Below are 72,089 nucleotides of genomic sequence, written 5' to 3'. Positions count from 1 at the left end.
ACAGTTTTGATCTCCTGTATCTAGGGATGCTTGCCTTGGGCATAATGCAAGATGGATTCCTGGGATTCAGACCAGTAAGAATGGTCTATCCTCACTGGTGTTTGGAAGAATGGGAGATCTCATGTTCAAAGTACATTTACCATCAAAGTATGTTTAGCATATAAATCTTGCAGGCAGCTACAAAACAAACAAGTCCATTAAAATCCATAGAAAAACCCACACCACATCACACTACAAAGACAGTAATACATGAAAGAATTTTTAAAAAAGCAAACAAAACTCACAGAACATGAACCACAAAGTGCCTGAAAGCTAGTCCATAGCCACAGAGCCAGTTCAGTGCTGAAGCTGGTCCAGGAGCCCAATGGCTGTAGGCCACAGCTGCGGAGGTTACAGTTGTAACCTACAGCCGTCACATCAAGTCCTTGGAGCACTTCCACATAAGCTGCCTTCAGCAAATCCTGGGAATTACCTGGCGTGAGCAGGTGCCTCACACTGAAATACTTGTAAAGACCAACTGCAGAAGTATTGAGGCCATGATCACCCAGCGTCAGCTGCAATGGCTGGGGCACGTGATAAGGATGCCCCCATGTCGGCTACCCCGCAGAGTGTTATACGGCCAGCTACATCATGGTTGATGCTCAGCTGGAGGGCCGAAGAAGCCAAGAAGGATCAGATGAAGAATGCTTTAAGGAAGTGCAAGATCAGACCCGAGGACCGTAACACTTGGCGACAGCTGTGTAGAGATGGGGTTCATATTCTGGAGATGGAATGGGGTTCGTACTCTAGAGATGGAAAGAACCAACCAGAAGACAGCAGAAGAGAGCCAGGAGAAACGTAGCCATGGTTGCCATCACTACCACCACTACCACATATACATGTCCCAGCTGCAATAGAACTTGTGGATCCAGGATAGGACTGTATAGTCAAAGATCTCACCGTTAAAGGAGTGGATGTCGTCATTGGATTCCGATGGACAACTGAAGTAGTAGAAGACTCAGTACATTAATTTATGAAGGCCAATGTGGCAAAAGCTTTCTTTACAACCTTCACTACCTGTGTCACCACTTTCAACAAACGATGGACCTGTATTCCCAGATCCCTTTGTTCTACCACACTGCTCAGTGCCCTCCCATTCACTGTATTAGACCTACCCTAGTTGGTCCTACTGAACTGCAACACCTCACACTTGTCTGCATTAAATTCCATCCGCCGTTTTTCAGCCCACTTTTCCATCTGTCCAGATCCTGCTGCAAATTCTGATAGTCTTCCTCGCTGTCCACTACACCCCCAGTCTTGGTGTCATCCGCAAATCTGCTGATCCAGTTAACCACATTAACCTCTAGATCATTGGTATAGATGACAAACAAGAAAGGACCCGCATCAATCCCTGTGGCATACCAGTAGTCACAGTCAGAGAGACAACCATCTACTACCACTCTCTGGTTTCTTCCAAAACCATTGTCTAATCCAATTTACTACCTCAACCTGAATCCCAAACAACTGAACCTTCTTGAACAACCTCCCATGCAGGACCTTGTCAAATGCCATACTAATGTCCATGTAGACAACATCCACTGTCTTGTCTTCATTCACTTTCATGGTAACTTCCTCAAAACACTCTCAAAGATTGGTTAGACATGACCATGTCCTACGAGGCTCAAAGCCATGCTGACTATCCTTAATCAGTCCATGTCTATTCAAATACTTATACATCCAGTCCCCTAGAATACCTTCCAACAACTTTCTCCCAACAGAAATCAGACTCACCAGCCTATAATTTCCTGGTTTATGTTTAGAAACTTTCTTTCCTGGCCATTTCTTTGTCCTGGACACATAGAAGTCTTGCAGTGATGGTAGACTGCTGAGGATGACCTTTTCTGCTGACCTAAAAGCTTGCTGTAGTTTCTGTATACTGTATTGTGAAAGGGTGCTACACCAAACCAGGCAGTAATGGTTTTTGTGAGGATGCTCCCTGTGATGCCAGTGAAGAATTGCATCAGTATGTTCTGGGGAAGATGGGAGTGCAACATCGCCTGAGAAGCAGAGCCAAGGCAGAAAGTAAAATGAAGCCAGAAATGCAGAGCTGACCGCCAGAGAACAGTGCCAGAAGGCAGACAGCAGAGTCTGGATGGGGAGCCAGAGCCACACCACACATCTGCTGAAAAGAACTGCTAACCACACAGAGAAGAGCTACTACCGTGAACTGGAAGCAACACCATCTCAAGTTTTAAAAAAACACATCTGGTTGGCAACCAACAAGCACATTACTTTTCCATCCCTTAACTCTGGTCCTTTTTTTCCCCTTGTCTCTGAACACTTGTCCCATGTAATTGAACAAATTAGAACACTACACCACTGCACACACCCTTCGGCCCACAATGTTGTGCCAGCTTTATAACCTACTCCAAGATCAATCTAACCCTTTCCTCAAGCATTACCCTCCATTTTTCTGTCACCCATGCTCCTAAGAGTTTGTTAAATGTCCTGAATGTATCTGCCTCTACCACTGCCCAGCAGCACATCCCTTGCACCCAGTGCACTCTGTAAAAAACCTACCTCTCCACGTCCACACTATCTAGGCCTAACTGGATTCAAATTAAGCCTCACCGATGTTTTACACACCTTTACCATGACACCCCAACCTCCGTACTCAGTACTTTGATTTGTGGGGGTGGGAGAGGAGGGAGGGAAGAGAGATAGAGTTGTGAAGAGGATTACAGTGATTTAAGGTGAGAGGGCGTAAGTTTGAATAAATATGGGGCAAGCATTTTTCCCCCCCCCAAGGGTGCAGCACAGTAGAGTAGTGGTTAGCACTACACTTTACAGTGCCAGCGATCAGGGTTCAATTCCTGCCACTTTCTCGAAGAACTTTGTACATTCTCCCCATGACTGTGTGGGTTTCCTATCACATTCCAAACACTTCTGGGTTAGGGTTAGTAAGTTGTAGGCATAGTATGTCGGTGCCAGAGCATGGTAACTCTTGGGCTGCCCCCAGCAAATCTTTGGACTGTGTTGGCTGTTGACATAATTCACTGTTTGTCTTGATGTACAAATTTACAAGTGTACAAATTGATATACAAAGTTAAAATTTTTCTTTATTTCACTAGCCTGTTCCAGAGTTCACCACATTACATAAAAAAAACCTTGCCCTACCTCCACATCTCCAAGCCTTATAGCTCATCAGGCCAGTTTCTGTGGTGACAGAGTACAAGATAGGACGCCAGTCTATCGTGAGGTTAACCCCCAGCATTTTGCCAGTACCCATTTTCAGCTGGTTGGACTGGACTATCCAACGACTGGGACTGGATAGTTGCCCAGTCTGAATTCATCTGGTGTTCATAAGCCACACTAGCAGAGCTTCATATATAAGCCTGTTTATTTACTTTTCTTTGACGGCGGACGGTTCCAGCTGGAGTTAAAACTAGTGGGGAAGTTCAGTGAGAAACCCAGGGTCCGACGGACTTCATATCTCTGATACAAGTTAAATTATTCATTTATCGACACCGCATGGATTGCACCCTCCCAGCCATTCGAATCACGCTGCCCCAACAACCCCTGACAACCTAATTTAACCCTGATCTAATCACGGGACAATTTACAATGACAAATTCGCCTGCTGTGGGAAGAAACCGGAGCACTGGAGGAAAACCCAGGCATTCCACCAGGAGGCGGTACACAGAGACTCCGGATTGAACTCGGATCTCCGGAACGCCCCAAACTGTAATAGCGTCGCTCTAACCACTACGCTAAAGATTAGTTTTATTTGTCATGTGTACATCAGAACATACAGGTAAACGCATTTTGTAGCAGCGACCAACACAGCACATGCCTAGAACTCACTAACCCTAACCCGTACGAATGTCGACGGTGGGCGGAAACCCAGTGGTCACAGGGAGAATGAACCCTGACCGCTGGAGTTATAGAGCGTTATGCTAACCACTACATTACTGTGCCTAAATTAAATGGACTTGTCATTTAGAGCCATAAATAAACTAAAGGACAGATATAAAACATGGAACACAGCCTGCAAACTTGTGCCAACACAATTAAACTTATGCCGCCTAATCTACGCTATGCCCATAGTCCCTCCATTCTCTGCATATTCACACGCCCTTCCACAAGCCTCTTAAATGTCTCTATCGTATCTGCCGGCACGCTCCAGGTGTCTATCACCCACCATTTGGTATTAACAATATAACCCATATCCCTCCATTCTCTGTATATTCAAGGTTCACGTTACAGCTTCTTAAACACCTCTATTGTCTTTGCCTCCATGTCGTGAGCTCTGTGATGAGCCATGGCCGCTGGGCTTCTAGGTTCCTCGAGCACCTGTATCTTCTAATTATTGTCTTAACTAGAATGGTTAAGCCCTTGTGCTTTCAGTTTAATCTCATCAAGTTAATTGTGACTGCACGGGTTTTCTACATTCTATGATTATTTAAAGCCCCTGTTTAAATAGTCTATCGTAGGGTCCATGCGTTGAGAATGATTTGTCTTACGGTATCGTCACCAATGCGCTGATGGTATTCCGATGTATAAATCTCTCATTTCCGTCTCGACATCCGTTACCCCGCACCTAGGTTCAGTCGTTGTCAGTGTGCCGTTCTTCCAGACCTAGGTCCAGGCGTTCTCAGTGCTCATTGTGACAGTGTGCCGTTCCTCCAGACCTGGGTCCAGTCGTTCTCAGTGCTCATTGTGACAGTGTGCCGTTCCTCCAGACCTGGGTCCAGTCGTTCTCAGTGCTCATTGTGACAGTGTGCCGTTCCTCCAGACCTGGGTCCAGTCGTTCTCAGTGGTCATTGTGACAGTGTGCCGTTCCTCCAGACCTGGGTCCAGTCGTTCTCAGTGGTCATTGTGATAGTGTGCCGTTCCTCCAGACCTGGGTCCAGGCGTTCTCAGTGCTCATTGTGACAGTGTGCCGTTCCTCCAGACCTGGGTCCAGTCGTTCTCAGTGCTCATTGTGACAGTGTGCCGTTCCTCCAGACCTGGGTCCAGTCGTTCTCAGTGCTCTTTGTGACAGTGTGCCGTTCCTCCAGACCTAGGTCCAGGCGTTCTCAGTGCTCATTGTGACAGTGTGCCGTTCCTCCAGACCTGGGTCCAGTCGTTCTCAGTGCTCATTGTGACAGTGTGCCGTTCCTCCAGACCTGGGTCCAGTCGTTCTCAGTGCTCATTGTGACAGCGTGCCTTTCCTCCAGACCTGGGTCCAGTCGTTCTCAGTGCTCATTGTGACAGTGTGCCGTTCCTCCAGACCTGGGTCCAGTCGTTCTCAGTGCTCATTGTGACAGTGTGCCGTTCCTCCAGACCTAGGTCCAGGCGTTCTCAGTGCTCATTGTGACAGTGTGCCGTTCCTCCAGACCTGGGTCCAGTCGTTGCCAGTGGTCATTGTGATAGTGTGCCGTTCCTCCAGACCTGGGTCCAGTCGTTCTCAGTGCTCATTGTGACAGTGTGCCGTTCCTCCAGACCTGGGTCCAGTCGTTCTCAGTGCTCATTGTGATAGCGTGACTTTCCTCCAGACCTGGGTCCAGTCGTTCTCAGTGCTCATTGTGATAGCGTGACTTTCCTCCAGACCTGGGTCCAGTCGTTCTCAGTGCTCATTGTGACAGCGTGACTTTCCTCCAGACCTGGGTCCAGTCGTTCTCAGTGTTCATTGTGATAGCGTGACTTTCCTCCAGACCTGGGTCCAGTCGTTCTCAGTGCTCATTGTGATAGCGTGACTTTCCTCCAGACCTGGGTCCAGTCGTTCTCAGTGCTCATTGTGACAGTGTGCCGTTCCTCCAGACCTGGGTCCAGTCGTTGCCAGTGGTCATTGTGATAGTGTGCCGTTCCTCCAGACCTGGGTCCAGGCGTTCTCAGTGCTCATTGTGACAGTGTGCCGTTCCTCCAGACCTGGGTCCAGTCGTTCTCAGTGCTCATTGTGACAGTGTGCCATTCCTCCAGACCTGGGTCCAGTCGTTCTCAGTGTTCATTGTGATAGTGTGCCGTTCCTCCAGACCTGGGTCCAGGCGTTCTCAGTGCTCATTGTGACAGTGTGCCGTTCCTCCAGACCTGGGTCCAGTCGTTCTCAGTGTTCATTGTGATAGTGTGCCGTTCCTCCAGACCTGGGTCCAGGCGTTCTCAGTGCTCATTGTGACAGTGTGCCGTTCCTCCAGACCTGGGTCCAGTCGTTCTCAGTGCTCATTGTGACAGTGTGCCTTTCCTCCAGACCTGGGTCCAGTCGTTCTCAGTGCTCATTGTGACAGTGTGCCGTTCCTCCAGACCTGGGTCCAGTCGTTCTCAGTGTTCATTGTGATAGTGTGCCTTTCCTCCAGACCTGGGTCCAGTCGTTCTCAGTGCTCATTGTGATAGCGTGACTTTCCTCCAGACCTGGGTCCAGTCGTTCTCAGTGCTCATTGTGATAGTGTGCCTTTCCTCCAGACCTGGGTCCAGTCGTTGCCAGTGGTCATTGTGATAGTGTGCCGTTCCTCCAGACCTGGGTCCAGGCGTTCTCAGTGCTCATTGTGATAGCGTGACTTTCCTCCAGACCTGGGTCCAGTCGTTCTCAGTGCTCATTGTGATAGTGTGCCTTTCCTCCAGACCTGGGTCCAGTCGTTGCCAGTGGTCATTGTGATAGTGTGCCGTTCCTCCAGACCTGGGTCCAGGCGTTCTCAGTGCTCATTGTGACAGTGTGCCGTTCCTCCAGACCTGGGTCCAGTCGTTCTCAGTGCTCATTGTGACAGTGTGCCGTTCCTCCAGACCTGGGTCCAGTCGTTCTCAGTGTTCATTGTGATAGTGTGCCGTTCCTCCAGACCTGGGTCCAGGCGTTCTCAGTGCTCATTGTGACAGTGTGCCGTTCCTCCAGACCTGGGTCCAGTCGTTCTCAGTGCTCATTGTGACAGTGTGCCTTTCCTCCAGACCTGGGTCCAGTCGTTCTCAGTGCTCATTGTGACAGTGTGCCGTTCCTCCAGACCTGGGTCCAGTCGTTCTCAGTGTTCATTGTGATAGTGTGCCTTTCCTCCAGACCTGGGTCCAGTCGTTCTCAGTGCTCATTGTGATAGCGTGACTTTCCTCCAGACCTGGGTCCAGTCGTTCTCAGTGCTCATTGTGATAGTGTGCCTTTCCTCCAGACCTGGGTCCAGTCGTTGCCAGTGGTCATTGTGATAGTGTGCCGTTCCTCCAGACCTGGGTCCAGGCGTTCTCAGTGCTCATTGTGATAGCGTGACTTTCCTCCAGACCTGGGTCCAGTCGTTCTCAGTGCTCATTGTGATAGTGTGCCTTTCCTCCAGACCTGGGTCCAGTCGTTGCCAGTGGTCATTGTGATAGTGTGCCGTTCCTCCAGACCTGGGTCCAGTCGTTCTCAGTGCTCATTGTGACAGTGTGCCGTTCCTCCAGACCTGGGTCCAGTCGTTGCCAGTGCTCACCGTGACACTCCACTACCACATCTGGCAGCCGTCCCAGGTACTGTGTGTGTGTGTGTGTGTGTGTGTGTGTGTGTGTGTGTGTGTGTGTGTGTGTGTGTGTGTGTGTGTGTGTGTGTGTGTGTGTGTGTGTGTGTGTGTGTGTGTTGCTTTTCGCATCTGCTTTGAACTTTTCCCCCTCTCACCTTTAATGCCTGTCTGCTGGTATTAGAAATCTTCACTTCGGTATAAACAATGCTGATTGTCTACACTGTCTAGCCTCTCACAATCTTATAAACCTCTATCAGATCCCACTTCAGCTTCTGACGCTCCAGAGAAAACCACCCAAGTTTGTTCACGTTCTCATGATAGCACACGCCCTCTAATCCAGGCAGCATTTGGTAAACCTCTTCTGCACCCTCTCCAAAGCCTCGACATCCTTCCTAAAATGGACTGACGGAACTGTGTCCAATACTCCACACACTAGAGTTTTATAAAGTTGTAACATTATTTCCTGACTTTCAAACTCAATGCCTCAACTAGTAAAGGCAAACATGCTATTAGCTGCCTTAACCGCCCTATCAACCTGCGTTGCCACTTTCAAGGAGCTATGAACTTGGACCCCAAGATCCCTCTGCTCATCATCAACACTGTTAAAGGTCTTTCTGTTAATTGTATACTGTCCCTTCGCATTTGATCTCCCAAAGTTTGACCTTATCTTTTCTCTTGGAAAAGCAGTTCCTCCCCATCTCCATCCTAAATCTACTCCCCGAATCTTGAAGCTATGTCCCCTAGATCTAGTCTCACCTACCAGTGGAAACAGCTTTCTTGCCTCTATCTTATCTATCTCTTTCATAATTTCATACGCTTCTGTAAGATCCCCTCATTCTTCTGAATTCCAGTGAGTACAGTCCCAGGAGGCTCAATCTTTCCTCGTAGTCTAACCCCCCTCATCCCTGGAATCAACCTGGTGAACCTCCTCTGTACCACCTCCAAAGCCAGTATATCCTTCCTCGAGTGAGGAGACCAGAACTGCACACACTACTCCAGGTGTGGCCTCACCAGTACCCTGTATAGTTACAGCATGACCTCTCTGCTCTTAAATTTAATCTGTGTAGCAATGAAGACCAACATTCCATTTGCCTGCTGCACCTGCAAACCAACCTTTTGTGATTCATGCACAAACACTCCCGAGTCCCTCTGCACAGCAGCATGCTGCAATTTGTTACCATTTAAATAATAATCTGCTCTTTCATTTTTCCTTCCAAAGTGGATGACCTCACATTTAGCAACATTGTACTCCATCTGCCAGACTCTTGCCCACTCACCTAACCTATCTATATCTCTCTGCAGACTCTCCATATCTTCTGCACAATTTGCTTTTCCACTCAATTTAGTGTCATCAGCAAACACTACACTCGGTCCCCTCTTCCAGATCGTTAATGTATATCGTGAACAGTTGCGGGCCCAGTACCGACCCCTGCGGCACACCACTCACCACTGATTGACAACCAGAGTAACATCCATGTATCCCAACTCTCTGCATTCTATCGGTTAACCAATTCTCTATCCATGCTAATACATTACCCCAACTCTATGCATCCTTATCTTATGGATAAGTCTTTTATGCGGCAGCTTATCAAATGTCTTCTGATAATCCAAGTAAATAATGCCTGTCTGTTCTCCTCTATCCACTGCGCTCCTACACAGCCTCCATTTTTCAATCAACCATGTGCCAATCCAAGATTTTCTTAAATGTCCCCAATGTATCTGCGTCTACCACCGCCCCAAAGATGGATTTTTTTCACTCTCTATGCAAAAAAAAGTTTGACATCTCCTATACTTTCCTCCAATCACCTTAAAATGATACCCCCTTGTATTAGCCATTTCTGCCCTGAGAAGAGGTTGCTGGTTGACCACACAATCTATACCTCTTATCATCTTATACACCTCTATCGTCACCTCTCATCCTCCTTCACTCTAAAGAGTAAAGCCCGAGCTCATGCAACCTATCCTCATTAGACATGCTCTCTAATCCTCTCCACCCTCCCGATAGCTTTCACGTCCCTCCTATATGCTTCCAAGTCTGGAGGGTGTGGGACATGGTGGTCGCTTGCAGATGGTGGTGGTTGATGCCCTGGGATCCAAAGCCACGTGAGGAAGAGTAATTTACATCTCATACAGCTGCTGGAGAGGCATGAGGAGCTGCGATAGGAAACAGTAGAATGGGGAAGAGCTTCTGCAGGTGCTGGAGATTCAGAGCAACACACAAAATGATGGAAGAACTCTGCAGGTCCGGCAGCAGGGGAAGAAACAGTTGACCAGGACTGGGAAGGAAGGGTGAAGACGCCCAATCAGAAGGTGGGGAGAGGGGAAGGAGAGAGGTGAAGTCAGATGGGTAGAAAAGGTAAAGGGCTGGAGAAGGAGAAATCTGCTGGGGGAATAGGAGAAAGGGAAGGAGGAGGGGCACCAGGCAGAAGTGAAAGGCAGGTGAGGAGAAGAGGTAAGAAACCAGAGAGGAATAGAAGAAGAGGGAAAAATTACTGGAAGGAGAAATTGGTGTTGATACTGTCAGGTTGGAGGCTACCCAGACACAACATGAGGTGTTGCTCCCCGACCCTGAGAGTGGCCTCATCATGGCAAAAGGGGAGGCCATGGATCGACGTCAGAACAGGAATGGGGTTTGGAATGAAAATGGGGAATGGTTGCATGGAGGTCATATAAAGAACAGTAAGAGGATGAGGACAATTAGTCCCCCAGGGCAAATGAGTCAGCAACCACTCTGCACTGACTTGTGCTGAGATTTTGTTACTTTGCAGTGCTGCCCCAAAGGAATCTCCTGAACAGGGTAAACTGCCAAGACAGCAAAACGGGAGGGCAGGAGAGATGGAGCAAGTAGCACTGCAGCTCTATAATACACCCACTCGGAGTATTGTCCAGTCACAAACAAGAGAAAATATGCAGATGCTGGAAATCTAAGCAGCACACACACACACCCTCCACCCCCCCACCCAAGTGGGATCACCCATTTTAATTCCACTTCCCATTCTGATATGTCCATCCATGGCCTCGTCCACTGTCATGATGAGGCCACACTGAGGTTGGAGGAACAACACCTTATATTCGGTTTGGGTAGCCTCCAACCTGATGGCATGAACACTGATTTCTCAAACTTCCAGTAATGCCCCCATCCCTCCTCCTCCACCATTTCCCATCCCCTTTTCCCTCTCACCTTATCTCCTTGCCTGCTCATTGCTCCTCTCTGATGCTACTACCCCTTTTTCTTTCTTCCATGACCTTCTGTCTCTTTCACCAGATTTCACCAATCCCCTCCCCCCACCTTTTAAATCTGCTACTCAGCTTTTCTCGCCAGTCCTGCCGAAGGGTTTTGGCCCAAAACCTCAACCGTACTCTTTTCCTAGCTGCTGCCTGGCCTGCTGAGTTCCTCCAGCATTTTGTGTGTGTTAACCATAGAACATTACAGCACAGTACAGGCCCTTCAGCCCTCCATGTTGTGCCGATCCATATAATCCTTAGAAAAAAGTACTAAACCCACACTACCCCATAACGCTCTATTTTTCTTTCATCCATGTGCCTGTCCAAGAGGCTCTTAAATACCCCTAATGTTTTAGCCTCCACCACCATCCCTGGCAAGTCATTCCAGGCACTCACAACCCTCTGTGTAAAAAAAACTTACCCTGATGTCTCCCCTAAACTTCCCTCCCTTAATTTTGTACATATGCCTTCTGGTGTTTGCTATTGGTGCCTTGGGAAACAGGTACTGACTATCCACCCTATCTATGCCTCTCATAATCTTGTAGACCTCTATCAAGTCCCCTCTCATTCTTCTAAAGAGAAAAGTCCCAGCTCTGCTAACCTTGCTTCATATGACTTGTTCTCCAAACCAGGTAACATCCTGGTAAATCTCCTCTGCACCTTCTCCATAGCTTCCACATCCTTCCTATAATGATGTGACCAGAATCGAACACAATACTCTAAGTGCGGTCTCACCAGAGATTTGTAGAGTTGCAACATAACCTCTCTACTCTTGAACTCAATCCCCCTGTTAATGAAGCCTAGCATCCCATAGGCCTTCTTAACTACCCTATCAACCTGTGCAGCGACCTTGAGGAATGTATGGATTTGAACCACAAGGTCCCTTTGTTCATCCACACTCTTAAGCAACCGACCATTAATCCTATACTCAGTCTTCTGGTTTGTCCTTCCAAAATGCATCACCTCACACTTGTCCGGATTGAACTCCATCTGCCATTTTTCTGCCCAACTCTGCAGCCTGTCCATATCCTCTTGTAACCTTCAACAACTTACAGCTCCATCCACAACTCCTCCAATCTTCGTGTCATCTGCAAACTTACTCACCCATCCTTCCACCTCTACATCCAGGTCATTTATAAAAATCACAAATAGCAGGGGTCCCAGGACAGATCCCTGCAGCACTCCACTAGTCACCGACCTCCAGGCAGAATACTTTCCTTCCACAACTACCCTCTGCTGTCTTCTTTAAGCTAATTTTTTATCCAAACAGCCAAGGTTCCACTTATCCCATGCCTCATGACTTTCTGGACGAGTCTCTCATGAGGGGCCTTGTCAAATGCTTTGCTAAAGTCCATGTAGACCACATCCACTACCCTACCCTCATCAATTCCTTTTGTTACCTCTTCAAAAAACTCAATCAGGCTCGTGAGGCACGATCTTCCCTTCACAAAGCCATTTTGACTAATCATGAGTAGACTGTACTTCTCCAAATGCTCATAGATCCTATCCTTAAGAATCTTTTCCAGTAGTTTGCATACCACCGACATAAGACTCACCGGTCTATAGTTCCCAGGTTTCTCCCTATTACCTTTTTTAAACAAGGGAACTATATTTGCTATTCTCCAGTCCTCCGGCACTTCCCCTGCAGCCAAAGAGGATTCAAAGATCATAGCTAACGCTCTTGCGATCTCTTCTCTCAATTCCCACAACAACCTGAGGTGTATCATATCCGGCCCTGGGGAATTCATCAATCTTAATGTTTTTAAGAAGATCCAGCACTTCTTCTTCCTTAATCTCCACATTGTCCAGCACGCAGATTCTACTTCGACCTCATCCTGATCAAGATCCTTTTCACTTGTGAATACTGAAGCAAAGTATTCATTTAGGACCTCCCCAACCTCCTCCGCTTCCAGGCACATGTTGCCCTCTTTATCCTTTAGCAGTCCCACCTTCGTTCTTGACATCCTCCTATTCTTCACATACGCATAGAATGCCTTGGGATTCTCCTTAATCCTACATGCCAAGGCCTTCTCATGCCCCCTTCAAGCTCTCCTAAGTCCTTTCTTTAGAGGAAGTTTTCATGGTTTTATTGTCAGAGGGGAAGAAACTTTAGAGAGGGTGCAGAGGAGATTTACTAAGATCCTGCCTGGATTAGAGAGCATGCCTTATGAGGATAGGCTGAGTGAGCTCGGGCTTTTCTCTTTGGAGTGAAGGAGGATGAGAGGTGACTTGATAGAGATGTACAAGAATATGAGGCATGGATTGAGTAGACAGCCAGAGACTTTTTCCCAGGGCAGAAATGGCTAAAATGGGGCATTAATTTAAGGTGACTGAGGAAAGTATGGGGGGGATGTCAAAGGTAGGTTTTTACACAGAGAGTGGTGGGTGTGTGGAATGCCCTGCCAGGGGTGATTGGGGGGGGGGCAGATACATTGGAGCCTGTGTTCTATGTTGTGCAATTGTAAACTTGTGAACTGCCCCAGTGGAGGCTTTGGGATAGTGTTAGCAAAGGGAATGACATAAGTTTGTTAATCATGAGTACAGTATGGAATGGTGGAGTGGAATGGACCTGGAATGGTGGAGCAGACTCGACAGGTTGAGTGGCCTAATTCTGCTTCGATGTCTTATGGTTTTCTTTTCTTTGTACTTCAGTCTCTTTATTAATAACTGTTCCTGTATTTACTTATGATACAGGGGGCCATTTGGCCTGTCATGTCCTTGCCAGCCCTCAATCAATCCCATTCCCAAACATAAATCCATGTAACCTCACATTCCCATGAACGACCACAGATTCTGCCACTCATGTACACACTAGGGCAGGTTTCTTAACCATTTTATATGGCATGGACCCCAGGTTGGAAACCCCTGCACTGGGAGCAATTTACAAAACCCAGAAGATCCCTCTGCACATCAGCACTGTAAAGGGAAAATCTTGCCTGATGAATTTGTTGGAATTCTTTGAGGAGATTACAAGTAGGATAGATAAACGGGATGCAGTGTATATTTGGACTTTCTGGAGGCCTTTAACAAGGTATCACACATGAGGCTACTTACCAAGTTAAGAACACATAGTACTACAGGAAAGTTACTAACATAGTTAGTGCAATGGCTGATTGGTAGGAAACAGTGAGTGGGAATAAAAGGATCCTTTTCTGATTGACTGCCAGTGACTAGTGGTTTTCCACAGGGCTCGGCGTTGGGACCACTTCTTTTTATGCTGTACATCAATGATTTAGACAATGGAATAGATGGCTCCTCTCAGAAGAAACAGAGGAGATCTTGTAGAAACATATAAAATTATGAAAGGGATAGATAAGATAGAGGCAGGAAAGTTGTTTCCACTGGTAGGTGAGACTTGATCTAGGGGACATAGCCTCAAGATTCAGGGAGTAGATTTAGGACGGAGATGAGGAGGAACTGCTTTTCCCGGAGAGCAGTGAATCTGTGGAATTCTCTGCCCAGTGAAGCAGTGGAGGCTACCTCAGTAAATATATTTAATACAAGGTTGGATAGGTTTTTGCATAGTAGGGAATTAAGGGTTATGGGGAAAAGACAGGTAGGTGGAGATGAGTCCGTGGCCAGATCAGCCATGATCTTATTGAATGGTGGAGCAGGCTCGACGGGCCAGATGGCCGACTCCTGCTCCTGTTTCTCATGTTCATCTGGGTGTGATGTGTGTCTGTGTGTGAGACGTGAGTCTGTATGATGTTTGTGATGTGTGTCGCTGTGTGACGTGTGTCTGGGTGTGTATATGTGTGCCTGTGGTGTGATGTATGTCTGTGTGTGACGTGTGTCTGGGTATGTGATGTATGTCTGTGTGCCTGTGGTGTGATGTATGTTGTCAGTGCTGTGTGACTGTGTGAAGTGTGTCTGGGTATGTGATGTATGTTGTCAGTGATGTGTGACTGTGTGAAGTGTGTCTGGGTGTGTATATGTGTGCCTGTGGTGTGATGTATGTCTGTGTGCCTGTGGTGTGATGTATGTCTGTGAGTCTGGGTCTGTGTGTGACGTGTGTCTGGGTATGTGATGTATGTTGTCAGTGATGTGTGACTGTGTGAGGTGTGTATATGTGTGCCTGTGGTGTGATGTATGTCTGTGTGCCTGTGGTGTGATGTATGTCTGTGAGTCTGGGTCTGTATGTGCTGTGTGTCTGGGTATGTGATGTATGTTGTCAGTGAGGTGTGACTGTGTGAAGTGTGTCTGGGTGTGTATATGTGTGCCTGTGGTGTGATGTATGTCTGTGTGCCTGTGGTGTGATGTATGTCTGTGAGTCTGGGTCTGTGTGTGACGTGTGTCTGGGTATGTGATGTATGTTGTCAGTGATGTGTGACTGTGTGAAGTGTGTCTGATGTTTGTCTTTTATACCGGTTCTGACGGTAACCCGGAGAAAGGATAATTTTTTTTTCTCTTGTTCTTTGAATTAAGGGCGTGGGGTGACTGAGAGGCCGACAGCTTGAGAGGAAGTAAAGGGACTCCCTCGGGGTTTAAAGGGCTGGCCGGCCCGTTACTGGGCTTGGATGCACACGTGGCTATATGCTCAAATGCCTCTGCCTGGCCGGGGGAGGGCGGTTAACTCTGCTCACTTTTGTTTAGGGTGTGCATATGTTTTTGTGACAGTGTTTACATTTGGTTTGTACACCCCTGTAGTCACACCTGGTTAACAGTAGGCGAATATGTTACATTCCCCACACAAACACACACACACAGACGCACGCACATATGCGCGGTTTGCGGCACACTTCGCAAGCGTTCGTATCGCGACTGGAACAGAGCTGTGGGCTGAGGATTTTTTTCCTGGCCGATGGGATGGGATTTCTCGCACAGGACTTTGCTCGTCAGTCGGGGCTCTGAATGCGGAGCGGTAAGGATGGCTGTCCGGCACCGGCCGCTCGCCGCTTGCGTGCTGCTGCTCTCGCTGCTCCGGCTGGCGTCTGGAGACGGTTCGCAGTCCCCGACTGATCACAAGAGCCCGCCGACGCCCGGCGCTCACCACGGCCCCCTGGCCCGGCACTTCGGCAAGGCTCGGCTGCTGGTGATCGCCGCTCCCGGTCCTCGGGACACGTCCTACCGACTGATGGAGAGGCAGGTGGACCTCAAAAACAGAGCGCTGAGGTGCGAGCTGGCGCTGAGGGATCTCCTGGTTCTGGTCCTGTTCCAGGGCAGCCGGCCGGCCCGGGGCAAGTTGCTGAGAGTGTCTCAGGAAGGTAAGGTACTGGAGGAGAGGCTGAGGCCGGAGGTGGTGAAGCAAGTCAGCCAACGCCTGTCCTTGGAGCCTTCTGGCTTCGGCATGGTGCTGCTCCGGAAGTCACTGCAGGTCTACGAGAGGTTCCCGTACGCGGTGAGGATGCAGGCGGTGCTGGAGACGGTGGACCAGATGCCCCTCCGGAAGGTGGAGAGTTTGACCAGGAGGGCACAGAAGCAGAAATGCATCGGGTTCCGGGCCCGGAAACCCTCAGGGCAGGCCCCCGCCGGTAGGAATTTGGCCAACGGGACCTCTCCCACTGGGAGCCTCCCTAACAGATCAGTAGCCAACGGGACCTCTCCCATTGGGAGCCTCCCTAACAGATCAGTAGCCAACGGGACCTCTCCCATTGGGAGCCTCCCTAACAGATCAGTAGCCAACGGGACCTCTCCCATTGGGAGCCTCCCTAACAGATCAGTAGCCAACGGGACCTCTCCCATTGGGAGCCTCCCTAACAGATCAGTAGCCAACGGGACCTCTCCCACTGGGACAGTGCGTATCAGGACTGTGCCCAGAGGTTCTCAATCAAATGCCCGGCTAAGACCAGGTTTGCCCAACTCACGGAAGCACTTTCGGTCTCCGAACGGAAGGTACCCAGAGCCGCCCGGAGCACCAGCTGTGGGACGGCGGAGGCAGAAAGCTCTGAGCTCGGAACGGGGCGCCGCTAGGGCGAGGAAAGCCAAGTCACCTCGGAACCCGGCTGGCCCGGGGCAGGAGACTGTGAAACAGCTGTTGGGGCAGATCGAGAAGAAGGTGATGCTGATGAAGATAGCCAAAGCCAGACACCCCCTCCAGAGAGCGCCCAACGCCGGCCACACTGATGGGACCCAAACCGCGGCTCCTCTTCCCGACTCCCCACCCCCCGCCCCTGCAGTCCAGCGACTGGACGGCGGCAGCCCTGAAGGGTTCACGGCTCGAGCCTCCAATCCTGATACCGCAGGATCTCACTACGGCCAACGCCAGGTCACTGAGGACCCCATCCTCCGGACCACCCAGGTTCCCACCTCGTGGAGCCCCCTTCCCGAGCACAGCAGCCCACCGGAGCGGTGGCCAACACCGGCTTCCAGTCCCAAGCGCTCGCAGACGGGGAGGGGGCAGAGCGAGCCTCCGCCCAACAGAGTCTCCACTCCCGGAGAGAGGAACGGGGGCCGTCCCCTGCCGACGGGCTCGGGCCAGACCGCCCCGCCGACCGCTCGTGCCAAAGCCGAGAAGGTGAAGGGCAGAGACAGGGAGAACTCGGGGAAAGGGAGCAGAGGCAAAGGCCGGAAGAACAGGAGGAATCGGAAGAACAAGAAGGGGTCCAGGGGCTCGAAGCGGGGTGGCAGCCAGCATTTCCTGGAGCAGTTCCGCAACAAGAGGAGGCTGTTGGTGAGTTGGCCCGATTTATGGAGCAATAATGCACGAATTCAGGTCCTTCGGCCCAACCAGTCCGTGCCGACCATGGTGCCCACCCAGCTCGTCCCAATTTCCTTCCTGTGTTCGGTCCTGACCAAGCGCTTTTAAAATGATAGTGTTGTACCTGTCTCAATCACCTCTGGCAGCAGGTTCCACCCTCTGGGAGTTACCTCTCAGGTCTCTTAAATCTTCCCCTACTCACCCTAAATCTATGCCCCTAATGTTAGTCTCCCTACCCTGGGAAAAATATTAGATTAACTTTATTCGTCATGTAAATTGAACCAGGCAGTGAAACGTGTCGTCTGCATCAAGGATCAACACAGGGTGGGGTATTCCTGCAAGCGTCGTCTTACTTTCTCCATCAACACAGCACGACCACAACTTCCTAACTCTGTTGGAATGTGGGAATGAGGAAACGAGCGTCCCAAGTCCTCCCGGTCAACGGCGGGAACTGAACCGGCGCTGTACAGCGTTACACTAACCGCTGCGCTATCCGTCTTAATTATATTTTTAATGTTACCATGAGGTCGTCCTCCTCCTCCTGCCCAGCAAGGAGTGAAGTCCAAGCCTGACCACCCTCTCAGGCGCAAAATCCTCGGAAATCTTCACTGTCTGCTTTCCAGTTAATCACGTCTTTCCTATAACACGGCCACCTAACCGTACACAGTAGTCCAAGTTCGGCCTCAGCAATGGCTTGTACAACTGCAGGGGAGGGAGAGTGGGGGTAATAAACTGGGCACTAGACCCCTTCCTATCCCCTCCCTCCCCCGCTACACTCACGGGACAGGTTCACAGGTTAACTCCTGTCGCAGAACAGAACCGTACTGCAGGGATTAGGCATCTTGTGGGGGTATGGGCTGCACCGAGTACTGCGTGCGGTTGTTCTTGCCACTGGAAGGATGCAGAGGCTCAGCAGGAAGCTGCCGGGATCAGATCGTTAAGGTACAAGGCAAGGTTGGACAAACATGCGTTGTTTTCTCTGGAACACCCGGGGCTGACTGAGGGGAGATTTGTTAGAGTCATAGAGAAGTACAGCAGTACCCTTCAGCCCATCTAATTCATGCCAAAACCCATTTAAACTGCCTACTCCCATCAACCTGCACCACAGCTCTCCCTATCCCTACTATCCAAGTACCTATCCAGACTCTTCTTAAACATTGAAATCGAGCTCACATGCACCACTTGCGTAGGCAGCTCATTCCACACTCTCACAACTCTCTGAGTGAAGAAGTTGCCCTTCATGTTCCCCTTAAACATTTCACCTTTCACCCTTAACCCATGACCTCTGGTTGTAGTCCCACCTGACCTCAGAGGAAAAAAGCCTGCTTGCATTTATCCAATCTATACCCCTCATAAACCTAGAGGTTTACAAAATTATGAGTGGTTTAGAAAGAATAATTTTACCAGGGTCGAAATGTCTAATACCAGAGGGCATGGATTTCAGGTGAGAGGGTGCAAGTTAAAAGGAGATGTGTGGGTTAAATTCCTTTTACACAGGGAGAGGAGAGTGGCCAGGGGTGGTGGAGGCGTATGATAGAGGCAGTTGCAAAGCCTTTAGACCAACATGTGAATGTACAGACAGAAGAGATTTAGTTTAATTCAGCATCATGTTCAGCACAGATGTGGTGGGCTGAAGGGCCTGTTCTGGTGCTGTACTGTTCTCTGTCTGTGTTAAACCCTTTGAGAGAGCTATCAAGAGTTAAGGCAAAGAAAGAATCAGGCAGCGCAGTGTCTGTTGGCCAAAAGTGAAACTGACTAGAACTGGATTTGAAATGGGTTTATTATTGTCACATGTACCGAGGTAGAGTGAAAAGCTTCCACCAGCCAGACAGATCGTTCCGCGCGTCAGGACATCGAGGGGGTACAAAAGGAAAACAGAATGCACAAGAACGCGTTATAGACAGAGTGCAGTGCCCATTGACCGTATGTTGCAAGGGCCACGATGAGGCAGATGGAAACCAAGAGTCCATCTTCAATGTACGAGAGGTACGATCAGAGTGTTAACAGTGGGTAGAAGCTGTCCTGGAACTTGGTGGTCTGTGCTTTCAGGCTTTTGTATCTTCTGCCCACTGGGAGAGGGGAGAAGGGAGCATGTCCGGGGTAGGCGAGTGGGGTCTTTGATTATGTTGGCTGCTTTATAGAGACAGTGAGAAGTGTGGTATGTTGATTCATCTATTCCCCTGCCCAGCTCCTTCACTGTAGTACATGTGTGCATGTGTCTCTATCCAGATACTGTCTGTCATGGGGAGGGTTCCTGTCTGCACTACCCTTTCCTCCACCCTCAAGGTGAGGAAGCCTCACTCGACCTCCCCATCCTTTCCCTTCAGTCTGCTTCCTGGTCAGTGACCTCTCAGTGAGGGGAATCTGCTGCTGTCTTTTCACTTGCTATGCTTCTCATAGCATTACAGGCTGCCCTTGGGTCACAAACAGGTTCTCTTCTTACAGACATCATAAGCAAGTTTTAGAGACTAGACATGGGAGCAGAATTAGGCCATTTGGCCCATTGAGTCTGCTCCAGCATTCTACCATGCCTGATTTATTATCCCCCAACCCCATTCTACTGCCATCTCCCTGTAACCTTTGGCACACTTACTAATCAGGAACTTATTAACCTCCATTGTAAGTATACCCAATGACTTGGCTTCTATAGCCATCTGTGGCAATGAATTCCACAGATGCACCATTCTCTGGCTAAAGAAATTCCTCCTCATCTCTCTTCTAAACAGATATCCCTCAATTCTGAGGCTGTGCCCTCTGGGCCTAGATTCTCCCACTAAAGGAAACATCCTCTTCATATCCATTCTATCTAGGCCTTTCAATATTTGATAGGTTTCAATGAGACCCCTCCTCATTCTTCTAAACTCCAGTGGATAACACCAGTTATTGTCAAAGGCCTTCAGAAAATCCAAGTATACAACATCCACTGACTCTTCTTCATCTGTCCTGCCTGTTATTTCCTCAAATAATTCCCACAGATTTGTCAGGCAAGATTCCCATAAAGGAAACGATACTGTCTTGGCCCTTGTTATCATATGGCTCCAGGTACCCCAAAACTTCATCCTTACAATATCTTCCCAACCACTGAAGTCAGGCTAACTGGTCTATAATTTCCTTTCTTTTGCCTCCATCCCTTCATAAAGAGTGGAGTGACACTTGCAATATTCCAGTCCACAGGAACCATTTCAGAATCTAGTGGTTCAAGAAAGTTCATTTCTAATGCCTCCACAATCTCTTCAGCTACCTCTTTTGGAATGTTGGACCGTACACCGTCTGTTTCAGGTGACTTATCTACCTTCAGATTTTCAGCTTCCCAGGCATCTTCTCCTTAGTAATAGCAACTACACTCACCTCTGCCTCCTGACACTCTCGAGTTTCTGGCATCCTACTAGTGCCTTCCTCATTGAAGACTGTCACAAAACACTTATCAACTCTGTCCACCATTTCATTGTCCCCTTTTACTACCTATCTAGACCATTTTCCAAACTTGTCTTAAATGTTGAAATCAAACCTGCATCCCCCACTTCCACTGGCAGCTCGTTCCACACTTGCACCTCCCTCTAAGTGAAGAAGTTCCCCCTCAGATTCCCCTTAAATATTTCACCTTTCACCCCTAACCTATGACCTCTGGTTCTAGTCTCACCCAACCTCATTAGAAAAAGTCTGCTTGCATTTACCCTATAAGATACCCCTCATAATTTTGTATAGCTCTATCAAATCTTCCATCAGTCTTGCAAGGAATAAAGTCCTAACCTATTCAACCTGTCCCAATAACTCAGATCCTCAAGTCCCAGCAACATCCTTGTAAATTTTCTCTGCACTTTTTCAGTGATACTGATATTTTTTCTGTAGGTAGTTGACTACTTTGTGAATACCTTGGGATGCTTTGAACATAGAACGAAGAACAGTACAGGCCCTTCAGCCCGTGTGTACCATGCTGACTTTTTAACCTACTTGAAGATCAATCCAACTCTTCCCTCCTACATAGTTCTTCATTTTCCTATCATCCAGGTGCCTTGTTAAAGTGGCACTTAGGCTCAAGTTGCAATCAAGGAGAGGATGGAGGTCATGGTGTGGTTGTACGGGTCACTGGTGAGGCTGCAGTTGGCGTGTTGTGTTCAGTTTGGTTGGCCTGCTACAGGACGGATGTTATTAAACTGGGAAGAGTGCAGAAAAGATTTATTATTGCCAGAACTAGAGAGAAGATGGACAGACTAGGACCTTTCCCCTGCGACCTTAGGAGATGGAGGTGCCCTTATAGAAGCAAATAAAAGTCCAGTGGGTTTGGATATGGTGAATTCACACTTTTTTTCAGGGCTGAGCAGTCAAGAACTAAAGGGCACCAGTTTAGGTGAGAGAGGAGAACTTAATAGACACCTGAAGACCAATTGTTCTTACACAGAGGTTGGTCAGTGTATGGAATGAGCTTCCAGAGGAAGTGGTTACTGAGGCAGGTACAGTAATAACTTAAAAAGATATTTTGATAGGGTATGAGGGCAGGAAAGGTTTGGAGGGATATGGTTCAAACGGGGGAAATGGGATTAGCTTGGTGAGCGCCATGGTTGCTATGGACATGGGAGAGCAAGAGACTGTGAGTATGTGAGATGGTGTGTGTATGTGTATGAGAGAGAGAGAGACTGTGTGTATGTGTGAGAGAGAAGAGAGAGACTGTGTGTGTGTGAGAGGGAGAGACTGTATGTGTGAGAGTGAGAGAGAGACTGAGTATGTGAGATGGTGTGTGTGTATGTGTGAGAGTGAGAGAGACTGAGTGTGTGTATGTGTGTGATAGAGTGAAAGAGACTATCTATGTGTGAGAGAGACAGAGTGTGTGTGTGTCTGTGTGTGACTCTGACTCATCTCCGTGTCTGACAGGTGATTACTGCACCCAGCGCAGACAGCCGGCTCTATATCCAGCAGAGGGATGAGTATCTGGAGCACGTGTGTCAGCTGGCTCTTCGGCGGATCAGTGTGATCATCATCCTGGGATCACTGTCCAACAGCACCCTGACTGTGGAACACTACCAGACCGGTGAGTGACCTCTTCATCCCAAATCCTTCTATTCCAATCTCTCTCCCTCTGCTTTGCTCCTTTCTTACTGATTCCAACCTCCCATCCCACCTCCCACTTCCCACTTCTCACTTCCAACCATCCCACCTCCCACTTCTCACTTCCAGCCATCTCACCTCCCACTTCTCACTTCCAACCATCCCACCTCCCACTTCTCACTTCCAGCCATCTCACCTCCCACTTCTCCCTTCCAACCATCCCATCTCACTCTTCTCACTTCCAGCCATCCCATCTCACTCTTCTCACTTCCAGCCATCCCATCTCCCACTTCTCACTTCCAGCCATCTCACCTCCCACTTCTCACTTCCAGCCATCTCAACTCCTACTTCTCACTTCCAACCATCCCACCTTCCACTTCTCACTTCCAACCATCCCATCTCACTCTTCTCACTTCCAACCATCCCACCTCCCACTTCTCACTTCCAACCATCCCATCTCACTCTTCTCACTTCCAACCATCCCATCTCACTCTTCTCACTTCCAACCATCCCACCTCCCACTTCTCACTTCCAACCATCCCACCTCCCACTTCTCACTTCCAACCATCTCACCTCCCACTTCTCACTTCCAGCCATCTCACCTCCCACTTCTCACTTCCAACCATCCCACCTCCCACTTCTCACTTCCAACCATCCCACCTCCCACTTCTCACTTCCAACCATCCCACCTCCCACTTCTCACTTCCAGCCATCTCACCTCCCACTTCTCACTTCCAACCATCCCATCTCCCACTTCTCACTTCCAACCATCCCATCTCACTCTTCTCACTTCCAACCATCCCATCTCACTCTTCTCACTTCCAACCATCCCACCTCCCACTTCTCACTTCCAACCATCTCACCTCCCACTTCTCACTTCCAGCCATCCCACCTCCCACTTCTCACTTCCAGCCATCCCACCTCCCACTTCTCACTTCCAACCATCCCATCTCAGTCTTCTCACTTCCAACCATCCCACCTCCCACTTCTCACTTCCAACCATCCCATCTCACTCTTCTCACTTCCAACCATCCCACCTCCCACTTCTCACTTCCAACCATCCCACCTCCCACTTCTCACTTCCAACCATCCCACCTCCCACTTCTCACTTCCAACCATCCCACCTCACTCTTCTCACTTCCAACCATCCCATCTCACTCTTCTCACTTCCAGCCATCTCACCTCCCACTTCACACTTCCAGCCATCCCACCTCCCACTTCACACTTCCAGCCATCCCACCTCCCACTTCTCACTTCCATCCATCCCACCTCCCACTTCTCACTTCCAACCATCCCACCTCACTCTTCTCACTTCCAACCATCCCACCTCACTCTTCTCACTTCCAACCATCCCACCTCACTCTTCTCACTTCCAGCCATCCCACCTCCCACTTCTCACTTCCAACCATCCCATCTCACTCTTCTCACTTCCAACCATCCCATCTCCCACTTCTCACTTCCAACTCTCCCCTTCCCTCTTCCAAGCTTCCCTCCTCCCACTTCCTTCCCTCCCCACTTCCCCTTCCCACTTCCAACCCACCCTTATTATTCCAGTATAAAAAGTATAAACTATCAGGCTCCTGAACCGGCGTGGATAGCTTCTCTCACTACCACTCTGAATTGATCACCGAACGTAACCTATAGACTCACTTTCAAGGACTCATTCTCTGAGTATTATTTTTCATCTATCTACTTGTTTGCGGAATTTATCTTCTTTTACACATTGATTGTCTTTGTGTGTAGTTTTACACTGATTCCATTGTATTCCTTTGTTCTACTGTAAATGCCTGCAGGGTGTTGAATCTCCGTGTAGTAGATGGTGACGTGTGCAGTATGTATTTTGACCCATTCATCCATTCATAAGAACATAAGAGATAGGAGCAGGAGTAGGCCAATCGGCCCCTCAAGCCTGCTCCGCCATTCAACAAGATCATGGCTGATCCAATCTTAACTCTAGTTTTCACCGAATCCCACAAGGCAACAGTGCCAACCAACAGGGCACCATGCCGCCCATTTTATTTTATTATTCATCCCGCCCAAACCCATGTGATCACCCGGGGAAAAAAAACCGAGTTGCCAATTGAGGAGAAAAAATCTGGAAAATTCCTCTCCGACCCATCCAGGCTATCGAAAACTGGTCCAGGAGATCACATGGCTGATCTAAACCTAGCTTCATGTCCACTTACCTGCTCGCTCACTGTATCCCCTAATGCCATTTTTATCTAGGAAAATGTCTATCTCCGTTTTGAATTTATTGAGTGTAGTAGCTTCCACAGCTCTCTGGGGCAGTAAATTCCACAGCCCCACTACTCTCTGAGTGAAGAAATTTCTCCGCATCTCAGTCCTGGAACGGCATCCCCTTATTTTAAGATTATGCCCCCTAGTCCTAGTTTCACCCATCATTGGGAACATTCTCCCCGCATCCACCCGATCAAGCCCCTTCACAATCTTATATGTTTCAATAAGATCGCCTCTCATTCTTCGGAACTCCAATGAGTAGAGTCCCAATCTACTCAACCTCTCATCATACATCAACCCACCCATCCCCGGAATTAACCTAGTGAACCTTCTCTGCACTGCCTCGAGAGCCAGTATGTCCTTTCTTAAGTATGGACACCAGAACTGCACGCAGTACTCCAGGTGTGGTCTCACCAATACCCGGTACAACTGCAGTAAGACCTCCCTGTTCTTATACTCCATCCCCCTAGCAATAAAAGCCAGCATTCCATTGGCCTTCTTGACCACCTGCTGCACTTGCACACTAACTTTTTGTGTTTCCTGCACCAGGACCCCCAGATCCCTTTGCACAGAAGCACTTTCCAGTTTCTCTCCATTTAAATAATAACTTGCTCTATTATTTTTCCTGCCAAAGTGCAAGACCTCACACTTGTCAGTATTATATTTCATCTCCCAAATGTCTGCCCAATCACTCAGCCTATCTATGTCCCCCTGCAGGGTTTCAATGTCCTCCGCACTCATTACACTCCCTCCCATCTTTGTGTCATCAGCAAACTTCGATACGTTGCACTTAGTCCCTTTCTCCAAATCATTAATATAGATTGTAAAGAGTTGGGGTCCCAACACCGACCCCTGCGGAACACCACTAGTCACCAACTGCCAGTCTGAGAATAAACCATTTATCCCAACTCTCTGTTTTCTGTTAGAAAGCCAATCCTCCACCCATGCCAGAATATTATCCCCAATCCCATGATTTTTTACTTTAAGTAATAATCTTTGGTGTGGCACCTTGTCAAATGCCTTTTGGAAGTCCAAATACACCACATCCACTGGTTCCCCTTTATCTACCCTATATGTTATGTCCTCAAAGAACTCCAACAAATTTGTCAAACATGACTTCCCTTTTGTAAAGCCATGCTGACTTTGTCCTATTAAGCTATGTTTATCCAAGTGCCCTGTTACTGTTTCCTTAATTATCGATTCCAACATTTTGCCAACCACAGATGTTAGGCTAACTGGCCTATAATTCCCAGCCTTCTGTCTATTGCCCTTTTTAAATAAAGGAGTTACATTAGCATTTTTCCAATCTGCCGGGACCATTGCCGAGTCCAGCGAGTTTTGAAAAATTATCACTAATGCATCCACAATCCCGACCGCCACTTCCCTTAAGACCCTAGGATGCAAGCCATCCGGTCCAGGGGATTTATCCACCTTCAGTCCCATTAATTTATCAAGTACCATTTCCTTGGTGATTTGAATCGTAGTTAGCTTCTCTCCCCCTAGAGCCCCCTGTTTATCCAGTGTTGGGATATTTTGAGTGTCCTCTACTGTAAAAACTGATACAAAATATTTGTTCAGCGTTTCCGCCATCTCCATGTCCCCTACCATTAATTTCCCGGTCTCATCTTCTAGGGGACCAACATTTACTTTAGCCACCCTTTTTCTTTTTATGTAACTATAAAAACTCTTACTATCTGCTTTTATGTTTTTTGCCAATTTACTTTCATAATCTATCTTCCCCTTCTTAATCAATCTTTTTGTTATTTGCTGCTGATCTTTAAAAGCTTCTTGATCTTCAATCTTCCCACTAGATTTAGCTACCTTATATAACTTTCTTTTTAGTCGTATACTTTACTTTATTTCTTTACTTAGCCACGGATAACTATTTTTTCTTTTACACCCTTTTTTCTTCAGTGGAATATATTTTTCTTGATAGTTGTAAAATAACTCCTTAAATATACACCACTGATCAAGTACCGATCTACCCTTTAATCTATTTTCCCAATCCATCTTAAGCAATTCTGCTCTCATACCATCATAGTCTCCTTTATTTAAGCTCAGTACACTTGTTTGAGATCCAACCCTCTCATCCTCTAATTGAATATGGAATTCGACCATGTTATGGTCACTCATTCCAAGGGGATCCTTTACTAGGACATTTTTTATTACGGTAGTCTTGGCTCATTACACAGGACCAGATCTAAGACTGCTTGCCCCCTTGTCGGCTCAGTAACGTATTGTTCAAGGAACCCATCCCGAATACACTCAATAAACTCTTCTTCAAGGCTGCCGTGTCCGACTTGATTAGTCCAGTCAATATGAAAGTTAAAATCCTCCATAATTATAGCTGTTCCCTTATTACAAGCCCCAACTATTTCCTGATTTATGCTCCGACCAACTGAGTTACAGCTGTTTGGAGGCCTATAGACTACTCCCACCACTGCTTTTTTCCCTTTACTATTTCTTATTTCTACCCAAATTGTTTTGTTATCCTGATCCTTTGAGCCAATATCATTTCGCTTTATTGCAGTGATTTCTTGCTTTATTAACATAGCCACCCCACCTCCTTTTCCTTCTTGCCTGTCTCTCCTAATTGTCGAATACCCTTGTATGTTTAATTCCCAGTCCTGGTCACCCTGCAGCCATGTTTCCGTAATTGCCACAATATCATAACCATACGTAATTATTTGTACCGTCAACTCATCAATTTTATTCCTAATACTACGTGCATTCAAATAAAGGACTTTCAAATATGTTTGACACTTATTTCCTACCTTTTCCTTTTGTACAACTTTACGCTTATCTCCGTACATTCTTTCCCCTCTTGACACACTCTGTCTTTTTATTCCTCCACTTTTACCTACATCCATTACCTTCTCCATTGTCTTTTTAATTATTTGCTCTCTAGAATCCTCCCTCCCACTAGTTAGTTTAAAGACCTCTCTGCAGCCCTAGTTATATGATTCGCCAGGACACTAACCCCAGCCCGGTTCAGGTGAAGCCCGTCCCTCCGGAACAGTTCTCTCCTGTCCCAGTACTGGTGCCAGTGTCCCAAGAAGCAAAACCCACTTCTCCCACACAAGTCTTTGAGCCACGCGTTTAACTCCCTAATTTTATTTAACCTAGCCAAATTTGCTCGTGGCTCAGGTAATAATCCAGAGATTATTACCCTTGAGGTTCTGTTTTTAATTTGACCCCTAGCTGCTCATATTCCTGTAACAGAACCTTCTTCCTTGTCCTATCTATGTCATTAGTACCGACGTGTACTAAGACAACTGGATCCTCCCCCTCCCACTGCAAGTTTCTCTCCAGCCCAGAAGAGATGTCCTTAACCCTGGCACCAGGCAGGCAACATAGCCTTCGGGACTCTCGCTCTCGGTTGCAGAGAACCCTATCTATCCCCCTGACGATACTGTCCCCTATTACTACAACATTTCTATTGACTCCCCCCTCTGGAATGGCCCCCCACTCCACGGTGCTATGGGCAGGTTGCTCATCCTCCCCACAGTCCCCGCTCCTGCCCTCACAGGGAGTTAAAGCCTCGAATCTGTTGGACAAGAGCAAGGCCTGCATCTCCTCCAGCCCTACCTCCTGGATTCCCCTACTTGCCTCACTCATAGCCACACCACCCTGTGCTTGACTGCAATCTACATTAGTTAATCTATTAGGTGTGGCTATCTCCTGGTACACAGAGTCCAGGTAACTCTCCCCCTCCCTGATGAGTCGCAGTGTCTGAAGCTCGGACTGCAGCTCATCAATATGAAGCTGGAGTTCCTCGAGCAACAAACACTTGCTGCAAATGTAGTCGCCGTGTCCCTCAATGGGGTCCACCGGTTCCCACATCTCGCAGCAGTAACACATCACCTGCTCCATGCTATATAGTTAATTTAATGTACTAGTATTAGTTATGCAAGAACCTTTTGCCCCAATACAGCTAACTATCACACTATTTAACAATACTTTTAAAGTTATAAGTGTAAAAGGAAGCAGGACTACTTACCAAGCAACTAGCTGTGAGAGCTCTGCAGCTCCGGTCTTCCTCGCCTCGCCCGGTTCCGCCGAAGCCTGTTGAGCCAAAGCCCTTAGGCCTCCACTCTACTCCCGGCTCACTCCACTGCCCGCAACGACGCTGCCCGCTGTATCGGGCTGTGTTCCTTTTAAATCTCCCGCACTTCACTGCCCGCAACGACGCTGCCCGCTGTATCGGGCTGTGTTCCTTTTAAATCTCCCGCACTTCACTGCCCGCAATGACGCTGCCCGCTGTATCGGGCTGTGTTCCTTTTAAATCTCCCGCACTTCACTGCCCGACTTCACACGCCTGCGCAGTCCCGCCTCTCTCAACTCCGATGAAAACCGGTAAAATTCAAAATGGCTTCCGCCTCACTCTTGCTCCGATTCTCAGAAGTCCTTCTCCGAAATTCCAACCCTCTAATAATCCCTCTCTTCTCCAAACATCCTGTTACCCCATTCTCCAAAACACAGGAGTTTCTGCAGATGCTGGAAATCCAAGCAACACATACAAAGTGCTGGAGGAACTCAGCAGGCCAGGCAGCATCGGTGGAGAGGAATAAATAGTCAGTGATTCAGGCCGAGAGCCTTTGTGAGGAATGCAAGCAAAGTCAGGGATTTTATTTAGAACAGCACAGTGCAGGAACTGGCCCTTCAGTCCACAATGTCGTGCTGAACCAATAGTAATCAAATGGCCAACTCAACTGATCTCTTCTGCCTACACAATTTCCATATCCTTCCATTTCCCTCACATCCCTGTGCTGATCTAAACGTCTCTGAAGTGTTCCTAGTGTTTGTGCCTCGACCACCTCCTCAGGCAGTGCTTTCCAGGCATCCAACGCTCTGTGTAAAATCAAGACTTGCTCTCCCATCTCCTTTGAAATTACTCCTCGCTCCTTCAATGCACGCCCTCGGGTATTAGACATTTCCAGCCTGGGGAAAGGGAAGTCTCTGTCAAGAGATTTAGTGCAAAGGCAGACAGACGTTTAAGTACCATAGCATAAAGTTTTTCACTGGACACTAATAAACCAAGTTCCCAGTTCAGGATGCCAGACAGCTGAGACGGAGTGCAGAATGAAGCCAGTCGATTATTCATGCGAAAGGAAAGTCTGGAACTCAGCCAGTGTGGAAGTTGGGGCCAGCCAGGGGTCCCAGGACTGAGTCAGACATTTTAATGGGCTGTCAAAAGATACAAATCAACGCAGAGAAATGTTGAAATAGGGTGGTGGAACATGGCCTGCTCGTGACCCCAATGGCTCCTTCAGGCTGTAATGGCTGGGGGTGTTGGGGACGGGCTCCCACTTCCTATTAAGTGCTCCCAATGGCGTGTGCCTCAAGTAACCTCTGACAACCAAGTCCAGCTCCTGGCCTTCATGTGTGGCTCAGCTACTAAACCCAGAGGAACTGTTTCTAATGACAGGAGAAGGGGCATATGTGGGTTACTGGCACCTTAAAACCAGTCGCTCTGGGCAGATGGGGTGTTCATCAGTGTGGTTGGCAGTCCATCTAGGAGAAGGAGAACTGTGATTTCAAACCTCCGCTGCCTTGTGGCCATACCCGCTCATGGGGAAGGCTTCGAGGGTAAACCCCGAGGGAAAGGTCTGGAGCTGGAGACCCTAAGGCAGTCCCACATTGAGTTCAATGCTGACTGGCAACTCCTGCGATGCTGCTGGTGCCAAACTGTATCGGTCTGTGCCGTTCCTTTGATCAGCTGTGTGGGGGAGGCCTGCTATGTAGACAGCTAGGACACAACATCCATGGTTGACTCTGACCAGCAGAAGGCCTCATGTTACCCCAGTGATCAGACTGGCAAGTTACTCTGCCTCAAGATACTGCCACATCTTCTTCCCCACTGCCATCAGGTTCTCGAACTGACCCCCCCCCCAAAAAACCGATCCCCCCACTTCCATCAGGTTCTCAAACTGACCCCCCCACTGCCATCAAGTTCTCGAACTGACCCCCCCCAAAAAACCAATCCCCCACTGCCATCAGGTTCTTGAACTGACCCCCCCACTGCCATCAGGTTCTCGAACTGACCCCCCCCAAAAAAACCGATCCCCCCACTTCCATCAGGTTCTCAAATTGACCCCCCCACTGCCATCAAGTTCTCGAACTGACCCCCCCAAAAAACCAATCCCCCACTGCCATCAGGTTCTTGAACTGACCCCCCTGTCATCAGGTTCTCGAACTGACCCCCCCAAAAAAACCGACCCCCCACTGCCATCAGCTTCTCAAACTGATCCCTAAAAAAACCAATCCCCCAATGCCATCAGGTTCTTGAACTGACCCCTAAAAAACTACACCCCACTGCCATCAGGTTCTCAAACTGACCCCCCAAAAACCGAACTCCCCCACTGCCATCAGGTTATTGAATTGACCCTCCCACTGCAATCAGGTTCTCGAACCGAGCCCCAAAAAACCGACCCCCCTCCCCACTGCCATCAGGTTCTCGAACTGACCACCCCCCCAAAAACCCAGACAGTACCTCGGCCTTTATTTCTCTTTCCCAAACTACTCGGGTTCACTGTTATTTTGATTTGTAAGTCACAGTACTGTGCTAAACTCTTCAGCACATATATGTGCAGTAGTTAGGGTGCCAAAGACTTTTGCACAGTACTGTATTTATCAACGTGGAGTGGAGAATGCGTTTGTAAATCTGGCAGGAGCAAAGGATGTTGGGAATGGTGAGGGTGGAACGCCGCGGGAGGGGTTTGGGACAGGGGGATGGTGAGACACCAGACAAGGTCATTTGATTCCAAACAATTGGTTTATTGATCATTACAGAATGTCTCTTGTGCTTCCTGTTCCCTCCCCTCTTTCTTTCTCTTTTCCCCTCTCCTTGCCCCTTTCCCACTCTCAGTCCACAATAGAGACCCGTATCTAAATCAGCTTTATCATCACTCACATATGTCATGAATTTGTTTTTTTTGTGGCAGCAAGACAGTGCAACACACAAAATTACTACAGTACTGTGCAAAATCTTAGGCACCCTAGCCATTGTGTATATATATATATATATATATATATATGTGCCAAAGACTTTTGCACAGTAGATATAATTTATCTTAATTTATTTTATGCCTGTCATGTTTGTGATGACTGAACTACTGCTGCTAAAAGCTAATATTCATGGCATTTATATGCTGTGATCTGCATTCAGTGGCCACTTTATTAGGTACACCCGTCCATCTGCTTGCTAATGTAAATATCTAATCAGCCAATCACGCAGCAGCAACTCAATGTAGAAAAGAATGCAGACAGGGTCAAGAGGTTCAGATGTTGTTCAGACCAAACATCAGAATGGGGAAGAAATGTGATCTCAGTGACCTTGATGATTGGAATGATTGTTGGTGCCAGATGGGGTGGTTTGAGTATCTCAGAAACTGCTGATCTCCTGAATTTTCACACACAAGAACCTCTAGAGTTTACAGAGAATAGTGTGTAAAATCAAAAAACATCCAGTGAGTGGCAGTTCTGTGGGCAAAAACACCTTGTTAATAAGAGAGGTGAGAGGAGAATGGTTCAAGCTGACAGGAAGGGGACAGTAACTCATGACCCCGTGTTACAACAGTGGTGTGCAGAAGAATGTCTCTGAATGCAGAGCACATTGAACCTTGAAGTGGATGGGCTCCAGCAGCAGAAGGCCACGAACATACACTGAGTGGCCACTTTATTAGCTACAGGTCGCTTGACTATGACAGTAAACCTGAACTTGTTGCAGGCACGTGGGTGAATGTGGAGGGCATGATGCAGGAGCTTATGGTCCTTTCAGAGTCTCTGTGGTTTCCATTTCCTTGATGTGTCTCCCTGTTTCTGTGTTTCAGAGAATGAAAAAGCCCTGGATGATCCCATGACTGGACCTGTCAGCGAAGAGGTGATCACAGAGCTCAGGAAAGATTTTGGCATGACTTTTGATGAATTCTTTATGGTGCTGGTGGATTACAACATGAAAGTGAAGGTGAGAGTCGACACAGTTTTGCCATTTTCATTGAGTTCACTTTGGAACAGAAGATTGGTATTTCAGATTCAGTATTTACTGGATTTGGGGACACAGCATGGATCAGGCCCTTCCAGCTCTCTGAACAGTGCCGTCAGCATCCCGAGCCTAGACATGGGACAATTTACAATGACTAATTAACCTGTCAACCGGTACATCCTTGGACTGTGAAGACCCAGAGCACCCGAGAAAACGGCCGCCTTCCACAAGAGGACATTCAGACTCCTTTCAGGGGACCGCAGGATTGAACTCCGAACTCCAACAGCCCGAGCTGTAATAGCAACCATTACCGTTACGTTACCTTGGTACATGGACTTAGGTCATGAATTGTGTTATGTTGTGGCAGCAGTTCAGTGCAATAATGAAATATTGAGTGTGGAATGAGCTGCCAGATGAAGTGGTAAATGCGGGCTCACTTTTAACATTTAAGAAAAACTTGGACAGGTACATGGATGAGAGGGGTTTGGAGGGCCAGGTGTAGGTCAGTGGGACTAGGCAGAAAAATGGTTTGGCACAGCCAAGAAGGGTCAAAAGGCCTGTTTCTGTGCTGTAATGTTCTATGGTTCTATGAAATAAAAATTACCATAAGTTACAATCCGTTGCTGGGAATTGTGGACCTGAATTATAAGGAAAGGCTGAGTAGGTTAGGACTTCAGGAAAATGAGGGGATATTTGATAGAGGTATACAAAATTACCAGGAGAATGCAAACTCTGATCTCAAACCTCCACAGCACGCGGCCATACCCACACATGGGGAAGGCTTCCGGAGTAAATCTGGTCCTGGAGTCCCTAAAGCAGACCAATGATGAATTCAACACTGACTGGCAATTCCTGTGATGGTGCTGGTACCAAACTGTATCAGTCTCTGCTCTCCCTTTGGGTTCATCAGCTGTGGGCCCGCTACACGGGCAACAGCTTTCTCTCCATATCGTACTGTCCTGGCCTGCGTACCGGCTAGGACGCAATAGCGATGGTTGACCAGTTGTGGGCCTTATACAAAATTCAAAGTTCAAAGTAAATTTATTATCAAAGTACATTTATGTCACCATATACACCCCTGAGGTTCATTTCCTTACAGACATTCACAGCAAGTACAAAGAAGCACAATAGAATCAATGAAAGGCTGCCCCCAACAGGATGGACAAACAATCAATATGCAAAAGACAACAAATTGTGCAAATGAGAAAAGAAAGGAAAAATATTTTCAAAAAGGTAATAAATATCGAAAAGATGAGGTGCAGAGTCCTTGAAAGTGAGTCCATAGGTTGTGGGAACAGTTCAGGGTTGGGCTGAGTGAAGTTATCCCCTCTGGTTCAAGAGTCTGCTGACTGAGGGGTTGAGGTGTTGCCTGCTCTAAACCAACTGCTCTGTTCCACAGCAATACTTCGATGTCCCCATTCCTATCAAAGTTCTGGTGAATTACATGGACACGTTTCCCTCCAGGCTACCAGAGATTGAACAGGAGAAGAAAAGTGGTGTCGCCTGCCTCAAGCGTGAGGGTCAGGTTAACATCAACAAATTCCTTCTCAGGTAAGATGTGTGTGGGATCTTGTGCCTCCCTGAAGTGGAACCGCAAGAAGCAGGACAGTCAAGAAGGCACATGGTATGCTTGCTTTCATTGCTGCAGGCATGGAGTCAAGTTGCAACTGTCGTGTAAAACTTTGGTTGAGCTGCATTTGGAGTCTCTTGTGTCGTCCTGGTCGCCCCCTTACAGGACGGATGTGGTGGCTTTGGAGAGGGTGCAGAAGGATGCTGCCTGGATTAGGGGCATGTGCTGTAAGGAGAGCTTGGACAAATGGGTTGTTTGCTCTGGAGGCTGAGAGGAGGCCTGATAGAGGTTTATAAGATTATGAAAGGCATAAATAGAGTAGATAGTCTTTTTCTTAAAGTAGAAATGTCAGAATTATAGGGCATATCTTTAAAGCGAACGGGATAAGCTCAAAGAAGGTGTAGAGGGTAGGTTTTTCTTACATGGAGAGTGGTCCATTTCCTGGAATGTGTTGCCGGGGTGGTGGTGGAGGCAGATATAATAGAGGCATTGGAGAGGCTTTTAGACAGACACATGGATGGACATGGACCATATACAGCAGATAGGATTAGTTATATTTGACATCATTTTCAGCACAGCCACTGTGGGCCGAAGAGCCCGTAGCTGTCCTGTACCGTGTAAGCAAGTCTCAGTCTCTGCTTTCAACAGTATGGGTGCAGATGTCTTTTGTTACAACTTTAGAACCAGCAGGAATAGTCCACCTGGTCCTGTCATTGATCGGGATCACAGCTGATCTCTGCCTCAGCACGGTTTTCCTGCACTAACCTCATTAACACAAGACATAGGAGCAGAATTAGGCTATTCGGCCCATCGAGTCTGCTCCACCTTTAGATCGTGGCTGACTTATTTTCCCTCTCAACCCCATTTTCCTGCCTTCTGCCTGTAACCTTTGACACTCTTACTAATCAAGAATCTATCAATCTCTGCTTTAAGTATAACTGATGATAGCTGTCTGTGTCAATGAATTCCACGGATTCACCACCCTCTGGCTAAAGAAATTCCTCCTCACCTTTGTTCTAAAGAGGCGTCCTTCTGTTCTGAGGCTATTCCCATTGGACCCAGGCCTTTTCCTCTTATAGGAAATATCCTCTCCACATTGGAGTTTGGAGTTCAATTCCGAAGTCATCTGTAGAATGTTTGTACATTCTCCCAGTGACTGGGTGGGTGCTCTGGTTTCTTCCCACAGTACAAAGTCCTACTGGTTAGTAGGTTAATTGGTCATTGTAAATTGTCCTGTGGTTAGGCGAAGGTTAAATAGGTGGGTTGCTGGGCGGTGCATTTGTTAGCCAGAGGGTAGTGAATCGTTGCTTCATTTGATTGTATACACTACATGTTCAGTCATACAGCAGTACAGCACAGAAACAGGCCTTTTGGCCCATCTAGTCCATGCAAAAACCATTTAAACTCCCTACTCCCATCAACTTCACTGGGACCATTGCCCTCCATAGCCCTACTATCCATGTACCTATCCAAACTTCTCTTAAACATTGAAATTGGACTTACATGCACCACTTGTGCAGACAGCTTGTTCCACTCTCTCACAACCCTCTGAGTGAAAAAGTTTCCATTCATATTCTCCTTAAACTTTTCACCTTTCACCCTTAACCCATGACCTCTAATTGTAGTCCCACCCAGCCCCAGTGGAAAAAGCCTGATTGTATATACCCTATCTATACCCCTCATAATTTTTTGTACCTCTATCAAATCTCCCCTCAATTTTCTACATTCCAAAAAAACCTAACCTATTCAATCTTCCCTTATAACTCAGGTCCTCCAGACCCCTTGTAACATCCTTGTAAATTTTCTCTGTACTCTTTCAACCTTATTTACAGCTTTCCTGTAGGTAGGTGACCAAAACTGCACGCAATACTCCAAATTAGGCCTCACCAATGTCTTATACAACTTCAACATAACATCCCATCTCCTGTACTCAATACATTTATTTATAAAGACCAATGTGCCAAAAGCTTTCTTTACAACCCTATCTATGTGTGTCCCATTTTCAATTAACTATAGACCTGTATTCCCAGATCCCTTTGTTCCATTGCACTCCTCAGTGCCATACTGTTCAGTGTGTAAGACCTACCATGGTTGGTCCTACCAAAGTGCAACACTTCAGACTTAGATAGATAGATAGATAGATACTTTATTCATCTCCATGGGGAAATTCAACCTTTTTTTTTCCAATGTCCCATACACTTGTTGTAGCAAAAACTAATTACATACAATACTTAACTCAGTAAAAATATGATATGCATCTAAATCACTAACTCAAAAAGCATTAATAATAGCTTTAAAAAAAAAGTTCTTAAGTCCTGGCGGTTGAATTGTAAAGCCTAATGGCATTGGGGAGTATTGACCTCTTCATCGATAGTAACCTGTCGCTGAAACTGCTTCTCTGTCTCTGGATGGTGCTATGTAGACTTGACAGGATTAAATTCCATCTGCTATTTTTCAGCCCATTTTTCCATCTGGTCCTATTTAGCACTGCAAGCCACGATAGTCTTCCTCACTGTCCACTACACCCCCAACCTTGGTGTCATCCGCAAATCTGCTGATCCAGTTAGCCACATTATCATCCAGAACGTTGATATAGATGACAAACAACAACAGAACCAACACCGATCCCTGTGGCACTCCACTAGTCACAGGCCTCCAATCAGACAGGCAACCATCTACTACCACTTTCTGGCTTCTCCCTCAAAGCCAATTTCTAATCCAATTTACTACTTCATATTGAATGCTGAGCGACTGAACCTTCTTGACCATCCTCCCATGTTGGACCTTGTCAAATGCATTGCTAAAGTCCATGTAGACAACATTCATAGCCTTGCCTTCATCAACATTACTGGTAAATACCTTGAAAAACTCTGTAAGATTGGCTAGACATGACCTACCATGCACAAAGCCTTGCTGACTATCCTTAATCAGTCCATGTCTATCCAAATACTCATATCTCGGATTCCTTAGAATACCTTCAAATAACTTTCCCACTAGTGATGTCAGACTCAATGGTCTATAATTTCCTGGTTTATTTTTAGATCCTTTCTGAAACAGTGGAACAACATTGGCTATCCTCCAATACTTCAGTACTTCATCTGTCACTAAGGATGATTTAAATACCTCTGCTAGGGCTCCTGCAATTCCTGCACTTGCCTCCCACAGGGTCCGAGGGAACACCTTGTCAGGCCCTGGGGATTTATCCACCCTAATTTGCCTCAAGACAGCAAACACATGCAAAAATTTCATTTAGAATCTCCCCAACTATGAAAATGGACAAGGGAGAGCCAGTGGATGTAGTGTACCTGGACTTCCAGAAAGCTTTTGATAAAGTCCCACATTGGAGATTAGTGGGCAAAATTAGGGCACATGGTATTGGGGGCAGAATACTGACATGGATTGAAAATTGGCTGGCTGACAGGAAACAAAGAGTAGTGATTAACGGGTCCCTTTTGCAATGGCAGGCTGTGACCAGTGGGGTACCGCAAGGTTTGGTGCTGGGATCGCAGCTGTTTACAATATACATTAATGATTTAGATGAAGGGATTAAAAGTAACATTAGCAAATTTGCTGATGACACAAAGCTGGGTGGCAGTGTGAAATGTCAGGAGGATGTTATGAGAATGCAGGATGACTTGGACAGGTTGGGTGAGTGGGCAAATGTATGGCAGATGCAGTTTAATGTGGATAAATGTGAGGTTATCCACTTTGGTGGCAAGAACAGGAAGGCAGATTACTATCTAAATGGAGTCAAGTTAGGAAAAGGGGAAGTACAACGAGATCTAGGTGTTCTTGTACATCAGTCAATGAAAGCAAGCATGCAGGTACAGCAGGCAGTGAAGAAAGCTAATGGCATGATGGCTTTTATAACAAGAGGAATTGAGTATAGGAGTAAAGAGGTCCTTCTGCAGCTGTACAGGGCCCTGGTGAGACACCACCTGGAGTATTGTGTGCAGTTTTGGTCTCCAAATTTGAGGAAGGACATTCTTGCTATTGAGGGAGTGCAGCGTAGGTTCACAAGGTTAATTCCCAGAATGGCGGGACTGTCATATGTTGAAAGATTGGAGCGACTGGGCTTGTATACACTGGAATTTAGAAGGATGAGAGGGGATCTGATTGAAACATTTAAGATTATTAAGGGATTGGACACACTGGAGGCAGGAAGCATGTTCCCACTGATGGGTAAGTCCAGAACTAGAGGCCACAGTTTAAGAATAAGGGGTAGGCCATTTAGAACAGAGATGCGGAAAAACTTTTTCACCCAGGGAGTGGTGGATATGTGGAATGCTCTGCCCCAGAAGGCAGTGGAGGCCAAGTCTCTGGATGAATTCAAGAGAGTGTTAGATAGAGCTCTTATAGATAGCAGGGTCAAGGGATATGGGGAGAGGGCAGGAACGGGGTACTAATTGTGTATGATCAGCCATGATCACAGTGAATGGTGGTGCTGGCTAGAAGGGCTGAACGGCCTACTCCTGCACCTACTGTCTATTGTCTAACCCCTTTTGGCTCCACACACAGATTACCATTCTGCTGTTCCAGAGAACCAATTTTGTCCTTTGCAATCCTTTTGCTCTTAACATATCTGTAGAATCCCTTAGGATTCTCTAGCAGATTGTCTTCTCTGCTAGCTGGTCTGCTAGAGCAACTTCATGGCTTCTTTTAGCCCTCCTGATTTCTTTCTGACATGTTCTCTTGCATTTCTTGTACTCCATAAGCACCTCATTTGTTCCTACTTGACTATATCTGCTATGCATCTCCTTTCCTTTCCTCCATACCTCCTGAAAACTGAGGTTCCCTACACCTGTTATCTTTCCTTTTATTCGGACAGGCACATACGAGCTTTGTACGTTCAACATTTCACTTTCGGAGGCCTCTCGCTTACCAAGTACGCCTTTGCCAGAAAACAACCCGTGCCAATCCACACTTGCCAGATCTTTTCTGATACCATCAAAATTGGTCTTTCTCCAACTTAGAATCAGGTACAATAAATTTGAACTTGATCTTAAACTTAAGTCTGTGAAATTCATTGCCACAGGTGGCTGTGTATATTTAAGGCAGAGATTGATAGATTCTTGATTAGTAAGGGTGTCAGTGGTTGTGGGGAGAAGGCAGGGGTATGGGGTTGAATCAGCCATGATGAAATGACGGAGCACACTCAATGGGCTGAATGGCCTAATCCTGCTCCTATGTCTTATGATCATATTTATTTATTATTTAGAGATACAACATGGTAACAGGCCCTTCTGGTCCAATGTGCCTGTGCTGTCCAAATTTCATTTGCCCAATTAACATACTAACCCATGCGTCTTTGGAATGTGGGAGGAAACTGGAGCATCCGGAGGAAATCCACACAGTTACTAGGAGAATACACAAACTTCTCACAGGCAGCGACACAAACTGAACTGGGTTGCTAACTGCTGCTCTACCATGCCAGCCCAGCAGTCTGTAGTCTCACTTGTGTCCCTGTTTGAAAATGTAACCCCCCAGTGTCCCCCTTCCACTCCCCACTTCTGAGCAAGAGTTACTGACCTGAGGCATTGACTGGTTTCTCTTTCCATTGTCTGGCTGATTTCTTACAGCTTTCCGCTCTCCTATTTGTTTTCTCAGTTACAAACCCATTCCTTCTCTGTTATTGTAAGAATTTTCTAAATTTCTGTGAAATTATCAAGTGGATTCTGGCATTTTCCCATGTCCCAGATCTCCAGCTAGCTCTCCTTCCTTATATCTCCCCTCTTCCTTGAGCAGTGACCTTGTAGCTTTTGAGGTCTAGGGCTGTAGGCTAGCGTAAGACTGTCATGCCAGCAACCCGGGGTTCAATTCCTGCCACTGTCTGAAAGGTGTTTGTATGTGTTTGTGTGAGTCTCCTCTCACATTCCAAAAATGTATGAGTTGGGATTGCCTTCAATGCCTTACCTATTTAAATGTACATCCATTTATCTCTTAAATGTAGCAGTTACATCTGATTTCACCACCATCCTGGGCAGCGCATTCCAGGTATCAACCACACACTGTGTAAAGTAAAACCTTCCTCTTACCTCAAGTATCTCCCCTCGTGTTTTCAGTACCCTTACCAGAACATGGAACATCGAAGAGTATAGAGAGGCCCTTTGCCCACCAAGTTATGCTGAATGATTTAAACTTGTCTGCTTGCACATAAAGATTAGCTTTATTTGTCACAATATATTTCGAAATATCAAAATATACAGTCAAATGCATAATTTGCGTCAACAGCCAGCACAGTCTGAAGGTGTGCTGGGGGCAGCCCACAATCAGGAAAGCTCACCAACACCCCTGCTTTTCCGAGGAGCTGGAGTGTGCACATCTGTACCCATGTCATTCTTCAGGTGAGCAGCAGAGGGCATCCTAACAAGCTGCAGCTCTGTTTGGAATGGAAACTGCACTGCGGTAGACGGGAAGGCTCTACACCAGGTAGTCAAAAACGTCCAGCGCATCACTGGCACCAGCCTATCCACCATTACGGACAATTACACAGAAAGGTTCTGGAAAAGGGTCAGTAACATTATGAAGGATCCCACCCACCCTGCTCATCGACTAATTGTCCCTCTTCCATCAGGGAGGAGGATATGTTGCATCCACCAGACTCAAAAGCAGTTACTTCCCCAAGCAGTAAGGTTGATCAACACCTCCACCCACTAACTCATCCCTCCACACCCCCAACCACCACTACTTTATCATTTCCAGTCAGTCACCTTATGTACAGACACTCCTGTGCCTGGTGTCACTTTATCGACATACACTCAATCTGAGTATATAAGCGATCTTGTGTATTTATATTTATTGTGTTTTCTGTGCTGCATCAGATCCGCAGTAACAATTATTTTGTTCTCCTTTACCTTTGTGAACTGGAAATGTCATTAAATAATCCTGTGTGTTGAAGTTTGGTCACACTTCTGCACCAACGTAACATACCCACAGCTTTCTATCTTTACTAACATGGTCCATATTCCTCCATTCCTCCACATCCTTGTTCCTACCTAAGAGCCTCTTAGATACCTCTATTGTATCTGCCTCCACCATCACCTCGGGCAGTGCATTCCGGGCACCCACCACTCTCTGCATAAATAAACTATTGCCCCTCACATCTCCTTTGAACTTGTCCCCTCCCACTTTAAATGCATGCCCTCTAGTATTAGACATTTCAAACCCTGTGAAAGAAACTCCAGCCTTTGCCTCTATTGAGTGACCCATCAGCCTCCACTGCTCCAGGGAAAGCAAACGGTAGTTCCATACATACAGTATTGTGCCTGAGATTAATTTTTTAAATCCAGTTTTATTTGAATTTAAGTTCCTTAGCTGCTGTGGTTGGACTTGAAATCTCACCTTTCTGAGCTAACTACACTCAATGGCCAGGTACACCTGTACACCTGCTCGTTAATGCGAATATCTAACCAGCCAATCGGGTGGCTGCATCTCAATGCATAAAAGCATGCAGACGTGGTCAAGAGGTTCAGTTGCTGATCAGACCAAACATCAGAATGGGGAAGAGGTGACTTTGGCCATGGAATGATTGTTGGTGCCAGATGGGGTGGTTTGAGTATCTCAGAAACTGCTGATTTCCTGGGATTTTCACACACAACAACCTCTAGAGTTTACAGAGAATGGAGTGAAAAATCAAAAAACATCCATTGAGTGGCAGTTCTGTGGGCAAAGACCTCTTGTTAATGAGAGAGGTCAGACTGGTTCAAGCTGATGGGAAGGTGACAGTAACTCAAATAACTATGTGTTACAACAGTGGTGTGCAGAAGAGCATCTCTGAACACACAACACGTTGAACCTTGAAGTGGATGAGCTACAGCAGCTGAAGACCATGAACATACACTCCATGGCCACTTTATTAGGCACAGGAAGTATCTAATAAAGTGGCTACTGAGTGTAGAACAGTGAAGCACAAGAACAGGTCTTTTAGCCTATGATGTGCATAACCATTTAAATGCATCCTTTCTGCCTACACAGGTCCGTATCCCTACATTCTCTGCATCTTCATGGGTCTGTCCATTGTCTTTTCTTTCTAAGGTTACAGAGGAAGCGAAGGCTGCTGATAATTTCAGCTCCTGATGAGGAAGAATGGATGTTCCAGCAGCAGATGTCAGCTGTCACTGGCCAGGACTGCCATTTGGGTAAGTTATTTAGACAGCTGTTTACACCTCAGGACCTGTAGCACATACCCTGATGATCCTGGGCCACTTCATTTCATGATCGGCACACAGGCAGGCCCCTCAACTCTCATCTCTCTCAGGCAGTATCACAGGTGTGAGAGGCAGAGACTTTTAGACCATAGGACCAGAACATATAGGACAGAATTAAGCCATTCAGCCTATCAATTCTGCTCCACCATTTCTTCATGGCTGATTTATTATCCCTCTCAACCCCAATCTCCTGTGTCATAACCTTTGATGGCCTGACTAATGAATAATCTATCAATCTCTGCTTTAAATATACTCAATCACTTGGCCTCCACATCCCTCTGTGGCAATGATTCACCACTGAAGAAATTCCTCTTCATTTCTGTTCTAAAGGGGTGTCCCTCTGGTCCTAGACTCCCCCACTATCGGAAACTTCCTCTTCTGATCCACACTCTCTCGGTCTTTCAATATTTGATAGCTTTCAATGAGATGGCCCATGCTCCCCCCCCCCCCCCCCCCAACCATCATCCTTCTAAACCCCAGTGAGGTTTTCCCAGAATGGGAAAAGAATTCCAGAATTTCCCCACTAAGTTCGCAGTCCTGAATTTCCTATCCTAATTTTCCTTCCTAGCCGCTCCCTTCCTGGCACAGCCCTACATTCCCTCTGCTCTTACAACTTTGATCTTTTCCTTCATTTTAATGACCGTACAAATGATACCTACAGTTGCTAAGGCAAGTTCAGGGATGGGAGAACAAGCCTGACTTCATCCAAGCTGTGTCCAGATTAGGGGATTTAGCCCGAAACATCGACTGTCTATTTCCTCCCACAGATTCAAGAGTCAAGAGTGGTTAATGTCATTTCCAGTACACAAGTGTAAAGGGGAACAAAATAGTTGTTACTCCAGATTTGATGCAACACAAAACACACAATAAAGTAAAGAACACAATAATAATAAATACATAAGATAGCTTATATACATAGATTGATTGTATGTCCATGAAGTGACGCTAGGCACAGGAGTGTCTGTACATAAGGTGACTGACAGGAAATGATAAAGTAGTGGTGGTTGGGGGTGTGGAGGGGTGGGTTAGTGGGTGGAGGTGTTGATTAACATTACTGCTTGGGGAAGGTAACTGTCTTTGAGTCTGGTGGTCCTGGCGTGGATAGTACGTACGTAGCCTCCTCCCTGATGAGAGCTGGACAAGAGATGCTGCCCAACCTGCTGTTCCACCAGCATTTGCAGTCTCTTGGGTCACATCCAGAGGGTAGAGTGCCACCAAAGTAGGCATCACGTCACCCAAGACCACTGAGAAACTTCACAAGTCGTCCCAGCATTGTTAGTGTGTTCCATCACAAAGACAGAAGTTCAAATTTAATTATCATTCAACCATATTATTGTGTGCAGTTTTGGTCACCGAATTACAGGAAGGATATTAATAAGGTTGAAAGAGTGCAGAGAAGGTTTACAAGGATGTTGCCGGGACTTGAGAAACTGAGTTACAGAGAAAGGTTGAATAGGTTAGGACTTTATTCCCTGGAGCGTAGAAGAATGAGGGGAGACTTGATAGAGGTGCATAAAATTATGATGGGTATAGATAGAGTGAATGCAAGCTGACTTTTTCCACTGAGGCTAGGTGAGAAAAAAACCAGAGGACATGGGTTAAGGGTGAAGGGGGAAAAGTTTAAAGGGAACATTGGGGGGGGGGCTTCTTCACACAGAGTGGTGGGAGTGTGGAATGAGCTGCCAGATGAAGTGGTAAATGCAGGCTCACTTTTAACATTTAAGAAAAACTTGGACAGGTACATGGATGAGAGGTGTATGGAGGGATATGGTCCAGGTGCAGGTCAGTGGAACTAGGCAGAAAAATGGTTCAGCACAGCCAAGAAGGGCCAAAAGGCCTGTTTCTGTGCTGTAATGTTCTATGGTTCTATGGTTCATTCAGCTAAAGGAAACAACATCCTTCCAGGGCCAAAGTGCAAAACACCGTACACAGTTACACACAGCATACAGCACACACAAAAACTGCAGTAACAACTGATAAGTCACACAGCCTCAGTGCAGTGAGAAGCAGTCAGTGTTTTGGGTCTGTGCAGAACAAAGGGATAACACAAATTTCCAAACCCATGAACACTACCTCGCTTTTTGCTCTTTTCTGCACTGTTCTTTTTCATATATATTTCTTGTTGTAACATTGGGTGGCAGGCATGGTAGCATAGTGGTTAGCACAACGCTTTACAGGTGACCCGGGTTCCATTCCCACCACCGGCTGTGAGGAGTTCTCCCCTTGCCTACATGGGTGTCCTCCAGATGCTCCGGTTTCCTCCCACAGTCCAATGATGTGATGGTTGGTGGGTTAATTGGTCCATAAGACCACAAGATATAGGAGCAGAAGTAGGCCAATTCAGCCCATCGAGTCTGCTTCACCATTCAATCATGGGCTGATCCAATTCTTCCAGTCATCCCCACTCCTCTGCTTACACCCATACCCTTTGATGCCCTGGCTAATCAGCAACTATCTATCTCTGCCTTAAAGACACCCAATGACTTGGCCACAGCTGCTCATGGCAACAAATTCCACAGATTTGCCATCTTCTGATAAAGTAATTTCTCTGCATCTCAGTTCTAAAAGGACGTCCTTCAATCCTGAAGTTGTGCCCTCTTGTCCTAGAATCCCCTATCATGGGAAATAATTTTGCCATATCTAATCTGTTCAGGCCTTTTGACATTCAGAATGTTTCTATGAGAATCCCCCCTCATTCTCCTGAACGCCAGGGAATACAGCCCAAGAGCTGCCAGATGTTCCTCATATGGTAACCCTTTCATTCCTGGAATCATTCTCGTGAATCTTCTCTGAACCTTCTCCAATGTCAGTATATCCTTTCTAAAATAAGGAGCCAAAAACTACACACAATACTCCCAGTACGGTCTCACAAGTGCCTATAGAGCCTCACCTCACATCCCAGCTGTTATATTCTATACCTCTAGAAATGAATGGCAACATTGCATTCACCTTCTCCACAACTGACTCAACCTGCAGGTTAACCTTAGGGTATCTTGCACAAGGACTCCCAAGTATTGTAAATTGGTCATTGAAAATTGTCCCATGGTTAGGCTAGGGTTAAATCGGGGGACTGCTGAGTGGCGTGGCCTATTCTGCACTTTGTCTCAATGAATAAACAAATAGATAAAGAGAGCCAGACTCATAGATGCACTACAGCAGAAACAGGCCCTTCAGTCCATCCAGTCTGTGCTGAACTGTTATTCTGCCTAGTCCCATCAACCTACAGCTAGACCATAGCCCTCCATACCCCTCCCATCCATGTACTTAACCAAATTTCTCAATTGAACCCGCATCCACTACATCCACTCTCAGCTCGTTCCATTCCCCCCTCAGATTCCTCTTAAATACTCACCTGCCACCTTTAACTCATCACCTTTAGTTCTAGTATCACCCAACCTCAGTGGAAAAAGCCTGCTTGCATCTACCCTATCTATATCCCTCATAATTTTAGTCAAATCTTCCCTCATTCTCCTTCGCTCCAGGAAATAAAGTCTACCCTATTCAACCTTCCCTAAAACACAGATCCCCAAGTCCCGGCAACATCGTTGTAAATTCCTATCAGTCATATTGACATCTTTCCTGTAGGTGACCAGACCTGTACAATACTCCAAGGTAGACCTCACCAGTATCTTATACAACCACAACATAACATCACAACGCCTAACTCAGTAACTCGCCAATTTATGAAGGCCTCTGGGCCAAAAGCCGTCTTGTACCACCCGCATGCTACCTGTGATGCCACTTCCAAGGAATTATGGATCTGTAGTCCCAGATCCCTGTTCTATCGCATCCCCCACTGTTCGCTGCATAAAAAAGAGTGGTGTATAAACAGAACAGGGAAAGTGTTGGAAAACCTCAGCAGGGAAGACAACATCTGCGGAAAGATTGCAACCGTGTTAAACCATTTATCCTATCACAGACATTCCCTTTGCTCTATTTATCCCTCCCCGTTTCCAAAAAATTACCATCTCTTTCCCAGTCCTGATGAAGGATTGCGGACCTGAAAACGTTGGCTGTTTCTCTCTCTCTCTCTTCCCCCCCCCCTCTCTCTTTCTCTCTCTCTCTCTCTCTCTCTCTCTCTCTCTCTCTCTCTCTCTCTCTCTCTCTCTCTCTCTCTCTCTCCACAGATACTGAGTGTTTCCAGCATTTTCTGCCTTTGTTTTAGACTTGCATCTTCTGTAGCTATTATTTTCATGTATCATGTATTGAAATATCTGTATTTGATTAGGGATTCGCCATTTTGCTCTGTTGAAGTTGACGGGAACAGGGGAAGATACCTCAGGAATGCTGGAGCTGTTTCCTCCCAATGGTAAGAATGATGTTTGATGGGTTGTGTTATCATTGCACTATCCGCGGCTGGACTGACGGACAATTTTCCGTGGCATTGCTTTGGGACTGGGTTGTTGAATCTATCTGGATTGTCTGAGGTCTGTCTAAAGCAGGGGTTCCCAACCTGGGGTCCACTGTTAACGTAGGGGTCCATGGCATAAAAAAAGATTGGGAAGCCCTGTGTTTGTGTACATGTGTTGGAGATGAAAGATTAGCTTTATCTGTCACATGTTCATGAAACATACAGTGAAATGCATTGTTTGTGGCAATGACCAATGCTGTTCGAATTTACACTGGGGTGAGAAGCCTGCAAGTGTCGTCACTTCTCACTCAACCCCATACACCTGCCTTCTCGCCATATCCTTTGATGTCCTGACTGACCAGGAAATGATCAACTTCCGTCTTAAATATACACACGCACTTGGCCTCCATAGGAGTCTTTGTCAGAGCATTCTACAGATTCACTACTCTCCAGTTAAAAAAAAATTCCTCTTTACCTCTGTTCTAAAAGGTCACCCCTCAATTTTTGAGGCTGTGCCCTTCAGTTCTGGATACCCCCACCATAGGAAACATCCTCTCCATATCCACCCTATCTAGTCCTTTCAACTTTTGGTTTCAACGAGATCCTCACATGTTCTTCTGTATTCACTGGAATTTAGGTCCAAAGTTGCCAAACGCTCCTCATATGTTAACCCCTTCATTCCCGGAATCATCCTCATGAACCTTCTCTGGACTATCTCCAAGGACAACACATCCTTTCTGAGATATGATGCCCAAAACTGTTGACAATACTCCAAGTGTGGTCTGCTAGTGTCTTATAAAGCCTCAGCATCATCTCCTTGCTTTTATATTCTATTCCCCTTGAAATGAATGCCAGTATTGCATTTGCCTTCTTTAGCACAGACTTAACGTGTGAATTAAACTTCTGGGAGTCCTGCACAAAGACTCCTAGGTCCCTCTGCACCTCTGATATTTGAACTTACTACTCATTTAGATTTATAGTCCACACTGTTGTTCCTTTTATCAAAATGCATTGTCATACACTTCCCAACACTGTATTCCATCTGCCACTTTTTTGCCCATTCTTCCAATTTGTTTAAGTCCTGCACCAACCCCATTGCTTCCTCAGCACTACCTATCCCTCCAGCTAACTTCATATCATCTGCAAACTTTGCCACAAGGTAACAGTCCCAATACTGACCCCTGAGGAACAGCATTAATCACCAGCAGCCAACCAGAAAAGGCCCCTTTTATTCCACTCACTGCCTCCTGCCTGTCAGCCATTCCTCTATCCATGTCAGTATCTTTCCTGTAACACCATAGGATTTTATCTTGTTAAGCAGCTTCATGTGAGGCACCTTATCGAACGCCTTCTGAAAATCCAAGTAACTGACATCCACTCCCTGTCCTTGGTCCATCCTGCTTGTTATTTCCTTGAAGAACTCTTAACAGATTTGTCAGGCAAGATTTCCCTTTACAGAAACCATGCAGAATTTGACTTAATTTATCATTAGTTCCAAGTACTTTGAAAGCTCATCCTTAATAATGGACTCCAACACTTTCCCAACCACTGAGGTTAGGCTAACTGGCCTATAATTTCCTATCTTTTGTCTTCCTCCCTTCTTAAAGAGTGGAATGACATTTGCAATCTTGCAGTCCTCTGGGACCATGCCAGAATCAAGTGATTCTTGAAAGATCATGACCAATGCATCCGTTATCTCTTCGGCAACCTCTCTCAGGACTCTGGGATGTAGTCCATCTGGTCCAGGTGACTTATCCACCTTCAGACCCTTGAATTTGCCTAGCAATTTTTCCTTTGTAATTGCAGTGGCACTCACTCCTGCTCCCTGACACTCACAGCCCTCTGGCACACTGCTAGTGTCATCTACAGTGAAGACAGATGCAAAGTACCCATTATGTTTATCTGCCATTTCTTTGTCCCCCATTACTACCTCACCAGCAACATTCTCCAGTGGTCCAATGTCAACTTTCATCTCCCTTTTACTGTTTATATAACTGAAAAAACTTTTCGTATCCTGCTTTATATTATTGGCTAGTTTTCCCTCATATTTCTATCTTTTCTCTTCTTCAGCCTTTTGTTGGATTTTAAAAGTTTCCCAATCATCCAATTTCCCACTCACTTTTGCTACCTTATATGGCCTTTCCTTGGCATTTATACAGTCCTTAATTTCCCTTGTCAGCCACGGTTGCCAACCCCTGCTATTTGAGAACAACTACTTCTGTGGGACATATGTGCCTTGTGAACTATTCCCAGAAACTTCAGTCATCTCTGCTCTGCCATCATCCTCACCAGTATCCTCCTCCAATCCACCTGGACAAGCTCCTCTCTCATGCCTCTGTAATTCCCTTTATTCCATTGTGATACTGATACATGTGACATATGCTTCTCCCTCTCAAGTTGCAGTATGAATTCAGAATCAGAATCAGGTTTATTATCACCGGCATGTGTCGTGAAATTTGATAACTTAGCAGCAGCAGTTCAATGCAATACATAATCTAGAAGAAGAAGAAAAAAGAAAGAAATCAATCAAATACAGTATACGTATAATGAATAGATTAAAAATCGTGCAAAATCAGAAATAATATATATTAAGGTAGTGAGGTAGTGTTCAAGGGATCAATGTCCATTTAGGAATCGGATGGCAAAGGGGAAGAAGCTGTTCCTGAATTGCTGAGTGTGTGCCTTCAGGCTTCTGTACCTCCTACCTGATGGTAACAGTGAGAAAAGGGCATGCCCTGGGTGCTGGAGGTCCTTAATAATGGACACTGCCTTTCTGAGACACTGCTCCCTGAACATGTCCTGGGTACTTTGTAGGCTACTACCCAAGATGGAGCTGACTAAGTTTACAACCTGTGGTAAACTACATATACCTGTCTGGACATGCCCGTCTGCTGACTGCTCCTGTGGCTCCTCCCACAGACCCCGGTATAAAGGCGATTGGGGCACTGCTCCTCCCTCAGTCTTTGAGATGTTGTGCTCCCTTTTGCTGTTATTAAAAGCCTATTGTTCACTTCCAGTCTCCGAGAGTTATTGATGGTGCATCACAACCCTATGCAGCTTCTTTTGGTCCTCTGTAGTGGCACCCTTCCCCCATACCAGACAGTGATGTAGCCTGTCAGAATGCTCTCCACAGTACATCTATAGAAGTGATAATATTATGATCACTGCCTCCTAAGGGTTCCTTTACGTTAAGCTCCCTAATAATATCTGGCTTACTACACAACACCCAATCTAAGATGGTCTTTCCCTGAGTAGGCTCATGCACAAGTTGCTCTAAAAAGCCATCTCGTAGGCATTCTGCAAGTTCCCTCTCTTGTGATCCGACACCAACTTGATTTTTCCAATCCCCTTGCACATTGAAGTCTCCCATTACAATTGTGTCAGTACCATTATTATGTGCCTTTTCCAGCTCCCTTTGCAATCTCATCTTGGCTACTATTTGGAGACCTCTTTATGATTCTTATAATGGTTTTTTCACCCTTGCAGATTCTTAACTCCACCCACAAATTCAGCATTCTCTGACCCTACATCATCTCTTTCCAAAGATGTAATTCCATTTCTCACCAACAGAGCCACATCACTGCCCATGCCTTCCTGCCTGTCCTTTGATGCTAAGCTCCCAATAATGGCCTTCTTTCAACCATGACTCAGTAATGTCCACAATGTCTTACTGATTGCGCCACGGGTTCATCCATCTTATTTCAAATGCTATGCACGTTTAAATACAGCACCTGCAGCCCTGCAGCCTAACAAGCCCAAGGTCATTGAGCTGCAACTCCAGTTTCCTAACACGATCTCTAGGGAGCTGAATCTCGATGTACGTATTGCAGATGTGGCCATCGAGGAGGCTGGGAGTCTCCCGGAAATCCCACATCTGACACCCAGAGCAGAACACTGGCTCTGTAGACATATCCCCTATTCTCTCAAGATTTAAATAAGAAATAAGTAATGAACATACTTACTTACCTCCTCACTGATGATCAACACTGGTGCACCTCGGGGTGTGTGCTTAGCCCACTGCTCTACTCTCTATATACCCACGACTGTGTGGCTAGACATAGCTCAAATACCATCTATAAATTTGCTGATGATACAACCATCATTGGTAGAATCTCAGGTGGTGACGAGAGGGCATACAGGAGTGAGATATGCCAACTAATGGAGTGGTGCCGCAGCAACAACCTGGCACTCAATGTCAGTAAGACGAAAGAGCTGATTCTGGACTTCAGGAAGGATAAGATGAAGGAACTCACACCAATCCTCATAGAGGGATCAAAAGTGGAGAGAGTGAACAGTTTAAAGTTTCTGGGCGTAAAGATCTCTGAGGATCTGACCTGGTTCCAACACATCGATGCAGTTATAGTTTCTTAAACTTCACTAGTGTATCTGCCTCCACCACTGACTCAGGCAGTGCATTCCACACACCAACCACTCTCTGAGTGAAAAACCTTCCTCTAATATCCCCCTTGAACTTCCCTCCCCTTACCTTAAAGCCATGTCCTCTTGTACTGAGCAGTGTTGCCCTGGGGAAGAGGCACTGGCTGTTCACTCTGTCTATTCCTCTTAATATCTTGTACACCTCTATCATGTCTCCTCTTATCCTCCTTCTCTCCAAAGAGTAAAGCCCTAGCTCCCTTAATCTCTGATCATAATCCATACTCTCTAAACCAGGCAGCATCCTGGTAAATCTCCTCTGTACCCTTTCCAATGCTTCCACATCCTTCCTATACTGAGGCGACCAGAACTGGACACAGTACTCCAAGTGTGGCCTAACTAGAGTTTTATACAGCTGCATCATTACATCGCGTCTCTTAAACTCTATCCCTCGACTTATGAAAGCTAACACCCCATAAGCTTTCTTAACTACCCTATCTACCTGTGGGGCAACTTTCAGGGATCTGTGGAGATGTACCCCCAGATCCCTCTGCTCCTCCACACTACCAAGTATCCTGCCATTTACTTTGTACTCTGCCTTGGAGTTTGTCCTTCCAAAGTGTACCACCTCACACTTATCCGGGTTGAACTCCATCTGCCACTTCTCAGCCCACTTCTGCATCCTATCAATGTCTCTCTGCAATCATCGACAATCCTCTACACTATCTACAACACCACCAACCTTTGTGTCGTCTGCAAACTTGCCAACCCACCCTTCTACCCCCACATCCAGGTCGTTAATAAAAATCACAAAAAGTAGAGGTCCCAGAACAGATCCTTGTGGGACACCACTAGTCACAACCCTCCAATCTGAATGTACTCCCTCCACCACGACCCTCTGCCTTCTGCAGGCAAGCCAATTCTGAATCCACCTGGCCAAACTTACCTGGATCCCATGCCTTCTGACTTTCTGAATAAGCCTACCATGTGGAACCTTGTCAAATGCCTTACTAAAATCCACGTAGATCACATCCACTGCACTACCCTCATCTATATGCCTGGTCACCTCCTCAAAGAACTCTATCAGGCTTGTTAGACACAATCTGCCCTTCACAAAGCCATGCTGACTGTCCCTGATCAGACCATGATTCTCTAAATGCCCATAGATCCTATCTCTAAGAATCTTTTCCAACAGCTTTCCCACCACAGACGTAAGGCTCACTGGTCTATAATTACCTGGACTATCCCTACTACTTTTTTTGAACAAGGGGACAACATTCGCCTCCCTCCAGTCCTCCGGTACCATTCCTGTGGACAACGAGGACATAAAGATCCTAGCCAGAGGTTCAGCAATCTCTTCCCTTGCCTCGTGGAACAGCCTGGGGAATATTCCGTCAGGAATATTACATTATAAAGAAGACAAGACAGCAACTATACTTCATTAGGAGTTTGAAGAGATTTGGTATGTCAACAAATATATTCAAAAACTTCTATAGATGTACCGTGGAGAGCATTCTGACAGGCTTCATCACTGTCTGGTATGGGGGGGCTACTGCAAAGAATTGAAAATTTAGTTGTACTAGCCTACAAAGTACCCAGCATATCTTCAGGGAGTGGTGTCTCAGAAAGGCAGCGTCCATTATTAAGGACCCCCAGCACCCAGGGCATGCCCTTTTCTCAATGTTACCATCAGGTAGGAGGTACAGAAGCCTGAAGGCACACACTCAGCGATTCGGGAACAGCTTCTTCCCCTCTGACATCTGATTCCTAAATGAACATTGAACCGTTAGACACTACCTCACTTTTTTAATATAATTTCTGCTTTTTGCACCATTTTTAATCTATTCAATATATGTATACTGTAATTGATTTAGTTATTTATTACTATTATTTTATTTTGTTTTTTTTAAATTCTGTATTATGTATTGCATTGAACTGCTGCTGCTAAATTAACAAATTTCATGTCACATGCCAGTGATAATAAACCTGATTCTGATTCTTAAGTATGTTGGTCAGTATACAGAATGAGCTGCCAGAGGAAGTGATTGAGGCTGGTATGTTAACAATATTTAACAGTTACTTGGAAGGGTTCATGGACAGTTAGGAAATGTATGGAGGGAATTGAAAATCCTACAAAGTGTCATGAATACAGCCCAGTCCATCATGGGGAAAGCCCTCTCCACTATTGAGCTTATCTACATGAAATGCTGTCTCAGCAAAGCAGCCTCATCCTCAGGGTCCCCCTCTCTTCTCAAGGCTCACTGATGAAGGAGGTATAGGGCCTCAGGACTCACATAATCAGTTTTGGGAACAGTTATTACCCCTCAACCATCAAGCACCTGAACCAGAGAGGATGACTCATTCACCCCAGCACTGAACTGTTCCCACAACCTATAGACTCACTTTCAAGAGCTCTTCATTTCATGTACTTACATCATTTATCTATTTATTTATTTATTTATTTATCTATTTATTTATTTATTTATTTATTTATTATTATTTGGTTTCCTTTCATTTTGCATAGTTTGCTGACTTTTGCACATTGTTTTTCTGTCCATTTTGTCGTGTGTGGTTTTTCATGTTCTACTGTGTTTTTTGTACTTACTGTGAATGCCCACAAGAAAATGAATCATATATCAGGGTTGTATATGGGGACATATATGTATCCTGCCCAGCATTGAAAAGCCTGTTTCCATACTGTGAGAGTTTGTGTTTAATGTTAAACTCTTTAATGTATTTAACACAGGGAGATCCCAAGTGGAAAAGGAGAAACTTTCCTCGCTGGTGGTAAATGGCCTGCGTGAACACTTCCAGGTCAGTGAGGAGCACTTTATGATGCTGCTAATCAGCAAAGATGGCACCATACTCTCCTGGTACCTGTCTCCTGTATGGTCGCTGGCGACTATTTATGAGCTGGTGGACTCGATGCAGCTCAGACAGGAGGAGGTGCAGATCCAGGAGTCGTTGGGTATCAATTGCCAGGACCACACTACTGAGGCCTGAGGCCCTCTTCGACATCCACAGCAACTGAGGTTAACGGACGAGATTCTGATCACAGTCTTGAAGCAACCTGTTACAAGCTCTGTTTAATTACATCAGGAAACATGCATTGGACACTTCACCAACGTTCATCTGCACTTTGTACTTCTTAGGACGATGCCTGTGTTGTTGTAACCAGTATAATGTACTAAACTCTTCATGTTAAATGTTTTTCTGTTTTAAAGATGCAAGCCACAAAACCCAATCCTACAGTTGAAAGGGTCTTGCATCTCTCACTAGACTGTATGACACAGGAGCAGAGTTGGCTGTTCGGAGTCTGCTCCACCATTACATCATGGCTGATTTATTATCCCTCTCAACCCCATAACTTTTGATGCTCTTTCTAATTAAATATCTACAAATATTTGTTTTAAATATACCAAATGTCTTGGTCTCCAGCTGTTTGCGCCAATGAATTCCACAAATTCACCACTCGCCGGCTGAAAAAAATTTCTCCTCATCTACATTCTAGAGCAGGGATTCCCAACCTTTTTATGCCATGGACCTATACCATTAAGCAAGGGGTCCGTGGACCCCAGGATGGGAAACCCTGCCTTAGAAGGATGATCCACCAGCTTTGGAGAGAATGTACATTACATTGCAAATTTGCCAGAATCATACAGGGTTTTAAAAGATTAAATCTCGATTCCTTTCAATTATTGAGGAATTTAATTCAAGACGTTAACAACAGCAGCAACTCACTGTTACCGATAAACTTCTCAGATATCTTGGAAAAATGAGTCTTGAAATCTGAAATTGCTTCTTTAATGAAACCAGGAAACAAGAGGTGCCGGGAATCTCAAACTCGATTCCAAGTGTGATTGAAAATTTCTGGATTCTGAAAAGAGGTTTTTGTTGGGTGGCCTTGTCTAGCGAGAGGGAGGTAAGATAAACAAATGAGCTGAGATACAGTGGGGTGACAGACTCAAATGGCTGAATCCAAGACACAGGATATCCACTAATCCTATCTTTTAATGGGGTGGGGGGCAGGGAATGCAGAATTTAGGAAAGTTTGGGAAAGCTGCAATCATCACTAACATCAGGGAAATACAGAGCAAGAGAAGCTTGTTGGCCAGAAGCAGCTGCCTCTCACATCTCCTGTTTTCACCCATGTCTAGTCTGAGAGCACAGCCTCAGCATGGAGGAATGTCCCTTTAGAACAAGGGTTTCCAACCTGGGGTCCACAGACCCTCTCCCATGGTCACTAAACACAGTAACAAACACAAAGCATTGAAGAAACTCAGTAAGTCAGGCAGCAGCTATGGTGGGGAATAAACAGTTAACATTTTGGGCCAAGACCCTTCATCAGGACGAGGAAGGAAGGGAAATAAACAGGTTAAGAAGGTGTGGGGAGAGGAAGGATTACAAGGTGGCAAATATTAGATGAGGGGAAGGTGGGCGAGTAACCCGCTGAGTTCCTCCAGCACACTTTTGTGCACGTTGCTCAAGATTTCCAGCACCTGCAGCATTTCGAGCTTTTCAGTAAACGTTAGCACCCAATTAAACTCTGCGGTGGTGTGGTGAACTACATATACCTGTCTGGACACGCCCCCTGCTGACTGCTCCTGTGGCTCCTCCCACAGACCCCGGTATAAAGGCGATTGAGGCCGATATATCGCCTCACGTCTCAGTGAGTTATTGATGGTGCATCAGGTGGATTGCTGCCTGGTGGCTCACGGCTGATCATGTAAATCCCTTATTTGGTTATAATATCTGAAGAGGTAATTTAAGGAATTAGTGAAAGAGTACAAGTTAACACAGGGGAAAAGACGGACTGCACGGCAAGTTGTGTTGATCTGGAGTACATTAAAGAGGAAGATCAGCTTTATTTGTGCATTGAAACATACAGAGAAATGTGTTATTTGTGTCAGTGACCATCAGAGTTCGAGGATGTGCTGGTGTCAGCCCATAAGTGCCGCCATGCTCCTAGCACCCACATAGCATGCTCACAACTTACTAACACTAACCTGTTCGTCTTTGTAATGTGGGCATAACTGGAGCACCCAGAGGAAACCCATGGAGTCACGGAGACGTACAAACTCCTTACTCTCAACGGTGGGAATTGAACCTGGGTTGCTGGCACTGTAAAGCATTACGTTAACTGCTTCTCTACTGTACATCAGCCTTTGGAAAAGAATTAGACAAATATCTGCAAGGGAAGCTTTCTTAATAGGCCGTAGAAGGAAGAGACATTATTGGTCAGCACTTTCAAAGTGCTGGGCTGAATGACTGGAGTCAACATGTGATATTTAGCAGACACACACACATGAAACGCTGAAAGAACTTAGCAGGTCAGGCAGCATCTGGGGAGCAGACTAACCAGTCAATAACAAAATTTCAAGAGGTCAAACAAACGTGACCTGTACCAGACTACTGGCAGCACACATTATTGCATCATTATTGACTTCCAAAGAACCTTGGATCACAAAACCATTAGCATCCAACAACTCATAAGAAAGAGGGCAGAAGCCGGAATAAGCGGAACGAGAAGCTGAGAGGGAAGGTGGATGGGTTGAAATTTAGACATTGCTTAAGATAACCAATAAGGTAGCCCCTATCACGTAATGGGTGCCACAATAGCTTAGCAGTTAGTGTGATGCTATTATAGTTTGGCACATTAAGAGTTCAGAGTTCAATTCCAATGCCATCTGTAAGGAGTCTGTACATCCTTCCTGTGGAATGCCTGTGTTTACTCTTCCCACAGTCCAAAGGCTCAAAGCGCCTATTCTGTACTGTATCTCTAATTAATGCGATACCCAACGCTGAATCTAGGAATTTTCCAGAAAAATGTGAAGACAACTGAAACCACTAGAAAACTCACTGAACAATTACAGGTATATGGGTGATTATATAAACATACAAATGAGCAAAAGAAAGTTAAACTCCAAGAAAAACAACAATTAGTTCAATCCGCAGTTCTCTCTCTCTCCTGTGCTACTGTGAATTCCTGCAAGACAATGAATCTCAAGGTAGTATATGGTGACATACAGAGTCACAGAACAGAAACAGGCTTTTCAGCCCATCTAGTCCATGCCAAACTGTTAATCTGCCTGGTCCCATTGACCTTCACCTGGATCATAGCCCTCCATACCCCTCCCATCCATATACCTATCCAAATTTCTCTTAAATGATGAAACCAAACCCACATCCAGCACCTCGGGCAGCTCGCTCCACACTCTCTCCATCCTCTGAGTGAAGAAGTTCCCCCTTAAACATTTCACCTTTCACCCTTAACCCATGACATCTAGTTTGTGTCTCACCCAACCTCAGTGGAAAAAGCCTTACATTTATCCTATCTATACCCCTCATAATTTTGTATACCTCTATCAAATCCCTTCTTAATCTTCTGTGCTCTACAGAAACCCTGGCAACATCCTTGTTATATACATGCTTTGATAATAAATTTACTTTGAACTTTGATGAAGGGTCTGGGCCCAAAACATCGACTTCTTATTCCCCTTGATAGATGCTGCCTGACTTGCTAAGTTCCTCCAGCATTTTGTGTGTGTTGATCTGGATTTCCAGCATCTGCAGAATGTCTTGTGTTTACATATCAGGCATAGAGGTTTTTGGCCATAATGTGGTTCAATTTCATACAGAAGCCACCTTCTTGGGCAGTTTCAAATGTATTAGGCTGAAGTGCCAGTTGAGCTGGGAAGTGGGTAAGATTCATTGGCCATCTGTTAAAGGTGCAGTTTTTAACATTAAACAAAGGTACGGTGCAATGAGTTGTCTTACCATATTGAATGTATGTTATTTATACTGGATTTTGTTACAGATTTGTTAAGTATGAAAAAAAGTTATGTCCTGAAGAAAGATCATGGCCTGAAACATCAACCGTTTGTTCATTTCTATAGATGCTATCTGACCTGATGAGTTTCTCCAGGATTTTTTGCTTGTTGCTTTGGATTTCCAGCATTTGCAGACTTCCTTGTAGCTATGATTTATTCTGCATTGTAATATACACCTACAATGTTATTTTCTTCTATTCGCCTGGATTGTAATATGATTAAATTTACAATCATATTTATAATGATTAACATGTCAATCATTCACACATCACCCACAGGGCTGTGCTGATGCTTGCTGGCTGCTGTGGGGACCAGTAGGGTAACTGGTGGGTTTCGCTCTGATAATGTACAAGCAAGTTATTGTCAGAAATTCTGACTGGTATACAGCATGGAAATAGGCCTTTTGGTCAGACTGAACCATGCCGAGGTACAGGAGCCTCAGGACCCACATCACCAGGTTCAGGAACAGTTATTACCTCTCAGCCATCAGGCTCTTGAACCAAGGGGATAACTTCACTCACTCCAACACTGAATTGATTTTATGACATACAGACTCACTTTCAAGGACTCTACAATTCATGTTCTCAATAATTTATTATTGTTTTGTTCCTTTTTTCATTTTTATATCTCTATAATCTGTTGTTCTTTTGCAAATTGGTTGTTCGTCTGTCTTGTGTGTGGTTTTTCATTGATTCCTTTGTGTTTCCTTGTATTAATTGTGAGTGCTCACAGGGAAATGAATCTCAGGGTTATATGTAGTGACATATGTACTTTGGTAATAAATTTACTTGGAAGATGCCCATCCAAATTAGTCCCATTTCCTAACGTTTAGCCCATAATGTCCTAATGTCCTAAACCTTTTCTATGCATTGCCCCTGTCTGTCTTCTAAATGTGTACAAGATAATTTGGCATAGACCTTTTCCTCAGGATGGAAATGGCTAATGCAAGGGGGCAGAATAAGAAGGTTGGCAGAGGGGTACAAGCTGGCAGGTGATCTGTGAGACCAGGTGAGGAGGTGGGTGGTGGAAAGAGGATGAAGTGAGAAGCCGGGAGGTAACAGGTGGAAGAGATAAAGGGCTGAAGAAGGAGTACGATAGGAAAAGACAGTGGACTATGGAAGAAAGGGAAGGAACAGGAAAACCAGGGCAGCATAGCAGTTAATGCAATGCTATTACAGCTCAGGGCTCCAGAGTTTGGAGTTCAATCCCGGCGTCCTCCGTAAGTGGTCTCTGTACGTCCTCCCCGTGGAATAAGTGAGTTTCCTCTTGGTGGTCCAATTTCCTCCCACAGTCCAAGGACATGCTGAATAGGTTAATCGGTCATTGGAAATTGTCCGGTGATTAGGTTAAGGTTAAATCGGTGTAGTTGGGCACCACTCCTCGAACGGCCTATTCCATGCTGAATCTCTCAATGATAATCCAGAGTGAGATGATGGACAGGTGACGAAGGAACCTGTCTTATTCTGCCTTCGGCCCCCTCCCCCTTCCTCTCCACTCCTCTCGGCCTGAAACAATGACTGTTTGCTCCCTTCCATCGATGCTCCCTGACTTGCTGAGTTACTTTTGTGTATCGTGTGTGTTGCTCAGGACCTGCAGAAGCTCTTGTATTTATAATTGGCTACAGATAACTCTGGAGCATCCTTAGCGATAGGGAACAACCTGTAAATACAAACTCTTGGAGACAAGACTAGAACAGTTCATTTTATTTCCAAGTTTATTTATTTCTTTAGAGATACACCATGGAACAGGCCCTTCCGGCACAATGGGCTGCACTGCTCATCAACACACTTATCTAACCCCAGACCAATTTACACCGATCAATTCACAATGACTAATTAACTTAGTAACTGGTATGTCTTTGGAATGTGGGAGGAAACCCATGGGCTCAAGGAAAGGGTGTTGGAATTGAACTCCGAAGCCCCGAGCTGTAATAGCGTCATGCTGAACACTATGCTATTGTGGTCCAAGTCACAATATTTAACTTTAATGCCAAAAAAAAAGCAGATTTTGCAGGTTAACTAATCAACACACACATCTCTGGAACAGTCATTACCTCAGTGCCCTTCCACACTGACAGTGCCTCCAATGTGAGGAGTCTTTATGATGAGTTTTGCAATCTTTTCCCTCATTTCCTTTGTTGTAATTATATATACGAAGGGACTAACCAAAGGGTTTAGGAATACATACAGAAGGGCAGAGCTCACACCAAAGGCTGGCGAGAGGCAGCTGGCACAGAATGAAGTACTATAAAGGATCTTGAGGGGGAAGAACATCCAAATGGCAGCCACATGAGGGATGCAGGTCGACCAGACTCTTCTCCTCTCTGGCTGGGTTGTGATTCTAGCTGATTTAGCTATTTTGATGTACGAATAGACAATGATCAGCAAATTTGACGAGAGCAACAACACATTTAAAAGAACGATGAAAAATGTGATGGAGACAGTTTCTGGGCAAATCAGGCGTGTCACTGACAGTAACTCGCAGAAGGAATTGTAAACTTTATTTGATCCACAGAATGGGAAAATGGAAGCCTGAACCACTGGAGGCAGAAAGCAAGTCAAACCGAGGACCCAGATCACAGCTGCCATTTTGACAAAGATATCATCCCTATTGAGGGAGAGATGATGTTGGGGGTTGCATATTGCTACTGAATGCTCGTAAGCCATCAGGGAGAGGGTCATTGTCCTTACCGCTGACATACCATGAAAAAAGTACATCTGAATAAAGCAGTTTCTCCACAGAATAACTCTGACATCCCACATGAGACCCACTAACATCGTCGGAATGACCACAGTTGCCAACACCAAGTCCACAATGCCCAGGTTAGCAGTCAGGAAATGCGTGGATCTGTGCAAGCGCTTGTCCGTGGTGACCATGTACACCACACTGCCGTTGCCTGTCAGGATTAAAAGATACACAACCAGCAACAGGGGCCACAAGTAGGAATGCCCATCTTGGGGTCCTGCAACTCCGACAAGAATGAATCCTGAGAGCGGGGATCGTCTTGGATCTGCGTCCGCCATTCACTGCTCGTTCCCCTATTGAAGTAAAAATCGTGAATAAGTGAAGAGGACAACTGTATCAGCCAGGTCCAGGATCAGATATTACCCTTCAACCATGGCTCCTGAACCGGTGTGGATAACTTCAATCACTTGAATGCTGAACTGACTCCAAAAGACACTAGTAGTGGCTAGTGTGACACTATTACAGCTCGGGGCATTGGAGTTTGTACATCTTTCCCATAAGTGCGTGGGTTTCCTCCAGGTGCTCTGGTTTCCTCCAAAGATGTACTGGTTAGTAGGTTAATTGGTCACTGAAAATTGTCCTGTGATTAGGCCAGGGTCAAATTGGTGGGTTGCTGGTGGCACGGCTCGTTGTCTGGTTCTGTGCTGTATCTCCAAATAAAAAGATAAACCTATAGACTCACTTTCAAGGACTCTACAACTGATGTTCCCAGTATTATTTAATCACTTTTTAAATTATTTACATAATTTGTTTGTTTTTGCACATTGGTTATTTGTCAGTCTTAGTTATGTATCGTTTTTCATAAGTTCTATTGAACTTATTTTCCTATAAATGCCTGCAAAAAACTTGGATCTCAAGGTAGTAATTAGTGACATATATGTACTTTGATAACAAATTTACTTTGAACCAAGTACCTGCCCAAATACAATCTGAAAAATAGTTTTACTTGTCACATGTACATCGAAACACACAGTGAAATGCGTCCCGTGGTCAGCGACTAACACAGTCTGAGGATGTGTTGGGGGCAGCCCACAAGTATCTCTATGCTTCCGATGCCAACATCTTACTAACTCTTACACATATGTCTTTGGAAAGTGGGAGGAAACCAGAGCACCAGAGGAAACCTACTTGGTCACAGAGAGAACGTACAAACTCCTTACAGACAGTGACTGGAATTGAACCCCGATGACCGGCCGCTGTAAGGCGTTATGCTAACTGCTACAATACCATATGGCTTCTACAACTGACATGTCAGTTATGAGCTGTTTGTCAGCTCTCTGGAAACAGGGTCAGGGGAGAGGATCAGAAAACTTTCAAAACACAGGAAGGCAGGGCTCTGAATTTTGCAGCAGGAAATAAAGAGCAGCCCAATGTCAAGAGAAGTTTGGTTGAAAGTCAGACAAGGTGACAGAGTGCAGAATGCCTCATTTTATCTACTTAGAGAGACAGTGTGGAACAGGCCCTTCCAGCCCACCAAGCCATGCCATTCAGCAGCCCACCTATTGACCCCAGCCTAATCACCGGACAATTTACAATGACCAATTCACCTACTAACCACCACGTCTTTGGTAAGAAACCGGAGCACCCGGAGGAAACCCCTGCACTTATGGGAAGAACGTACAAACTTTCTTACAGAGATCACTGTAAATGAACTCTGAAGTCCAGCGCCCTGAGCGGCAATAGAGGTGTACTAATCGCTACTACTGTGGCACCCACGTTGGCGTAGCGGTGAAACCCTGTTTTAGAAATAGCTTCTTTCCCAGTGCCATCGGATTTCTTAATGGACAATGAACCAATCCATGAACAATACCTCACTATTTTTGCACTACATATTTAATGTAATTTGTATATATAATATAGAGTTTTTTATGTATTGCACTGTACTGCTGCCACAAAACGGCAGAGGGATACAGGCCAAACACGGGTAAACGGGACTTGCTTAGGTCAGTCAACCATCTTTGGTCTGCAGGGATGTGGTAAGACAGGAGCTGTGTCCGTGCTGCAGAACTCTGAGATCAATGGACTTTTGAGCACTGGTTTTGAGACGATGAATTCTAATACCAGAGGGTTTGCATTTAAGGTGAGAGGGAGTAATTTCAAAGGAGATGTGAGGGGCAAGTTTTGTTTTTACACAGACAGCAGTGGGTACCCGGAATGCACTGCCTGAGGTGGCGGCAGAGGCAGATACATTAGAAATTTTTAGGAAACATTTAGAAGGAAACCACAGAGTGAGGTAAATAGAAAGATAAGGGAGCTGTGTCGGCAGAAGAGATTAGTTAGCTGTTCGATGACTAATTTAATTGGTTCAGCATGACATTGTGGGCCGAAGGGCTGTCCCTGTGCTCTACTGTTCTGTGTTCTATGTTCTGAGAAGGTGTTGAGTACACTTACTTTTGTTGGTTTGAGCAATGAGCACAAGAGTTGGGACTTCATGTTCCAACTATCTAGGGAGTTTGTAAAACTATGCTTGGAGTATTATGTGCTGTTCTGGTCACCAAACTATAGGAAGATTATGATTAAACTGGAAGGGTACAGAATAGATTCAGAAGGACATACTGATTCAGAATGGAAGACTTGTTAATGAGAGCCTGAACAGGCTAGTTTGATTTTCCTGGAGTGTACAAGGCTGAGGGGTGACTTAATAGAGGTTTATACAATTATGAGAATGAGAGATAAGTTGAATTATCACAGCATTGTCTTAGGGTACAGGAGTCCAAAACTTGAGGTCAAAGTTTAAAAGAGTGGAAAGATCTAAAGGGGAATTTTAGCAGCAACTTTTTGACGTAGACAGTGGTGGAAATATGGAATGAGCTGCTAGAGGAAGTGGAAGAGGTGGTTACAATTACATTGTTTAAAGACATGGTCAGGTACATGGACAGGAAAGGTTTAGAGGGGTATGGGACAAGCACAGTTGGCAACTTGGTCAGTGTGGATGAGTTTCTCTGCTCAGTTCAGGCAGGCATGATCTAGGCATGAGCCTTTTAACTGTGTTCATCACCTTCTTGTATGGAGGGATCACTGCACAGGTTTCTGTAATGGCCACTAAATCATATGCCTTGGTACTGATCTGTGCCTCAAGTTCGATAACCTTGTTTCAAATACTACGGGCATTTAGATAAAGTGCCCTTATACTCATTATCCTTTTGGAATCTAGTGACCTATGAGATTTTTGCTTTTTACTTTTATGCACTCTACTCTTACTTTTTTCTTCACTAACTCTAGCTTTGGTCTCTGCATCACTTCAGTCTTGATTTTGGTGTGGGCTCCCCTCCCCACCATATTAGTTTAAAGCCTCCCCAACAGCACTAGCAAAGACTCTCCCTAGGACATTGATCCCGGCCCTGCCCAGATGTAGACCGTCTGGACGGAACTGGTCCCACCTCCCCCAGAAGTGGTTCCAATGCCTCAAGAATCTGAAACCCTCCCTCCTGCACCACCACTCAAGCCACTTATTCATTCTAGCTCCCCTGCTATTCCAACTCTGGCTAGCATGTGGCACCGGTAATAATCCTGAAATGATTACCTTTGAGGTCCTACTCTTTAGTTCATCTCCTAGCTCCCTAAATTCAGGCAGCAGAAAGGAAATTATAGACCAGTTAGCCTGACCTCGGTGGTTGGGAAGATGTGGGAGTGCTCTGAGATCAATGGACTTTTGAGCACTGAGGGAATTGAGATTATGGAGTACTTGGTGACACAGGACAACATAGGACAAAGTCAGCATGGTTTCCTTAAGGGAAAATCTTCCTTGACAGACCTGTTGGAATTCTTTGAGGTGATTATAAGTAGGATAAATAAAGGAGAAGCTGTGGATGTTGTACATCTGGATTTTCAGATGGCCTTTAACAAGGTGCCACACATGAGGCTGTTTACCAAGTTAAGAGTCCATGATATTACAGGAAAGTTACTGGCATGGTTAGAGCATTGGCTGATTGGTAGGAGGCAGCGAGTGGGAATAAAAGGATCCTTTTCTGGTTGACTGCCAGTGACTAGTGGTTTTCCACAGGGGTCCGTGTTGGAACCACTTGTCTTTATGCTCTTATCAATTATTTAGATGATGGAATAGATGGCTTTGTTGCCAAGTTTGCAGATGATACTAAGATTGGTGGAAGGGTAGGTAGTGTTGAGGAAACAGGAAGGCTGCAGAAAGACTTAGATTAGGAGAGTGAGTAAGAAAGTGGAAAATGAAATATAAAGTTGGAAAATGCATTGTCATGCACTTTGGTAGAAGAAATAAATATGCAGACTATTTTCTAAATGGCGAGAAAATCCAAATATCTGAGATGCAAGGGGATTTGGGAGTCTTGTGCTGAACACCCTTAAGGCTAACTTGCAGGTTGAATTGGTAGTGAGAAAGGCAAATGTCATGTTAGCATTCATTTCAAGAGGTCTAGAATACAAGAGCAGGGATGTGATGCTGAGGCTTTATAAGGCACTGGTGAGGCCTCACCTTGAGTATTGTGAACAGTTTTGGACCCTTCATCTTAGAAAAGATGTGCTGGCTTTGGAGAGGGTTCAGAGGAGGTTCACAAGAATGATTCTGTGAATGAAAGGGTTATCATACAAGGAACGTTGGATGACTCTGTGTCTGTACTCGCTGGAATTTAGAAGGATGAGGGGGGGATCTCATTCAAACTTTTCAAATGCTGAAAGGCCTTGAGAGAGTAGATGCGGAAAGAATGTTTCCCATGGTGAGGGAGTCTAGGACAAGAGGGCACAGCCTCAGAATAGAGGGGCATCCATTTAAAACGGAGATGTGGAAAAAATTTCTTTAGCCTGAGGGTGGTGAACTTGTGGATTTTTTTTTACCACAGACAGCAGTGGAAGCCAGGTCATTGGGTGTATTTGAGGTGGAGATTGATATATATTTGATTGGTCACCGCATCAAAGGTTACGGGAAGAAGGCCAGGGAGTGGGGCTGAGGTGACTGAATGGCAGGGCAGACTCGATGGGCCAAATGAGCTAATTCTGCTATGTTTTATGGTCTTAATTTATAGTTTTTTAAATATATTCTCTGTACTGGGGCTGCAAAACAACACATATTCCTGTGATATTAAACCCGATTCTGATTCTGACTCTGACTGAGTTTGAGAGTTGCTGGGAGAGGCAACGTGGCTGATTCTTGTTCCCAATCACACAACTCCACTCATTTTACCTGCTTCGTATGTTCAGCATCAGCCCTTCCCTGCATTGTTTAAAAATTCACATTTTATGGAGAGCAATAGCTTTACCAAGCACAAACCACATTTCTCAGGCAGGGTATGGTCACCAGATAGACACACATTAAATGCTGGAGAAACTCAGCATGTCAGGCAGCATCTATGCAGAGGAATAAACAGTTGACCTTTCAGGCTGAGACCCTTCATCAGGGCTGGAAAGAAAGGGGACAGAAGCCAGAAAAATAAGTTGGGAGCGGAGTAAAGATGAGACCAGGTGAGGGAGAAAGTGAGCGGGTGGGGAATGGGGGGTATGAAGTAAGGAGCTGGGAGGTGATAAGTGGAAGAGGTAAATGGCTGAAGAAGAAGCAATCTGGTAGGAAAGGAGGGTGAACCAGGGCAAAAAGGCAGGAGGAGGGGAACCAGAAGGATGTGATGACAGGGGAGGAGAAAAGAAAGCGTAAGAGGGGAGCCCGAAGGGGGAATGGAAAAAGAAAAAAGGGAGAGGGAGAAGAAATTATCCGAGGTTAAGGATATCAATGTTCATGGGTACCTGAGATCTCTGTCTGCCACTCAATGGAATCGATTGTAGTTTGTCTGTCCTCTCTGCACCCAGTGGCACTGCTGGTTGACTTTAAACATCTATTTTGTGTTGATTGTCCAAAAAAATGCAGAAGCACTAAAGATCTGAAAAATAATTCAAGTGAAACTTCATTAGTCAGTACACCACCACAACAAGGTTCCCAGTAACAACAGGATTATTCCCATGCTCTCCAGTGCAAGATCCTCTTGTTTAATTATTTATGCATGGAATAGGCTCACCACTGTCCAGCAACCCACCTATTTAACCCCAGCCTGATCACAGGACAATTCACAATGACCAATGAACCTACTAACTGGTTTGTGTATGGAACCGTGGGAGGAAAGCGATGTGATCATGCTGAAGATGCACTAACTCGTAACAGAGGATGCTGGAATGGAACTCCAAACTCTGACACCTCAAACTGCATTAGCCTTGCATCAACCACTACGCTACTGTGACATATGATTAAGTCACCTCGGATCAGCTACTTTCTAAATCACAGTGTGGACTCCTTCCATCTTGAAGCTCGTGATCCTAAAAACAGTTGGTACGGCAACTGCTCTGCCCAACACCCCAGGAAACTGCAGAACATAAGAAATAGGAGTGGAGTAGGTCATCCAGCTCTTCAAGCCTGCCCCGCCATTCAATAAGATCATGGCTGATCTGTCCATAAACTCAGTTCTATCTACCTGCCTTTTCCTCATAATCCTTAATTCCCTTTCTATGTAAAAACCTATCTGTTTCTTAAATATATTTAGTGAGGAAGCCTCAACTGCCTCCCTGGGCAGAGAATTCCACAGATTCACCACTCTCTGGGAAAAACAGCTTCTCCTCATCTCCGTCCTAAATCTTCTCCCCTGAATCTTGAGGCAATTCCCCTAGTTCTAGTCTCACCTGCCAACTTTCCTACTTCTATCTTATTTATCCCTTTCAAAATTTTGTATGTTTCTATAAGATCCCCTCTCATTCTTCTGAACTCCAGAGAGTGTAGACCCAGGCAACTCAATGTCTCCTCACAAATTAACCCTTTCATCCCTGAAATCAACCTGGTGAACCTCCTCTGCACTGCCTCCAAAGCCAGTATATCCTTCCTCAAGTATGGAGACCAGAACTGCACACAGTACTCCAGATGCAGCCTCATCAGTACCCTGTATAGTTACAGCATGACCTCCCTGCTCTTGAATTCAATCCCTCTAGTAGTGAAGGCCAACATTCCACTTGCCTTCTTAATAACCTGTTGTACCTGCAAGCCAGCTTTTTGCGATTTATGAACAAGCACTCCCAAGTCCCTCTGCACAACAGCATGGTGCAATCTTTCACCATTTAAATAATAATCTGCTCTTCTATTATTCCTTCCAAAGTGGATGATCTCATATTTACCAACATTGTATTCCATCTGCCAGACCTTGACCCACTCACTTAACCTATCTATATCCCTCTGCAGACTCTCCACATCCTCTGTACAATTTGCTTTTCCACTCAGTTTAGTGTTGTCAGCAAATTTTGCTACGCTACACTCAGTCCCCTCTTCCAAATCATCAATGTAAATGGTAAACAGCTGCAAGACCAGCACCGACCCCTGCGGCACCCCACTCACCACTGACTGCCAACCAGAGAAACACCCATTTATAACAACTCTCTGCCTTCTAACCAATCCACTATCCATGCCAATACACTTTCTCCAACTCCATGCATCTGTATCTTATTTATATGTCTCTTGTGCGGCACCTTATCGAACACCTTCTGGAAATCCAAGTATACGACATCCACCTGTTCCCCTCTATCCACTGCACTCATTATGTTCTCAAAGAACTCCAGTAAGTTTGTCAAACAGGACCTACCCTTTCTGAATCCATGCTGTGTCTGTCAAATGGAACTACTCCTTTCTAAATGTTTCACTATTTCTTCCTTAATGACAGCTTCAAGCTTTTTCCCAACTACAGATGTTAAGCTAACTGGCCTATAGTTGCCCGTCTTTTGCCTACATCCTTTATAAAAAAGTGGCATGACATTTGCTGTCTTCCAATCTGCCGGGACCTGCCCAGAATCTAGAGAATTTTGATAAATGATTACCAACGCATCTACTATAATCTCTGCCAATTCCTTCAGCACCCTGGGATGCATCCCATCAGGACCAGGGGACTTACCTACCTTCAGGCCCTCCAGTTTGCTCATCACTATCTCTTTAGTGACAGTGACGTTATCGAAGTCCTCACCTCCCATTTCATCCATAACATCTTTCTTTGGCATATTAGATGTGTCCTCCACTGTGAAGACTGACACAGAATAGTCTTTCAATGCCTCAGCCATTTCCTTATCACCCAATGTCAATTTCCCTTTCTCATCTTCCAAGGGACCTACATTGAGTTTAGCCACCCTCTTCCACTTTATATATTCATAAAAACTCTTGCTATCTGTTTTTATATTTTGTGCTAATTTACTTTCATACTCTATCTTCCCTTTCCTTATTTCTTGTTTAGTTGTTCTCTGTTGCTTTTTAAAGTTTTCCCAATCCTCCAGCCTCCCACTACTCTTTGCGACTTTGTACGCACGAGCTTTTAATTTGATACTATCTTTTATTTCCTTAGTTATCCAAGGCTGGCTCTCCCCACACTTACTGTCCTTACTTTTGACTGGAATATACTTTTGTTGAGCACTGTGAAAAATCTCTGAAAGTATTCCACTGTTCCTCAACTGTCCTACCAAATAGCCTGTGCTCCCAATCCACATTAGCCAACTGCTCCCTCATCCCGTTGCAGTCTACCTTGTTGAGAGTTAAGAATGCAGATTATTCTACTACGCACAATGCGGACCCCTCCAAGGACTCTCTCCCGACTTCCCACCACCTTGGGAAAGCAGCCAACATAATCAAAGACCCCACCCTGGACATTCTCTCTTTATCTATTTATTGAGAGACAGCACAGAATAGGCCCTTCTGGCCCTTTGAGCCGTGCCACAAAGCAATCCCCGAATTTAACCCTTGTCTAATAACGGGACTGTTTACAGTGACCAACTATATCATTGGACTGTGGGAGGAAACCCATACAGTCATGGGGAGAATGTACAAGCTCCTTACAGGCAGCGATGGGAATTGAACCTGGGTTGCCTGTGCTATAAAGTGTTATGCTAACCACTACACTACCGAGCAATGGATACTATAGAGAGAGTGCAGGGTAGGTTTACAAGGATGTTGCCTGGATTGGGGAGCATGCCTTATGAGAATAGGTTGAGTGAACTCGGCCTTTTCTCCTTGGTGCGACGGAGGATGAGAGATGACCTGATAGACATGTATAAGATGATGAGAGGCATTGATCGTATGGATAGTCAGAGGCTTTTTCCCAGGGTGGAAATGGCTAACACCATGGGGCATAATTTTAAGGTGCTTGGAAGTAGGCACAGAGGGGATGTCAGGGGTAAGTTTTTCACACAGAGAGTGGTGGGTGTGTGGAATGCACTGCCAACAAAGGTGGTAAAGGCGGATACAATAGGATCTTTTAAGAGACTCTTAGATAGGTACATGGAGCTTAGAAAAATAGAGGGCAATGCAGTAGGGAAATTCTAGGCAGTTTCTGGAGTAGGTTACATGGTTGGCACAACATTGTGGGCCGAAGGGCCTGTAATATGCTGTAGATTTCTATGTTCTATGAGCAGAAATACAAAAGCCTGAAAGCACATGCTACCAGACTTGAGGAGTTTCTGTCTCACTGTTATCAGACTCGTCAGCAAGCCTCCTGTAAAATTAACTCAATCTCCCGGTCTACGTCACTGCACTTTCTCTGTAACTATAACACCTTCTTTTCAGAACCTTGATGTTCTTAGATATGGTCCGATCTGACTGATGGCACATAGACAAAAGCTGTCTGTCCGTAGATGTGACAAATAAATACCACAACTCCATGGAACAGTTCCTTCATAAATCCAAGTACTGAGTACAGGAGTTGGGATGTTATGTTGAAGCTGCAGAAGATGTTGGTGAGGCCTTATTTAGAGTATCGTGTTCAGCTTTGGACAGCTACCAGTTCTGGTCAGATACAGAAACTTCACTGCATGGACATCCAGACTGAAAAACACCTTTTTCCCCAGGGCTGTCGTACAACTGAACAACGTCTCATTTTAGAGTTGTTTGTTTTTAATTCAGTTGTAACTCAGACGTTAGTTTAAATGTAGTCGTCGTGTTTTGAGTAATTGAATTGCCAGAGTGATGGAGTGGCAGTGACACTGGAATTCCGTCATCTGCAGCAATGACAATGAAGCTCGAACTGACTACCTACAGAAAAGATATCAGTAAGATTGAAAGTGTGCATTACAGGGAAAGGTTAAATAGGTTAGGACTTTATTCCCTGGAGTGTAGGGAAATGAGGGGAGATTTGATAGAGGTGTACACAATTATGAGGGGTAAATGCAGGAAGGCCCCTCCCCCACTGAGGTCGGATGAGACTAGAACTAGAGGTCATAGGTTAAGGGTGAAGGGTGAAATATTTAAGAGGAACATGAAGGGAACTTCTTCATTCAGAAGGTGATGGAAACGTGGAACGAGCTGTCAGCAGAAGTGGTGGATGCTGATTCGAAAGGTATGGTTCGATGGGAGTAGGCAGAACAGTTCTGCATGGACTAAAAGTTCTCTTCAGTAGTGCTCTATAATCCCAAGAGCAGCACCAGCCACAAGTCTCTTTAAGAATGACAGTGCAAAAGCAGCCCCTGTGCTGAGGAGCGTTCAAAATGGCCAAGCAGGTAGAGCTACAACTCCACGGAGCCAGGTTCATTCGTGATCTCTGGCGCTGTTTCTGTGGAGTTTCCATGTTCTCCCTGTCACCGAGTGGGTAGGTGGCATATCTGGCTTCTGTACCCAGTGAGGGGTAAAACCTGTGAGGCATGTGGCTAAAGGTATGAGAAAGGTAGGGTGGGGTTTGTGTTCTGCCCTGAGGGGAGGTGAGATTGGGCTTTGGGCTCAGCCCTGACTTGTGAGGGTGAAAGTTTGGGCTCTGTCCCAAGGGGTTGGCTGAGGGGGAGGTGAGATTGGGTTTGGATTTCTTCCCCCGCCCTCCCCGGGGAAGATGAGTGGGTTGGGTGGGGTTTGGGGTCCCCGGGGGAGGTGAATGGTTGGGAGGGGAGGAGAGAGGGCTGGGCTCTGGCCCGAGAAGGGAGACATGGAGAGTCGGAGGAACAATTTACCTCAGGTAACGCAGGAACGCCGAAGCGCATGCGCACCGAGCGCCCACGATCACGGGTCACGTGCCTCTCCTCTGGCGCGGCTCAGGGGGCTGTCCCCGGACCTGTCAATCAAGTCCCGGGGCGGGGTAACAGTGGGCGGGCACAGCGGGCAAATTCACCAGGGAAAAGGGGCACGCTGGAGGGGCAAAGGATGGGGATAGGGGCAAGTGAGGCTGGGGGAATGCAACATTGGAGGAGGGGGGAGTCCTTGGTGATTGTCTGAGTTGCTGTGATGGCTTTGGTTACTGGAGATACGAAGCCTTAGGTCCCACACCACGAGCTTCAGTTTCTTAAACCAGTGTGGATAACTTCACTCACCACAATACTGTATTGATTCTATGACCTACAGACTCATTTTCAAGCACTCATGTACTTAGTACTTTAGTTGCACGTTTTGTCTTCTTTTGCACACTGGTTGTCTTGTTTATGTAGAGATTTTCATTGATTCTACTGTATTAGTTTATTTTCCTGTAAATTTCTGCAAGGTAACACATACAGTACTGTGCAAAAG

General features: G+C 45.9%; 2 protein-coding genes across 2 annotated transcripts; one reads left to right on the top strand and one right to left on the bottom strand.

The window, feature by feature from the left end:
* Positions 1 to 15,345: 15,345 nt before the first annotated feature.
* Positions 15,346 to 58,121, top strand: LOC140728826 (coiled-coil domain-containing protein 80-like). Its single transcript, XM_073047799.1, has 7 exons — positions 15,346 to 17,262; positions 22,159 to 22,315; positions 32,403 to 32,536; positions 33,954 to 34,105; positions 42,159 to 42,262; positions 46,560 to 46,640; positions 53,803 to 58,121. The coding sequence occupies exons 1-7, from the start codon at positions 15,454 to 15,456 to the stop codon at positions 54,057 to 54,059; spliced, it is 2,694 nt and encodes an 897-aa protein (XP_072903900.1). The 5' UTR covers positions 15,346 to 15,453; the 3' UTR covers positions 54,060 to 58,121.
* A 1,510-nt stretch (positions 58,122 to 59,631) lies between these two features.
* LOC140728688 (olfactory receptor 1M1-like) lies at positions 59,632 to 71,609 on the bottom strand. The gene is made up of 3 exons (XM_073047650.1): positions 71,540 to 71,609; positions 66,338 to 66,471; positions 59,632 to 60,924 (listed from the first exon to the last, which is right to left on the bottom strand). Exon 3 carries the CDS (start codon positions 60,907 to 60,909, stop codon positions 59,941 to 59,943), a length of 969 nt encoding a protein of 322 aa, XP_072903751.1. The 5' UTR covers positions 60,910 to 60,924; positions 66,338 to 66,471; positions 71,540 to 71,609; the 3' UTR covers positions 59,632 to 59,940.
* Between the last annotated feature and the right edge of the window lie 480 nt (positions 71,610 to 72,089).

This window comes from Hemitrygon akajei, chromosome 6 (assembly GCF_048418815.1).
Source record: "Hemitrygon akajei chromosome 6, sHemAka1.3, whole genome shotgun sequence".
Taxonomy (NCBI): domain Eukaryota; kingdom Metazoa; phylum Chordata; class Chondrichthyes; order Myliobatiformes; family Dasyatidae; genus Hemitrygon; species Hemitrygon akajei.
The sequence above is the reverse complement of the archived record's forward strand: the minus strand, read 5'-3'. Positions and strand labels throughout refer to the sequence as shown.

Bases quoted from the DNA above. Each gene is read 5' to 3' on its own strand.
- LOC140728688 (XM_073047650.1), bottom strand. From the start codon at position 60,909: ATGGCGGACGCAGATCCAAGACGATCCCCGCTCTCAGGATTCATTCTT.
- LOC140728826 (XM_073047799.1), top strand. From the start codon at position 15,454: ATGGGATGGGATTTCTCGCACAGGACTTTGCTCGTCAGTCGGGGCTCT. The intron at 17,263-22,158 runs GTGAGTTGGCCC...CGTGTCTGACAG, and splicing joins GCAACAAGAGGAGGCTGTTG to GTGATTACTGCACCCAGCGC. The intron at 32,537-33,953 runs GTGAGAGTCGAC...TCTGTTCCACAG, and splicing joins ATTACAACATGAAAGTGAAG to CAATACTTCGATGTCCCCAT.